Raw genomic sequence first — 72,089 nt, forward strand, 5'->3', positions numbered from 1 at the left:
AGTCATTTAGAAGCCAATCCTATCTTCCCCCCTTCTATACCCACATTAGATGTCTCATCTAAACCCATCCTTGACCCCGATGATTCCTCTCATGCTCTTTCTCCTGAGTCTCATGATGATCCTAGAAATCCACTAAGACATCCAAAGCATAGGAGCCATGAAGACTGCAAGGATGACCAAGAAGAGCCATGATAATGGCCGGAGGATGTTAAGAATTCATATGCCATTGAATGGATGGACAAGGCTAAAATCTTAGGGGTAGACTCTAACCCTAGTTTAGATCCAAACAATGAGCTTAAGTCAATCTCCTTAATAAACATGACTCATCCAAGTTTGGCGGAGGCTTTTGACAAGATCAACCCGAGAGTCACCAATCCAAGGGAAATTTTGGACATTCAAGATGAACCAACCTTGGAGCTTGAAAGGAAAGATGACATCAACGAGCATGGAAGCTACTTTATGAACACCTCATCAAATCTATGCTCACGTAAGAAAACTCCTAAATCAATTCATCCTCCCAACACTGGCACACATGAGATCTTTAACCCCCTCATACTTCCTGTTCATAAAATTTTTGAAAGGGTGGTTGTAGACGCGTTTGTTTATCATAAATATTGTAGATATCGTTGTATGTTGGCATGAATCTTGAGATAGATTGGTGTTGGAAGGGAAACCACTTCACCAACTTGAAGTGCAATTCAAAGGTTTTCCAAGGACGAGTTTTTATTCTAAAACAAGCACTTTTAGGAGATAACATGAGCTTTCACCTTTTGCTGTAATGACCTTGTGAAATGAGCATAGAAATATAATTGTGAAAATATTCTTTCGGGTATTTTTGTCACTAACCATTGTAGGTTTGAAGCAAAAATAACGAAGGATGACAACACAAGGTATGTCCAACCAATCATCATGCAACATTGAATCACATCCATCCAAACTTGATTTTGCTGCAAAATTAAGCTGGGGAATAGACTTCCCTCAAAACATCTATTGCCATGTTGCTAAATTATTTTGGTTGTCTCTACCTTTAAGACATGCTCAATTTGCTAAGTAACAATCATTCTCTTTCATCTCCATTTGAGTAAATCGCTATAACGCTTCCATGCTGCATTTGTTTGCTATAGTATATGCTTAGGTTTTGAAGTATTTTCATACACCTTTTAAATTAGGCATGGTGCTTAGTTTAAACTATTTTCCTGAATTAAATTAGACAAGGTATCTAGTTTGATTCTTGAACCAAAAGGTGTGCTGATTTTACTTTCAAAGGCTTTTAAATTAAGCATGATGCTTAGGTTAAAATGTCTTTCTAAATCAAATTAGATGTGATGTCTAGGTTGATTTTTGAGCCAATAGTATGCTTTAGTAGATGCTGGATATTTTATTAGACTAACCCCTATAGGAAACTCTCAATTCAATTTAGGTAAGTCACGAGATGAATTCAAATTAAAGTTGAAGCAAGACACAGCTCATAAAGAACTAGATGAATGAATATAAGCTACGCATGTCCATGGGTTGTCATAAATCAAACCCAGCCACCACTGTAGCTATGAAACAAAGAGAAAGAAGACGAGTACCATAAAATAAGATCTACAATAAAAGCACTCACTCGTAGGAAGTGAATGAATAAATCAACAGGTCGAACAAAATGTCAAAGACCAATGAGCAAAAAGATGGCATGACAAAAGAATAAGAAAGAAATGGTGCAATTCAGGAGACAAGAAGGTCATGAATAGGTCAAGATGCGAGGCTAGCCGAACAAGGAAAACTTCAAGCAAAAAGGGAAGGACCATCATGAGTCATCTATCCTTCGTCATATGGTGTCATCACACTCCAATGACAAATGTAACATCCTAAGGTAAATAGTCATTATTTAAAGCTTTTTCTTGATTCTAGTATGCACATAAATAAGAAACAAACATGTTTGAGTTATAACTTGCTTAATCCAATCTGATTAACTCAACGTGTTTAGTTCCTTAAGTTTGTTCCTAGCCCCACTTTCGTGATCTGATAGTCTTAACCAAATAAGTTGAAAAGTGCATATCCTATCTCTAGAAGATGATAGTTATAATCATGTTTAGTTCATGTGAAGGCAGGCTGAAGAAGTTTTGAGGCGGCCGAGTTTGTGCATGAGAACCAGCAAGCCAACAACGTTGCACATATATTACCTCGTAGCTTGACTTATAGTCCGGTGGGTAGGCATCTTTGGTTTCTGGATCCACCTGATGGTGTTTTTAATTCTTATTCCTTTAATTCTTGAATAAAATGGGGAGAGTTTCTAAAAAAACAGAACTCTTTTAAAAAAATAGAGTTGTCTATTTAAATAAACAGCTAAAACCCCTAAAAAAGGGCTAAAAATTAAAATATTTTGGAAGAAGTTTTTTCAGACTAAAAACGAAGACTTCAAAAGCCACATTATTCTAGGAGGCCGATAAAGCGCGACCGATGGCTCCACCCCGCGCACGTCTTCCTAATTGTGCCACCTCTGCCTCCTCCCCCGCCCCCTAAGATCTGTCGTGAGCACCTCTGCCGTCCTCGCCCCCGCCCCCGCCCTTGCCCCTGCCCCCACCATCGGCGGCTGACGGCTCCCACCACCTTGCCACGCCACCCACCCCTGTCCCTCGTTGTTGCCCACCCTAATCCTAGGGCGTCGGTGAGCTCTGCCATGACGCCCCTGCCGCTAGGCCCGCCCAACCGCCGTCTCCCACCGTCTCGCCTGCCTCCACTACCATGTCGCGGCCACCTGCCAAACTCCCTTGTAAGGTCTCCGGAGAAATACAACCCTAATCCCACCGGAACCCTAACCCTAACGCCACCGTTGTGTCTTCTTTCTGTCCGGCGGAGCGCGGGCACTGGCGAGCCCCCCTCTTCTTCCTCTCCGGCGCGGTGAGTACGCGCGTTCCGTGTGGAGCGTGGCCCGCCGCGTAAATAACTTTGCGATGATTCTAACCTGCAATGGATGGTTCATCTAAACCTTACCAAGAAATCGTAGGGAGCAACTCGGAAACAGAATGATGCAGCTCCAGCCGTGTTTGAATACGAATTTCTGTTCACTTTTGACTTTCTAAAACCATGGTTAGACTACTACAGTAGCTTTTTGTGCGTTTTTATCCAGCTCGTGTTCCCTTCACGTTTTAACGCTCAAATAGTTTGTGTTTTATGGACTGTATTGATATATGCCCAAAATCTCAATATATATTTGCTACATCAGGTGAATTGTGTGACTTACTCCCTCAGCAGTCAGCTCCCCATCCTTTTTGGAATGCCGCTGCAGTTAGGATTAGAATTATGACCATTTGAATATTTCGAATGAACTTTCAAAATGGTATGTTATAGTTTTTTTTTCAAAAGTAGCCATAAATATTATAAATAATTTTACCACTTACGAATTAATGGTAAAAAGAAGCAGTGTCAGTTATCGACGACTGAAAGAAGTACTAAACAGTTTCACATGCACCTAAATACTTATTTTTCACAGTAAAATTTGGCTTTCAGTATGCACTATGCAGTTTCTATGTAAATGCAAAACTATATGAAAGACTATAAAATCAGTAGCATATACAACAAAAAATCTCTTTAGAGAAAAGAATCTAATACCAGTTGTAAAAATATTTTTGGAACAAAGCACATAGAACTAGTATGTGTTACACCCATCTAAAAATATAAACATATTTAATTTAATTTAAGAAATCCTAACTTTTCTTAAACAAAATACAGAGATGTACTTTGGACATAACCAACTATCTCTGTGAATGAACACTTGCACATGCTTCCCCAAGCTTTGAACTTCAAGAGACTAAGTTGGAAAATCTTAAAATTAATAAAATCACCACAAGTGTCTCATTAACTTAATAGTTACAGTGCCTACCGCCGAAACAAACAATTAGCAAAAAATCCTAACATATGTGCTAGGTTGCAGACTCACATTCAGATGGGTTCCACCAAAAAAAAAAAAAAACCTAACCAACTAAGCTAAACTTGTGAGTTCACAAACCCGAGTATGTAGGTTTCACCCAAACAAACATAACCAGATGAGCATCTGGGTTGATCAGTTTTGCAAGTAAGCCTAATTTCTTATATATGTGTCAAACATTTAGAAATTATGATGTTTAATCTCTGCTACCAATTATTAAAGGGAAGAAGGTTTCTTGGTCCATCATCCGACGAGGATGTGACAGACCCAATCTATTATTTGTGCGTGCGAGTTAAACTAGCGTGTGTTCAAGTATGAGATAGAGTCCGGCTCCAAAACGAATTAGAATACGGAGCATTTTCATGGTCTGTCACTCTATTTACATGCTTCTATGAGTTAGAGTGTTCAACTAAGGTACAGAGTAGGATCCCATAAGGAATTGAATTGGAAAGCAATACATAATCATTGATAAACTCTAGGCCTCGTGTACCCGTAGGAGTTACAGTAGCATGCACCTAGGCACGTCCAAGACGATTTGAAACACACGTGACGTAAACGCTAAATAAATCTTCGAGCTGCAAATCATCTAGGTGTACGCATCAAGTTTGCTAGATAGTCTATAAAACATACAACTAGATTTATTATATATGAAAATACTTCCATTCTATATTCAGTTTTGTTCTACAAATGATAAATCTTGTAAAACCTAGCCAAATAAGTTAATTACTGCCTCCTGTCAACAAGTAACAAGTGGCATTTTGTACATCTCAGTGCGGTCTTATTGTGATCTCTACTAGTGCTTTTTTGTAAAATATTTATAAAAATAGAAAATTTATTTACTCTTGCGAAACTACAATTCGAGGAAAATCTATTCATATTATTTGCAATAATTAAATTCGACTATTTAAGTTTATTATTGTTGACTTTTACCTAATTAAAAACATCGCTTATTCGTGCCTAGATTAATGTAATATTTCTGAATGGAGCAAGTAAATTAGTTACAAAATGATATATGCATGCCAATGATCTTAATCGGATATTAATTGCATGACAGCAACAGAGTCAAATGAAAGAAAAACTGGACTGCACATCTGTCGATCGAGCAGCAGCCGGCGGCTCCGGCGGTTAACTAACCACCCTGATGACGATGAAACTTTGTGTTGTGGGTGTGTGATGCAACTATACTCGAAAACCGACCAAATGGAGCACACCTACGTACCTGCGAGACTCCCAAGCACGAAACCTCTAGTAGAAAATATAAATTCACCGATCGAGCTCATGCATGCAACAAGGTCTAACTAGGACGCACCACCAGCTCAGCATGTACAGCAATTGCTCGCCAGTTGATCGTCTGCAATTTGGCGACCATCACAAGCAATTCCTTCGCAGCATTGACTAGCTAGCGATCGATCCCCAAGTCATCTCACAAGATTGATTTTTCTCGTCCTCATCCAATCATATCAGAGCTGCATGCTATAGAAATTCTTATTGTGAAGTCGAACGCATGAAGCGATATGGGAGATCGGCCGGATGTATAAATACATGTACATGCTAACCATGCAAGATATTCGAGAGTAGCCGTACTGCAACTGCAATTAGTCTAGCTCTGCAAGAAGAGCATTTTGATAATATTTGGCATTGGCAGCAAGCATCTAGCCATGCCGTCGCTTCAAGCGGTGATGGTGCACGGCGGCGAGGAGAAGAAGGTCGGCGACACGAATGGAGCGCCGCCCACGTACACGCCGCATGCTCTGGTGAGCCTCCTCCGGGCGCGGTCGGAGCGGAGCACCAAGGCCGAGGAGAAGGTGGAGTGGGTGCGGTCGCAGCTCGTCGGCCACGACGCCGAGTTCGAGACGCCGTTCGGCCGCCGCGCGCTCCTCTACGCCGACCACACCGCCACCGGCCGCAGCCTCCACTACATCGAGGACTACATCCTCAAGAACGTCCTCCCGTTCTACGGTCAGCGTGCATGCCTCTTCACTCCCCAAGCAACACCGTCGATGCATGAGCATGGGCATGGCCGCATGCGTGTCGATCATCATAAACAGGAAGATGTTGTCGACACTACATGACAGATGCATGGCTGTGTGTGCAGGGAACACGCACACGGAGGACAGCTACGTGGGCAGCAAGACGACGCGGATGGCGAGGAAAGCGGCGAGCTACATCAAGCGGTGCATGGGCGCGGGCCCCGACGACGCGCTGCTCTTCTGCGGGTCGGGCGCCACGGCGGCGGCGAAGCGGCTGCAGGAGGCGATCGGGGTGGCGTGCCCGCCGGCGCTGCTGCGGGCGCGCTCCGGCGCCGGCGCCGCGCAGCAGCTGCTGCGCGCGGAGGAGCGGTGGGTTGTGTTCGTGGTGTTAGTTGATCTCTACCAATAGGCCCAACGGTCTATTGGGCCCTTATCTCTGCTCTCTGATCGGGGGAGCCCAACCCTAATCCGGTTGGTGGGCCCCTATCGCACAGCACACATAAAAGGAAGGTGGGGGTGAGAGCTCGGACTACGAGGTTCAACGGAGCCGCCATCCACCTACAGACAAACCCTAAAACCGATCTAAAGTCGTGCTGGAAGAGACGGGATGTGCCCCACCATCGCCGTCGCCCCTGCAGGTCTACACCGGCCCCTCTAGACCACCACTGTACCTCGCCACCGAGCCGGAGCTGCCTCGACATCGGTGTCCGCGAGGTCACGAAGCTATTGTCCAGGCGGATCTACGGGTTAAACACAGAGGTACCAATCCTACGATCCTAACAATGGTACCAGAGCTAGGTTCACTCTGTGTAACCCTAACCCTAGATCGGGTACGGGAAAAATGGACACGGTTTCAACATAGAACCCTAGCAGTTCGTCAGCCTAGGGTTTCAGATTGAAAAACAAAGAAAATGCCCGTTCCAGATCGGATCGGGACGGAACTCGAACCCTAACCCTACAAGAGAAAGAGGACGGCCATGAGGCTACTTACCTGGAGTCTGGCCGTCCTGTCACTGCCGTCGACCAAATCTATGGCCGACGAGAGAAAGACAGAGCCGTCGGGCTGGGTAGCCTGACGCGCGCGAACAACAGGGCACCGTCGCGAGACTACTCGACGGCGGCGTGCTCCGCAACTGGGCGAGCACGCACGCTGGCGAGGAGCTCCACTGCGGCGCCATCTTGTCTTCCTCCTTCGGTCACCGTAGGTGGCCGCCGCTCGTCCGCCGCAGCGCGTGAGAGTAGGAAGAGGAGAAAGAGAGAGAGAGGCCAGGGGAGCCGCGGGTGCGAACTCCACCCACCCCTCGTCGCCGCCGGTCAACGGCCACCGCCGTCGCTGCGTGCTGAGCTGGGCAAGAAAGGCGGAAGGGAGAAAAGAAAATGAGGGTTAGGGTTCAGGGAGCGACGGCGGCTGCTGATTTTGATCCAGCGAAAATGAAGGCCAACCGTCCGATCGCGTTGGACGGTCAAGATTTACCGCGCCGCGGCTCGGGCTTCTTTTGGCCCAGGCGGGCGATGATGCTCGGCCGGATTCCCGGCCCAGGCCCACGTTGCGGCCTGGGCGCGGTGGAGAGACGGCGGCGCCAGCTAGGCCAGGCTGGTTCGGCCGCTGGGCTGAGTGACGCGCGTTGCACACGTGGGCCAGGGCGCGAGCAACTGGGCCGAAATGGACAGGAGACATAGTTACACAGTCTTTTGTTTTTTAATTTGCCAGAAACAATTTTGATGTATTTGAACAATTCGAATTGAATTTTGATGTTGAAATCTGTACAATTCTGATCCCAACCTCAATTTTGTTCAGAGAATAGTAAAGTGTTGTAACAGTTTATGGAAAATAGAATTAAAAGATTTATTAAAGTTTCCGCTGCGTACTTAAAGATTGTTGCTTTCATTATTAAATTCGAACCAACAGGAGAATTTGATTTTAAGAGCAAAGAAATAAATATGAGTTGATTATGATATTTAATTGGAGAAAAGATAAGTTTTTCCAGTAAATATTTATTTCCTAGAAATTGATTAATAGATTAAAGAAAATAGGAAAAGCAATTTTCCATGTGGGTAAAATTGAAGGAAAACAGAATTTTTCCACGGCCAAAGAAATTGTTTATTCTCCAGTTAATCTGTACCAACGCGATATTTAATTGGAGAAAAAGAGTTTTGATATGATTATGATGTTGTTATTTTCTGACCAACGTTGTTAATAACAATATCATAATTGTAATAATTTATGCATTATTTCTACTTCTGTCCAACGGTGATGTAGAATTAGTGTATAAGAAAAGTTGATAACAGTTAATGATTTATGCATTAATTCTATTTCTGCCCAACGGTGATGTAGAATTAGTGTGTAAAAACAATTGTCAAAGTTAAAGATTTATGCATTAATTCTATTTCTGCCCAACGATGATGTAGAATTAGTGTATAAGAATAGTTGTATGTTCTAATTTTGACCAACGTTGGAATCAAGGCATGCAAATAGTGTTATTTTTATGTTAACAAAAGTTTTGACCTGGTTTTCATCTTGTCTAAGGTGGACTGGGTAGTCACCTCACCGTGTTCCACTGAGTTTGTGGCACCGGTGAGGGAGACAAAAGAGAATGAAGCCACTTGGGCAATTAAAGAGAGGGATTTTGAATCCCAAAAGATAGTCCTATGACTTTGAGCATAGAAAGTATGTCACTGCCAACTAGAAATGTTTGGTTGTGATAAAGAACATGATTGAGCCTGCAATTGTGGGCTCAATCTCAGAGTGTGACACGGTCACCGAGTACCTCGATAGCATAAAGAGTCAGTTCACTGACACTTCAAAGACATATGCTACCCAGCTGATAAAGCAGCTGGTGACAGAGTGTTACTCTGATAATGATGGCATAAGAGAGCTCACGATGTGTTGTCGAAATTATGGCACTATCGTTCAGGCCATATTTCGAGGGGGAGAATAGAAAGACTAGTTAAGAATGATATTCTTCCTCTATTAAAGCTCTCAGATTTAGAACAATGCAGAGAATGCATAAAAGAAAAGTACATAAAGAAGCACAGGAATTTTATAGATTATTCACACTGACATCTGTGATCAGCTTTCCTGTAAAAAATGTGGATGGTTATGATTCGTTCATAACATTCATAGATGATTACTCCCATTATGGCTATATTTATCCAATCAAAGAAAGAAAAGATATATTGGATAAATTTAAGATATTAAAGATTAAGATAGTCAGGTCCGACCGTGGAGAAGTACTACGGTCAGCATACCCTAAAAGAATGGTATAGTAGCCCAGTATTCTACACCGGGCGAACCTCAGCAGAATAGAGTAGCTAAAAGAATCAATCGTACCTTGATGGATATGGTGGGCAGTATGATAAGTTACTCCACCTTACAGTTGAGCCTGTGAATGGAGGCGTTGAAAACAGCCATTCATATTCTCAATAAAGTACCAGGAAAGTCGGTGCCCAAAACGCCATATGAGTTGTGGACAGAAAGAGTACCCTCACTAAACACTTGAGTGTGTGGGGAGCCCTGCTGAGGCTAAAGTATTTAACCCAAACATTGGGAAACTAGATCCCAAAATAGTAAGTTGCCATTTCATTGGCTATAAAGAAAAGTCAAAAGGTTTTCGTTTCTACTGTCTAGATTGACATACAAAGTTTGTGGAAACGAGACACGCTGTCTTCCTAGAGGATAAATTGATGAGGGGGAGCATGGTAGCTCGAGAAATTGACCTTGAAGTGAAGCGGGTGTAAGCGCCCACTCCAATGATTCATAAGCCAATTTTCTCACTACCTGTTGTCGTTGCACCGATAGTGCAAGAGACTATGGTGTCAGCACCTGTTGTTATCCCACCGGTGGCAAAAATGAATGAAAATGAGAAACCTGTTCTTCATGATCCTATAGAACCTATTGCCACACATGAGGAGGAGCAACAACAGCCTCAAACAGTAGATGTGCCAAATGTGGAGGCCCCTAAAAGGTCTCAAAAGAGTTAGAAAATCAGCTATTCCTGCTGATTATGAAGTGTACAACACTAAAGAATTTAAAATGGAGGATGATCCCGCCTCGTTTGAAGAAGCCATGAGTAGTGATCAGTCATCAAAGTGGCTTGAGGCCATGGAAGATGAAATGAAATCATTGAATGATAATAAAGTTTGGGACTTGAAAATAATTCCTAAAAGAGTCAAAACAGTAAGCTACAAATGGGTCTACAAGACTAAACATGACTCTCAAGGGAAGATAGAGACATATAAAGTGTGACTTGTGGCAAAAGGTTTTATGCAAAAAGAAGGGATTGATTACAATGAGACCTTTTCTCCAGTCTCATATAAAGTTTCCTTCAGAATCATAATGGCATTAGTGGCACATTACGATTAAGAATTACATCATATGGATGTAAAGATGGCATTTCTCAACAGAGACTTGGAGGAAAATGTTTACATGGCACAACCGAAAGGTTTTGTCATGGAAGGAAAAGAACGAATGGGATACCGCCTAAAAAAAATCCATTTATGGATTAAAGCAAGCTTCAAGACAGTGGTACTTGAAGTTTGATCGGTCAATAAAGAATTTTGGGTTTTAAAAGAGAATGTAGAGGACAATTGAGTCTATACAAAGTTTAAGAATGGGAAGTTTATCTTCCATGTCCTGTATGTAGATGATATCTTACTTGCTAGTAGTGATGTTAGTCTACTACTGGAGACAAAGAAATTTGATATGAAAGATCTTGGCGAAGCCTCGTTCGTTCTAGGGATCGAGATTTACCAAGATAGAAGAAAAGGGGTATAAGGACTGTCACAAAAGGCATACATGGAAAGATCTTAAAGAAATTCAGTATGCACAAATGTAGTCCCTCACCTGCTCCTATAGTCAAGGGCGACAGATATGGGGATTTTCAATGCCCCAGGAACCAATATGAGCTCAATCGATAAAGTGAAAGTGGTTCCATATGCTTCAGCTGTCGGAAGCTTGCAACATGCTCAAGTATGTACGCGCCCTGACTTGGTATTTGTTACCGGGTTTTACTTGGCAGATTCTAGAGGAATTCTGGAATAGAACACTGAAATTGATAAAGAAAGTCTTGCGTTATTTGCAAGGAACGAAAGGCCTCATGATGACATATAGAAGATCTGATTCACTCCACATGGTGGGATATTCAGATTCTGATTATGCGAGAGTGAATGCATATCCAGACGTGGATTTTTTATCATCTCGCAAAGGGGAGCTATTTCATAGAAAAGCTCAAAGCAAACTGTCACTACATCGTCCACAATGTATGATGGTTTGTAGCGTGTTATGAGGCAACGGGCAGGTGAACTAACTAACGAAGTTCATACCCGGTTTTGAAGGCGGTTGACAACATCTATAGACCACTAAAGTAATACTGCGATTATAATCTGGCAGTACAGGATGCTCACAACATAAGTCAAGTGGTGCTGCCAAACACATTGACATAGAGTATTATGTTGTGAAAGATTAAGTCCGGGATCAAGTCATAAGTCTTGAGCATATAAGAACAGAAAGGATGCTCGCGGATCCGCTTACAATAGACTTACCACCCAACATGTTCAGAGGACATGGTGTTCAGAGAACATGTAGCTAGCTTGGGTTTAAGGGAAAGCCTAAAATATTCCTGGACAAAAAAAGGCCCAAAGATAAGTATCTGTTTCAGAACAGAGTAGTGAGTTATAGCTGTTAAGTCTATCGGCAATGGACCGTGACGATGAGACATGCTCTATGAGCTAATCTGTAATGGAATGAACAAAAGTAAATGATATGAAAGTAAAAGATGGAATGAGATCAAGGGGAGAATGTTAGTTGATCTCTACCGATAGGTCCAACGGCCTATTGGACCCTTATCTCTACTCCCTGATCGGGGGAGCCCAACCCTAATCCGGTTGGTGGGCCCCTATTGCACAGCACACATAAAAGGAAGGTGGGGGTGAGAGCTCGGACTACGAGGTTCAACGGAGCCGCCATCCACCTACAGACAAACCCTAAAACCGATCTAAAGTCGTGCTGGAAGCGACGGGATGTGCCCCACCATCGCCGTCGCCCCTGCAGGTCTACACCGGCCCCTCTGGACCACCACTGTACCTCGCCACCGAGCCAGAGCTGCCTCGACATCGGTGTCCGCGAGGTCACGAAGCTATTGTCCAGGCGGATCTACGGGTTAAACACAGAGGTACCAATCCTACGATCCTAACACGTGGGGCCCTACGAGCACCACTCCAACCTGCTGTCGTGGCGGCAGTCCCTGGCCGACGTCGTGGAGATCGGCGCGGGTGCGGGCACCGACGGCGACGACGGGCTCGTCAACCTCGCCGCGCTGCGGTGCGCGCTGGCGTCGACCGAGTACGCCAACCGCCACATGCTGGGCTGCTTCTCGGCGTGCAGCAACGTCACCGGCGTGCTCACCGACACCCGCGCCATCGCACGCCTCCTGCACCAGCACGGCGCCTTCGCCTGCTTCGACTTCGCCGCCAGGTACGTGTTGTACTCTCTAGGTGCCTGTCCACGATGTATAGAATAGTAGTTTGCATTGAGGTATAAACTTCGATCAAGTTCTTTTTAACATATATATGTATATACTTCTAAAATTCACGGTTGCACCTCAGCTAGAAATTAAGAATTGTTCAGGTTTTCTTTGTTTTGTAGCCGTGAATTTCTAGGCTCGTACGTGACAGTCGTGACAATATATAAAGTATGAACACACAACTTAATAGTCTGACACGCATGCATGATGGCCAAAATTAAAGTCCTTGCAGCTATACAGTTCAATTCCAAATGCAGGCAGCAACTCTCGTTTTGTCAACGTGCTATAGAATATATACGTGAGGTTTGAAACTTGACGCCATAGATTAATTAATGCAAATGTAAGCACCTGTATCAGAACGAAATTCAGTCCACACTGCATTTCTGCAGTTTGATCCATTCAGCGGTCCGGACCTGATGAACAGACAAATCAAGCGTCATTCTTTGAATAGTAATCACAACTGCAGACGCCCTCTTTGCCGAGTGCTGGGGGCACTCGACAAAGCCAGCCAAGCACTCGACAAAGGCTTTGCCGAGTGCCGCACTCGGCAAAGGTCTCTCGGCAAAGATTTTGTCGGCAAAAATTTCTTTGCCGAGTGCCAAAAATCGACACTCGGCAAAGCCTTTGCCGAGTGCCCGACACTCGGCAAAGTTGGAACCGAAAAAAACCCGAAAAAATAGGAATTTTTACCCAAAAAAATAGAAAATTTGTTTTAATTGGTGGAGGCCCCCACCGGTCAGCGCCCATCCATCTCCGGCTTTTTTCGCGTAAATTTCACAGCTACGCGACCAACGGGATTCGAACCCGAGACCTCCCGCTGCGCACAAACCTCCTCTACCACTACACCACACTGTCACTTGTGTCTGGATTCCGTTTTAGTTCCTAATATATTATACTAAACCGAGTGTAAATTGTTTGTTTGAGGCCCTAAACGAATTCAAATAAAAAAGTTGTGAAGTACAAAGTTTCATAACTTTTCGAGATCTACACTTTTAATTTAGGAAGTTTTTACATTCGAGGTCGTTTACAAAATTTGAATTTTAAAATTTGGAAATTCAAACGCAGTTTTGCATGACAAGATGTTTTCAAATCAAAAAGTTGCCAACTACAATGTTTCATAACTTTTCGAGATCTACAATTTTTATTTAGGAAGTTTTTCCATCCGAGGTCTTTTGAAAAATTCAAATTTAAAAAAATTCAAATTCAAACGTCGTTTTTGCATGACAATGATTTCAAATCAAAATGTTGCCAACTACAAAATTTCATAACTTCTCAAGATCTACAAAGTTTATTTTGGTCATTTGTTCATCCGACATAGTGGTAGTAATATTGTTCACAGATCATATATATCTATCTTCTACTTTCATGAAACTAATATGAGACATATATATTTTATGAACAACGTTATTGTCGCTTTGTCAAATGAAGAAATGACCAAAATAAACTTTGTAGATCTTAAGAAGTTATACAACTTTGTAGTTGAAAAGTTTTTCATTTGAATTCATTTAGGGCCTCAAAAATTGATTCGAAAAACTGATTTGCCGAGGACAAAAAAATGCACACGGCAAAATGCCTCTTTGCCGAGTGCCAAAACATAGGCACTCGGCAAAATACGGCTTTGCCGAGTGCCAGAAAAAAGGCACTCGGCAAACTTAGAGTAGATTGCTTGTTTGAGGCCCTAAATGAATTCAAATCAAAAAGTGGTCAACTACAAAGTTTCATAACTTTTTGAGATCTACAATTTTCATTTAGTAAGTTTTTCCATCCTAGGTCGTTTGAAAAATTTGAATTTTAAATTTGAGAGATTCAAACGTAGTTTTGCATGATAAGATGATTTCAAATCAAAAAGTTGTCAACTACATAGTTTCATAACTTTTGGATATCTACAGTTTTCATTTAGGAAGTTTTTTCATCCGAGGTCGTTTGAAAAATTCAAATTTTAAAATTTTCAAATTCAAACGTCGTTTTTGCATGACAAGATATTTCAAATCAAAATGTTGCCAACTACAAAATTTCATAACTTATCAAGATCTACAAAGTTTATTTTGGTCATTTGTTCATCCGACATAGTGGTAGTAACATTGTTCACAAATCTTATATATCTGTCTTCTATTTTCATGAAACTAATATGAGAGATGTAGATTTTATGAACAACGTTATTATCGCTTTGTCAAATGAAGAAATGACCAAAATAAACTTTGTAGATCTTGAGAAGTTATACAACTTTGTAGTTGAAAAGTTTTTCATTTGAATTCATTTAGGGCCTCAAAAATTGCTTCGAAAAACTGATTTGCCGAGGGCCAAAAAAAATGCACACGGCAAAAAGCCTGTTTGCCGAGTGCCAAAACAAAGGCACTCGGCAAAATACATTTTTGCCGAGTGCCAGAAAAAACACTCGGTAAAGACGTATTTTGCCGTGTGCCAAAAAATAGCACTCGGCAAAATACATCTTTGCCGAGTGCCAGAAAAAAAAACACTCGGCAAAAACGTATTTTGCCGTGTGTTTTTGTTTGCCGAGTGTATTTTATTTGGCACTCAGCAAACACGGTCTTTACCGAGTGCCCGATAAAATACACTCGGCAAAGACTCCGGCACTCGGCAAATCGCCGGTTTCCCGTAGTGAATAACAACTAGGCCAATTTGATTTCGCGATTTGATTTCCTCACCTGCAGACAGGGATGAAAACGGATGGAAATGGGCGGAAAAACTCATCTCCCATTTCCGTTTCTATATTATTAAGAATTCACAAAAAAAAAGACTTATTATTATTAAGAACGCATCCATCACACGTTATATAGTAGTTAGATGAAGAGCGTGTTCGGCTGGCCATATATGGTTGGCTGACCCCTTTTTTTTTCTAGCCGGAGCAGTATTTTTTTCTCACAGAAAATCAGTATAAACAGTAAAAATTAGTATGAACAGTGCCAGATTTAGTCCAGCCGAACACTCTCGAAGTTGCTGAAATGTTTTCGCGTCTGGTTTCCGCATCGTTGAAGCAATCTCATACATATTTTCCTTGCCCGGCTTTGTTTTGTTAATTTTATTTCCAAGCCAATTAGAAGGAGCGGAAAGAAACTGAGCCAGAGGTTAGCATCGCAAGTCCAGTTCGTAGCTCATCCGACAGCGAAAGCCAATGACCTCTCCCTGCTACATGCATACGCGTCACAACTCAGAACAGAAAACCGATCAGAACATAGCCTCGCTCTCTCAAGAAACCACAAAGGCCTTCAATGGCCGGTGTTGCATTGCATACGCCCCGTCAGAACTCAGAACGCGACACATCTCAATATTGTTGTTTCTGCACCGACACAACTACGAAAACCAAGATATATACGCAGTACGAAAATAAATAAGATGGCATTTCTACTTGTATATTGTACATGCGTCAGCAGTGTACCTGTGCTCACGTTTCTGAACAGCGGGCCCTACGTTGACATCCCCGTGTATCTGAACAGCGGGACCTACGTTGACATCGACATGCGGTCGGGGGGGGATGGACGGCTACGACGCGGTGTTCCTCAGCCCGCACAAGTTCGTCGGCGGGCCGGGCACGCCGGGGATCCTGCCCATGAACCGGGCGCTCTACCGCCTCGCCGGCATGCCTCCGTCCACCTGCGGCGGCGGCACCGTCGCCTACGTCAACGGATTCAGCGAGGAGGTGAGTGAGACCACCAACGATTCTGTACTTATTTGTTCATGCATGTAAATTCCAAATTAAGTATAGTTCAGGTTTTGATGAACCCGAATGTTTCGTACTCTGGTACTGCAATCTTTAAAGTCGTGATATGCACGCTTGACGCTGACGCACGTGTGTGCCGTACCGTACACCCGCATGCATTGCAGGACACGGTGTACTACGACGACATCGAGGAGCGGGAGGACGCCGGCACGCCGCCCATCGTGCAGAAGGTGCGCCCGTCGCTGGCGTTCTGGGTCAAGGAGCACGTCTGCCGCGACGCCGTCGCGCTGCGGGAGCAGGTCTACGCGGAGGCGGCCATGGCGCGGCTGCTCAGCAACCCCAACGTCGAGGTGCTCGGCAACGTCGCCGCGCGCCGCCTGCCTATCTTCTCCTTCCTCGTCTACCCGGGCGGAGAAGGAGATGACACCTCCTACACGTCAGCGACCGGGAGCCCGCGGCGGCGGCGGCTGCCCCTGCACGGCCGGTTCGTCGCCAAGCTCCTCAACGACCTGTTCGGGATCCAGGCCAGGGGCGGCTGCGCGTGCGCGGGGCCCTACGGCCACGCGCTCCTCGGCGTCGGCGAGGACCTCTCGCTCCGCATCCGCGACGCCATCGTCAGGGGGTACCACGGCGTGAAGCCCGGGTGGACGCGGGTCAGCTTCGCCTACTACCTCTTCCGCGACGAGTTCCGCTTCGTGCTCGCCGCCATCGACTTCGTGGCCGCCCACGGCCACCGCTTCGTCCCGCTCTACAGCTTCGACTGGGCCACGGGAAACTGGGCGTTCCGCCGACGGACGTTCAAGCACCACGTCATGAGGGAGGAGCTGCTGCGCGATCACCGTGGCCGCCGCACCTCCACCACCACCGTCACCGACGCCGATTCGGACGACGACGACGAGCAGTACTACCCGAAGAAGAAGACCACCGCCGCGGATCAGCAGCAGGCTGCTGGCCTGACCACCGACAAGTTTGAGAGCTACCTGGAGACTGCCACCAAGATCGCGCTGTCGCTGCCGGACACGTACCATGAACTCGTTGCGAGCGTGCCCAAGGGATTGGACCCCAACGTTATACTCTTTCGAGTGTGATTATTAACTAATAAATAGTATTAATTGGAGCCAAATAAACCGATATCGATCGACAGGGTGTGCTCTAATCACTATACTGTATAGTGTATATATATAACACTGAGTTTTTTTATTTGGAAACCAAAAGTATAGAGAGTTCCCGACATCGGAAAAGAACAAGTTTTTACGACTATAGTTCCTTATGTATGAAACGATGCCCGTATTATATAATAATAATAAATATATATTAATCCCTCGACCATAAATAAAATGGAGACCATCCAGGGCCTCATGTACTGTTCAGACATTTTTTTTTGATAGTTGCTCCTTTTTTACTGTGCACCACTGTTTAATTAGTATTGTTTCATGCTGTTTAGCGCGTGTTTAGTTGGCTGAACTTTGGAATTTGGGCTACGGTAGCACTTTCGTTTTATTTAGCAATTAGTGTTCAATCATAGACTAATTAGGCTCAAAACGTTCGTCTCGTAATTTTCAACCAAACTGTGCAATTAGTTTTTTTCGTCTACATTTAATGCTCCATGCACGAATCGTAAGGTTCAATGTGATAGGTACTGTCACTATTACAGGATGGACTTGTTGTCCCGGGTGGCAACGGCCTTTAGTCCTGGTTACCGCGCCGGGAAAACGATCCCGGGACTAAAGGTGGAACCTTCAGTCCCGGGTCATCGAGCCGGGACTAAAGAGTGACCTTTAGTCCTGGTTCGTGTTACCAACCGGGACTAAAGGCCCTCCAGCCGAGCAAACGTGGCCACACCATTTAGTCCCGGTTGGTAACCCCAACCGGGACTAAAGGTTCATTTTCTTTTTCTTTTTTTTTGTTTAATTTGTTTTCAGTTCAGTTACACATATTTGTTTAATATATAATATGTTTTTATGTACGTATTCTACGCTGCTAATATAAATACACACACGCATATAATTACATCTAATTCTCATCTCGAGCATTATTATATTCGAATAAAGTATGAAACTATATATATTATAGATATATATGTATATATACAACACTTTCATAATCTTGTTCTCGAAAATAACGATATCAATAAACATTTAATTTACATCATTTATTCCTTAGGATCAAAGTAGAACTTATCGTTAGGATTTAGCACTTTTTCTAAAAGAAATCCTGCTATTGACTCTTGAACTGCTTTCAGATGGTCTTTTTGCATGACCCTTTGTTTCAACAATTCAGTCTTGCATTTGAAATAAAAGGAAAAGTATTAATACATATATATATATATATATATATTCATTTAAAAATAAATAAAAAATTGATATATACGTACTCTGATGATATCTTTAGGAGTTCTTCTTATGTGTGCAGTGATAAATTCATAAACGTAGTATCCACACAAGTTATTACCTGGTTCCTGCCGCAAACACCATTGTACGAGAAGAAGATTATTCTCATCATCTCACAAGTAAATTGAAGTACGATATAGTAATTAAACATGTGGAGAAGTATATATAGTACAACTTACTAGTATTTCAACTACATTAAGTGGTGCCTTGCAATCCTTGCGGTGTTGCCGAATAAACTCTTTCCAAACCCTGTGCGACCAATAATGTACGATTGTTAATAAATTATGGCAAAGTCTATTCAATAATAGTTGTACGCGAGAGATCGAAATTACCCCTGGATAATGTCTATCATATCTTGGTATAGTGCCCGCTCTTTTCTCAATGAGTCCAAGATTACTAACCGACTTGAGTTTAACTCAATGACAATGAGTATCCAGTGAAACCTGCATTGGTTTATACACACACATACATGCATATAAGTTGTATTAATATTACATAAAATGTGTAGACTACATTATTATTAACACTTACTCAAAGTTGTACGGGAAAAGTATTATTGTCTTGTCGTGCTGCTTCACGAAGAACCTCATGATATTCGTCTATGCTTCAGATACCCAGTGCTCCTTGACAATAATATCGGTTTTGAATACGATATAAGGATCAATAAAGCCAACACTGGTGTCTTGTATTCTTTGGAGCTCTGACATCTGGAATCTGTATATGAATATAAGTTACATGTGAGGATAATTATATACACGTACGCATGGAAGTGAGTTTATTAAATAAAAGTAAGAATCACTTACAAACAAAAGGAGCTAATGATTGATTTGTCCAGAGCGTCCAAGTGGTATAGTTGATGCAATTCTTCGAAACTAATATGTAAGATGTCATCGGGACAGAAGTAATGATGGTCTCTAAATCTGACAAAGATCCACTGCTCACCCCTACCACACGCCTGCATGTACCACTTGTTGAGCAAGTACATTTGCGTACCTAATTCATTTAGAGCCGCAGGGTTGTATAGACTTTTGCAAAATTTATAAGTCTTCTAGGTATCAACTTTCAGGTTCTAGATTGGAGCTTTGCCCGTCAATTGATCCAAGGTTAGACCAGTTAGTTCAAAAAAAGCATTAAGGTCTTGAACCGACACTTCTCCAGAGTTGTCTGATCGATAGACTTCTATGTTGAAACCATATTCATTAGCAACAATAAGATTTTGCATTGGTTGCTTCTGTTGTCCGAGCTGTATGACATCCTTCCCTGATGCTCTTTTCCTTTTCTTATGTGCATCATGTGACTTCACGAGGGAGCGGTCATAGTCTGATAGTGGCGGAGGCTTACGAACTTCAAGCATCTTTTTCTTGTGAGCTTTGACCTTCTGCCTCAGCAGATCTCATGGTATGTAAAAGTACGGCTTCTCCTTAAGCTTCGCTTGTCTCTGCTTTTGGATATCTATAAAAAATCTTTCACATTTTTGTCTTCTTCAGCTGCTATTTGCTCATCAGTCTTTTTAGAAAGTATTTCTTGATAAATAACTCTTTTTCGGGGTCTTCTTTGCCGCCGGGACCTTAGACGTCTTTGTAGTGCGTCGCTGTGGAGGGGGTGGGGGCGGTGTTGGAGACTGGCGTGGAGGCAATGAGGCCGGTATTGGAGTCCGGCGTGGAGGCGTTGGAGATCGTTGTGGAGGTGGTGGGGCTGGTGTAGGAGTTGGAGATCGTTGTGGAGGCGATGGGGCCGGTGTAGGAGTTGGAGATCGTCGTGGGGATGAAGTCGTCTCGCCCCCCGCGACGCTGTGATGAGATGGGGAATGAATGATTGGGCTAGGCTAGGGGGAGACCCTGATACAAAAACAAGTTGTGGGTCAATTATTTTTGAAGCTAATATAAAATTAATGAAAAATAATATTTCATTCACTTTCATTCGTACCTAGGGTGAGGTAGGGGAAGCGGTGGCGCCCCAGGAATGATGATGAAGCGTTTGCGCCATTGAATAAATGTCTTCTCTGCTTCTCCTAGTGTCTTCTCCCCATCACCGCCTTCAATGTCAAGAGGAACATTGTTGTAACCTTTGAGCACTCTATCGACCGAGATGCTAGCATATCCAGGTTGAATAACTAACCTATGGATTCTTGGTGTCTTCGTTCGGTCTATTGGAGATACAACCCCGATAGCCACCATGATTGATGCATTATTACCATCTGGAATGTGCAGCTCACATGTTGTTAGAGGCTCGGTAATGTCATCAACAGGGAAGCGCAACCCAGCGTCACCTTGAATAACTGGCAGCTCTGTAGAAGCACAACTGCTTTTCATCTGACTAATGGTGACTCCCGACATTGATTGCGATTGCATTTGACTCATTGCTAGTTGCACTTGCCTCTTGATATCCTCCTGCATTCTTGCCTCAAGAGATTTTTCTCATTCACGTGATTCAATCAATGCTTCTCGTGACTCATTAACAAATTGTTCCAATACACGGATTTGGTTTGCCTCCTCATCCTTTTCTCTGGCAGCTTCTATAGGTATCCTTGTCTGCTGGAAATGCTTGTAGCCATGGAACCGCCCCATAGCCTCTTGTTCGACCACCATGTTCGGGATTCTCTAGGGCATATGTCAATTCATCCTTTTCTCTGTTGGGCTTGAAAACACCACTATCAGCTTCTTCCCTAGCACGAGCTAGTCTCTGTGTTGCTCTCTCAATTTTTTGGCTGAAAATTAGCTTGCCAGTGTCTGGGTCTAGGCTTCCCCCATGAGCGTAGAACCAATTCTTCGCGCATTGGGGCCAGTTCTTCTCTATTGTTTCAGGTATGATTCCCTTGGCAGTAATCTCTGCTTCTACGTTCTGCCACTTGGGAATAGCACTCCTATAACCACCTGATCCCATGCGATGATGGTATTGCTTCTGTTGGGCATTCTGCCAATTCCTCATCACACGTTCCTCACTCTCTTGAGATGTCTTGTATTGTACGAAGTCATTCCAATGGGACTCTAACTTGATAAACGCCTTAGCATTGAAATCCGGCGTTTCATTCTTCAAGATAAACTTTTTATATAATGTCTTCTTCCAACTCTGGAACAATGTTGCCATCTTCTTCATTGTCCAATCCCTCACTAGCTCCTTCAAAGCATCATCTGCTTGTAATGTGAAATGCTGAGTGATATCTCTCCAAGCTAGGTTCTTGTCACGATCAGATACAAAACTAACATTAGGAGCGGATATCTTCTGCTTCCATTCACGAGCACTAACTGGGATCATATCCCTTACAATGAACCCACATTGATTGACATATGTCTGAGCATGTGGTCCCAATGGTTTGTCGGTGTCGGTGTCGAATTATGATATTATGAAACGGCCCTCTAATGGCTTTTTTGGCCCTCGGACTTTCCTACTCTTGTCGGTGGTTGATGTAGATCCAGAGACCGGCTACATGAGTAGAAACACAACGATTAACAACAAATATACGTACGCATGCATCTATAAGAGATGATAGATAATCGAATATACCTCGCCAGTATTTTCTTGCGCGACAATTTATTGATCTTCAACCACTGGGATATTCAGGATATCTTCATAATCAGCAAAGTACTGACTCGTGTCATCTACATCCGTATTGGTGCCGGCGTTGATAATATCTGCCATTATGTCATCATTCAAGTTATCATCCGGAGCAGCCATTTGTATCTTCAAGACATAGATAGAATTACTATGGCACATAACATAAGTACATGTGATAACACATATAGAATTACTAAATCTAATTAAATATAATAACACATAATATTTCATAAGGATAAACAATAATAAGGTATAGACTTTGGAATCGAATCAAAAACACTTTTGATAAAAAAACATGGAAATAAGTACATGTATATATACACATAGAATGGTACAATTTTCTCTCTCTCTCTCTCAACACATAGAAATAAGTGCATATGTATATATCTCTAGATATGCATGTGATAACACATAGAATGTCTCTCTAGATACAATTTTTTTTCTCTCTCAACACATGGAAATAATTAAGTACATGTATATATACACATATAAATAATTAAGTACATATATATGTATACATATAGAATCTCTAGGTAGAATTAATTACTAAATCTAATTAAACCTAACATATATACATAGAAAGAATTACTAAATCAAAATTAAATCTAACACATATATAGAGAGAGATAGAATAATAATTACTAAATATATCAAAAACTATAATAAAAAATTATCTAAAAACTCTCTAAATAAAGTACTAATTAAATTTTAATACATTTAAATCTAATTAACATATATAAAAAACTATCTAAAAAACTAAGAATAAACTACTAATTAAATTTTAATACATTTTAATCTAACATATATATCAAAAACTACCTAAAAACTATCTAAAAAACTATCTAAAAAATATGGCCGAGCTATAGCTAGCAGGCTAGGGGCGCGCGGATAGCGGGCATGCTGGCCGGCCACGGGGCCAAGCTGAGCCGCGCGAGGACGACATACGGCGGAGACGAGCTCGACGGCCGCCGGGCGGGCTCGACGACGAGGCCGGGCGGGGGTAGACGACGACGGTGGCGCGGCAGAGCTCGACGCGGTCGAGCGCGGCAGAGACGAGATCGACATTGTAGATTGAAAAGTAGAAGATAAACAAAGGATCCATTCGATATATATGGGCCTGGACCCTTTAGTCCCGAGCGGTAACACCAACCGGAACTAAAGATCATTTAGTCCCAGCTGGTAAGCCGAACCGGGACTAAAGGTCCTGGCTTGGCTTACCAGCCGGGACTAAAGGATCTTTAGTCCCGGTTGGTGTTACCAGCCGGGACTAAAGATATTTTTAGGCGAGCAATTTCGCCCACCCTTTAGTCCCGGTTCCTGGCCTGGGCCGGGACTAAAGGCCTGAAATTTTTGGCAGCCCGCCAAAGTAATTGGAAAGGTCTGGGATTTTGATTTTGTTCTCCTTGTTTAATACTAATTAATTCTGTAGCAACTTCAATACTTTGCAATATTTATTTAAAAAAATACTATTGATTAACTAATTATTTATTGTAAATAGGAAAATTTTATAACCTAAAGTTTTTAATTTCTTTTATGAATATAGAATATAAATGTTACTAATACTAAGTATTTTGTTGATGCAAAAATATATTCGTAACTTAAAATTAATAAAACTAATATTATTCGATAGGAAATTTATTATCACATTATTGTATTTTTGTTCTACAACTTTTTCAAATTAAAAAATGACCTATATAAGGATTGTAGATCTTTATGAGTTGAACAAACTTAATATTCAAAACTTTTCAATTTGGGAGAATCTAGGGTTCCGAAAACTAGTTTGTAGGCGTCGAAATTTAAAAATCACAAATTTAAACCATCTAAACTTTCTCAAATAGAAAGTTGACCAAAACAACAATTGTATATCTTGATGAGCTGAACAAACTTGGTATTCAAAACTTTTCAATTGGAGACAATCTAGGGTTCCGAAAAATAGTTTGTAGGTGTAGAAATTTAAAAATCACAAATTTGAACCGTCCAAACTATCTCAAAAGGAAAGTTGACCAAAACAACAATTGTAGATCTTGATGATTTTAACAAACTTGGTATTCAAAACTTTTCAATTTGAAGTCATTTAGAGTCCATAATACTAGAGTCAAAGTGTTGTTTTTTCATTTGACCAAATTTGACTTGGTCCAACTTGCTCAAATGAAACACTAAATGACCTCAGATGAAAAATCTCTGAATACCAAGTTTGATCATCTTAGCAAGATCTACAATTGTTACATAGCTCATTTTCCCATTTGAGAAAGTTTTATCAAACATTAGTCACAAATTCTTGAATCTCATATAGACTTTCTAAAACTATGTCACACACTTGTGAAATTTGAACTATATTTTATTCAAACTTTCTCAAATGAAAAAATGACCTATATAAGGATTGTAGATCTTGATGAGCTGAACAAACTTGGTATTCAAAACTTTTCAATTTGAGACAATCTAGGGTTCCGAAAAACTAGTTTGTAGGCATCAAAATTTAAAAATCACAAATTTAAACCATCCAAACTATCTCAAATGGAAAGTTGACCAAAACAACAATTGTAGATCTTGATGATTTTAACAAACTTGGTATTCAAAACTTTTCAATTTAAAGTCATTTAGAGTTCATAATACTAGAGTCAAAGTGTTGTTTTTTTTATTTGACCAAATTTGACTTGGTCAAACTTGCTCAAATGAGACACTAAATAACCTCAGATGAAAAAACTCTGAATACCAAGTTTGATCATCTCAATAAGATCTACAATTTTTACATAGCTCATTTTTCCATTTGAGAAAGTTTTATCAAACACTAGTCATAAATTCTTGAATCTCATATAGACTTTTTAAAACTATGTCACAACAGTGCATCGTTGTATCATGCGGGCACAACAGTGAATTTCTTCTTAACGTATGACCCTTGGTTATGATCTTATCGTAACCATGGAGTGTCTTCATCATTTAACATGATGCTTGGATCTTTCTTCACTATGAAGGGTGGAATTCGAACATTTCTTTCATAATCTTCTGACATGTCTGACTTGTCTTTAATTCCCACTATATTTATTTTCCTAGAAAGAACTATATGGCACTTTGGCTCATTGATCATTGAGTTGATGTCTTCGTTTTTTCCTCTCTTTGATTTTGTAGACATGTCTTTCACATAGAACATCTGACTCACATCGGCAGCAAGGACGAATGGTTTGTCTTTGTACCCAATATTGTTGAGGTCCACTGTTGTCATTCCATACTCTTTGTCGATTGTTATCCCTCCTCTGGTTAGCTTCACCCATTGGCACTGGAACAAAGCGGCTTTAAAATTAGGTGCGTAGTCTAGTTCCCATATATCTTCTATGCGGCCATAATATGTTTGTATATTCCCATTTGGATCTGTGCTATCTATGTGAACACCACTATTTTGATTGGTGCTCCTTTTATCTTGGGCAACTATGTAAAATGTATTCCCATTTATCTCGTACCCTTGGTATGTGAGGATATACCATGATGGTTGCCTAGCCAACAAATACAGTTGCTTATCAATATTGTCATCGCCTTGACATTCTTTTCGCAACCAACCACTGAAACTTTCCATGTGCTGACGCCTAATCCAAGCTTCAGTCTTCCCTCAAAACTTAGATCGTAAGAACTCCTTATGTATCTCGATGTACGGATACACCAATAACGAGTTCTGAAGAACTGTGTAGTGTGCTTTATTGAAATAATCGTCTTCCATGCCAATATATGTTTTCTTCCCTAAAGTTCCTTTACCACTGAGTCTCCCCTCATGTCGCGATTCGAGAACGCCAATCGGGGCAAGGTCAGGAATAAAGTCAACACAAAACTCAATGACCTCCTATGTTCCATAGCCCTGGGCGATGCTTCCTTCAGGCTTAGAACAGACTTTCACATATTTCTTCAAGACTCCCATAAACCTCTCGAAGGGGAACATGTTATGTAAGAATACAGGTCCAAGAATACTAATCTCCTTCACCAAATGAATTAAGAGGTGTGTCATGATATTAAAGAAGGATGGAGGGAACACCAACTCAAAGCTGATAAGACATTGAACCACATCATTCTGTAGAGTAGCTAGTTCCACTGGATTGATTGCCTTCTGAGAAATTGCATTGAGGAATGCACATAGCTTCACGGTGGCTAGACGTACATGTGGATGTAGAATTCCTCTTAAAGCAACTGGAAGCAATTGCATCATAAGCACGTGGCAGTCGTGGGACTTTAAGTTTAGGAATTTCTTCTCTAGCACATTTATTATACCCTTTATATTGGAGGAGAATCCCGATGGGACCTTGATGCTGCTTAGACATTCGAACATGCTGTCCCTCTCTTCTTTGCTAAGCGTGTAGCTAGTAGGACTTAAGTAACGATATCCATCATCTGTCTTCTCTGGATGAAGGTTGTCTCGTTCTTTCATACCCTGCAAGTCCTAGCATGCTTCAAGTGAATCCTTTGGCTTCCTGTACACACCCATAAATCCTAACAGGTTCATACAAAGATTCTTTGTCAGGTGCATCATGTCGATTGCATTGCGGACCTCTAGGACTTGCCAATAGGGTAGCTCCCAAAAGATGGACTTCTTCTTTCACATGGGTGCATGTCCCTTAGCATCTTTGGGAATAGATTCGCTGCCTTGTCCCTTTCCAAATACTACTTTCACATCATTGACCATTACGAGTACATCTTCCCCGGTTCGGTTATGAGGCTTCTTCTGATGGTCTGGCTTACCTTTAAAATGCTTACCTTTCTTTCTTACTTGGTGATTCAAAGGAAGGAATCAACGATGGCCAAGGTACACGACCTTTCGACATCTTTTCAAATATATACTGTCAAGGTCATCAAAACAATGTGTGCATGCATTATATCCTTTGTTTGTTTGACCTGAAAGATTACTTAAAGTAGGCCAATCATTGATTGTTACGAACAACATTGCTCGTAGGTCAAAGTGTTCTTGTTTGTACTCATCCCAGACACGTACACTTGGTTTGTTCCATAAAACTAGAAGTTCTTCAACTAATGGCTTCAGATAGACATCAATGTCGTTGCTAGGTTGCCTCAGACCTTGGATGAGGATCGACATCATAATGAACTTCCGCTTTATGCATAACCATGGAGGAAGGTTGTAGATACATAGAGTAACTGGCCAAGTGCTATGACTAGTGCTTTGCTCCCTAAAAGGATTCATACCATCTGTACTTAAGGCGAACCTTAAGTTTCTAGCCTCATTTGCAAACTCTGGAAATTCCCTGTCTATCGCTCTCCACTGGGACCCATCAGCTGGGTATCTCAGCATATTGTCTACCTTACGGTCTTCTTTATGCCACCGCAACAACTTTGCATGGTCTTTATTTCTGAACAAACATTTTAAGGGTGGTATTATAGGAGCATACCACATAACCTTGGTAGGGATTTTCTTTCTAGGACGTTGTTCACCCTTGACGTCACCAGGATCATCACGCCTGATCTTATACCGCCCTGCTTTACATACCAGGCATTCATCCAAATTCTCGTATTCATTGCCATGGTAGAGGATGCAGTCATTAGGACATGCATGTATCTTCTGGATTTTTAATCCCAAAGGGAAGACAACCTTTTTTGCTTCGTACATAGTGGTGGGCAATTCATTTGGCTTCGGAAGCATCTTCTTTATGAGGTTCAATAAATTCTCAAATGTCTTGTCGGATACACCATTCTTTGCCTTCCACTGTAGCAATTCCAGTGTTGTACCCAACTTTTTTTGCCCCTCTTCGGCCGTCGGGTATAGCAACTTCCTATGATCCTCAAGCATGCGCTCAAACTTAACTTTCTCTTTTTCACTTTCGCATTCTTGTTGTGCATCACGAATGGCATTGCCAAGAGCATCACCGAGATCATCTTCTGCCGCTACCTCTTCTTCATCTCCCCCCATTGTAGTATCATAAAAGGCACCATACTGAGCAATAATGTTATCAATGTCTAAATCTTCTCCTTCACCTTTTTCCATCATGACCCCGCTTTCTCCATGCTTAGTCCAACATATATAGTTTGACATGAAACCTGACTTAAGCAAATGTGAATGAAGACTCATTGAGCTTGAATATTCCTTTAAATTCTTACATATGGCACATGGACAGCACATGAAACCATCCCGCTTTTTTGCCTCGGCCACACCTAAGAAATAGTGCACACCCTCAATAAAGTCTTAGGAGCGGCGATCGGCATTGTACATCCAATGGCGTGACATAATCTGCATTACACGACAAATTATAAAAACCTTGAACATAATTAAGTATTTTATTACACAACATAGATGACACACACACGGTTGATTAATTAACTAAGCCTGGCTATAACGTAAGCAATCCCAACTATTACTAAACAAACTAAAACTACAATACACTTCAGTAACATAATTATTTTGTGACCGTACACAACTAAAACAGACAAATCATTCGTCTGTTGAATATCAATAAGCTTCTCCTGCTAGCTCACTGCCTCATCATCAGCAGCCGCTACCTCAAGCACACCTGAATTCTGCACGTATGTAGCATAATCTTCCTCTCAGTACCAACCATCACATCCATTGTCCTCCCACTGAAATTAAAGCCAAAAAATATTTAGTCAAAAATATTCAAGAAAAGCAGGTCAATTAGCCATAATAATCAAATGCGTAAGAAACTCACATCGCGATTCGGGCACTTGTAGAAAACACGACCCTTGTTGGGTCCCTGTCTCTTGACTCGGTACTCCATCACAATCTTCTGATTACACTTGCCGCAGATAATGAGAGGGAGTTCTGGCCTCAGTCGTTTCGCAACCGAACGAGAGGCCGAGGATCCGGTACCAGTTGTCATCTACTTTCTATACTTATTTTTGCAAACTAGTGTAAATTTTACATTTTCTAAAATAATATATTTAAACAAAACTAAAATTATTTATTTATCTAACTAAACCATGAAATATGTACTATGTATAATAGTAAAATACCAAACTATCAAGTGATTTTACTATTGTAAATCATCATGTGATTTTGAGCTAAAAATGACATAGAAATCACATAGCTCAAAAACATGTTTCAATAAATAACCATCCGTACTAGTTGACATTGCTTACGTGATCATCTCGGCGAGCATTTCTCTATCGGATGGCACCGTACTTGGCCAAGGAAGAGCTCCGATTTTACGAGGAAGGGAACACGGTCTTCCACGACCGTTGCCGCTCTCCCTCATAAAATCAAAGCTCCTCCTTGACGTCCGTTACCGCTCGGCAGAGAATATGCTCGCCGAGCTGAACACGGTCCGCAAGTTCAACTAGTACGGATTTTCTACAATTTCTAACTATTTTCTAAGTTTTTCATTTCATGGAAAAATTAATTCTAAGATCACGTAAGCCGTCGGGGACGAGGATGGCGTGTGCTCCAGCGAGGACGAGCGAGGCGTGATTTTGATGAACTAATTTAACTTTTGTTTATCCAAACATATATGCAAATCATCATGTGATTTTGAGCTAAAAATGACATATAAAATCATAATAAAGTCCAGCATATAAAGTTACACATGCATCTACATCGCAAAATGAGATAAGCTACTGATAAAACATAAGAGGATTAAGTTTGTTACCTCCAAAATCGAAGAGCAACACCAATAGAGGGGGAGAGAGCAAGAACAACAGCAAGCTAAAGAACAGAGGCAATGAGTTTGAATGAAATGGCTCGGGCTCAGGGAGGAAGAAATGAGCTGGTCTATAGGCCGGGATAATTAGTCCCGATTAGGGGGCCAAACCGGGACTAAAGATTAATCTTTATTCTCGGGGCATCACCTAAACCGGGACTAAAAGCTTTAGTCCCGGCTTGTATTACCAACCGGGACTAAAGGTAACCTTTAGTCCCGGTTGGTAATACCAGCCGGGACTAAAGATCCCTGCCCCGCGAACGACCGTTGAGCAGGAACCATTACCAACCGGGACTAAAGGATCCTTTAGTCCTGGGGGCAAAAAAATGCCGAGGCTAATGCTAAATTGGGACATTATTCTAAAGTCTGTTCTCTAATAGTGTGTAGCACTTTTTGGGAAAAAAATTTGGAACTAAACAAGGGCTTATTTCTCTGTTTGTTACTGTTTAGCGGTTTATTACTATTCACTTTGCTGCTACTCCTCATATGTACTTTGTTCGTGTTTTTTTTGCGCTGTTCATTAGCCTGCGCAGCAGAGCGCGTGTTTTGTATCATGACTATGAGTGCCGTAGACCAGGAGGGAGTAGTAGAGTCCAGAGTAGGGATGAAAACGGATCGAATACGGATGGATATCACCGATATTACATTTGTTTTCATATTTCTGTTCGGATTCGGATTCGAATACGGATAGTGTCAACTATGTCGGATATGATACGATTGGATATCGACATCATAAATATGCGATTTGAGTATTTGGATACGGATACGGTATCGGATGTTGGATATCCGGACTCGGATACGGACAGATCTAAACCCCTCTAAACGGATTCGGTTTCGAATACGGTCGGAAAATATCCGTACCGTTTTCATCCATAGTCCAGAGATATGATGCACTGAACTGCTTGTAAGGTACACCAATTGAATTGCAGTTGTATACTCCCTCCGTTCTTTAAAATAATCAATTCCACAGAGTTTTCTTAAGTCAAATATTTTTAAGTTTGATCAAATTTATAAAAAAAAAACACCTAGATTTGTAGCACCAAATTAATATTGTTAGATACACAATTAAATATATTTTCATCATTGTTTATTTGATGTCATAAATATTGTTGTATATTTTTTTATAAATTTGATCAAACTTAAAAAAATTTGATTTAACATAACTCTAGGAATTGATTCATTCAAGGACTAAAGGAGTATTTAATAGCCATATATATATAACTGCCAGTATACTGCTGTATCCTTCTTCCAAATATTTTGGTATATTTCATTTCAGTTCCTTAATCCACTTCCTAGACTGATCTGGAACAAAGCTAATGCATAGCTGTTTATATTATTTTACTGCTGCATCGTATCAATATAATATTCAGTTGATAGGTATATAACAACTACTCCGCGCCACGCGGACCGGCAGGCTCTTGCATGACCTCAGAGCTCTGAATCTTTCTCAGAGTAAACGCAGCATGGCCACGGCAAGCAAGCAAGCAACCATTAACACTCGTTCATGCCGGTCTGCCACATGCCATGCATATGCTTGAATTTTTGCAGCACACTGCTGACTCGATCTCTCGCTTGCAGATCACACTATCAAGGTCACGCTACACACCTGTTATAGCATAGTCATCAAAGCTGCTTTCTCCAGATAAGAGAGATACGTGCGTGTACGAAACAAGTCGGCCGTCCGCTAGAAAAACAAAGCAGTTTTCTGGAAACTTGGGAAAATTTTTACTGAAACGATGCCATCGGAGTTGGTACTTGGAAGAGTGAGGAGAACGGACCGGTGATTTCATCCAGTGCCGTCATCACGGCATGTGACCTCAACGGGTGCCTTCTTCCAGGAGGTTTGAAACTTTGAATGGTTCGGGTTTTTCTTTCAAACAAATGCTTTGAACCGTTCGCTGCTCAGATTACTCAATTATATTGTGCCCGAAAAAGAGTGAACCGACGGTCACTGCCGGCCGTCGTCGCTGCTGGTTTGTATGAAACGGTTGTGATAAATCTTCAGTGCGGATATTTAGCTTTAAAATCATAAAATAATTGGGGTCCCAAAAAACCGGCACTGAAGATCATCATCAGTGCCGCCTGGTGGCTCGAATCGGCAATGATATGTCACTGCTGGTCCGTGGCTTAAGCCGGCAGTGATAGCTGCACACTACAAAAGACGACGTCCTCTTCCCTCATCCCTCCCATTCCAAGCACACTCAGCCAAGGAGGCGCCTTTTTCCACGTCTCCCTCCATTGCTGTGGTCATTTTCACCAAAATACTAATGGAAGGTCTTGGACTTAGAAGCATGGGCACGATCTTCTTGCTTTAAGTATCCGTTCCTTTGAATTTGTAGCTTTTCAATTTTTTTATGGATAGATTGATTGATTCTCATGCTACTTACTTCTCCGGTTTAGATAGCACTTTTCAATTGGATTTTGAGGAAGGAATTCAAATCGTGGTGAATCCATCTTTTAAAAGGTTGGTGTCTATGAACCCAGTTTAGTTTCTAGCAAATTACATGGTGGTTTTAATGATTGTTAGTATGTGATGCTTTAGTTATTGTATGGCGTAGAGTAGAGTTTTTTCAATAGGGCTACCAATTTTAATTTTGACGAGAACATCCATGTGACACCTAGTAACCCATTATTTTTTAGCTACAATTATTGTTCATGAAGACTCCAATTTTTATTCTCCTATAATTAGTCTCTCTATTTTTATGTGACATGAAGTAGAATAATTGTTCTTCAAGAGGGGGCTACCAATTTCAATTTGATGAGCACATCCATGTGACACCTAGCAACCCATTATTTTGAGCTACAATTGTTGTTCAATTTTCCTATAATTTTTCTGTGTAGAGATGGATCAATGGTAGATGTACGATCTGCCATCTGCAAACCTACAGTACTTGACGGGCATCAACACTTTCATCACAGCTGCCCAAGCTTATGCTAGAGATGGATAGCTTGTATTCTACCCATGCAGAGATTGCAAAAATCTCAGGAAATTTGTTAACGTGGAGCAAATACGATTGCACTTGATTACTAGGGGGGTCGTGAAAGACTACACGATATGGAGTAAGCATGTGAAGGTGAGAATGTTCCGCAACAAACCTTTGATGGTGTGATTATACATGATGTAGCCACCCTAATGCTATTACTAACGAGGAAATGGGTGTCAACACGAAACCTGTGGCTATCAATGATGATACCCACTTCTAGAATACATTAGCTGATGATATGACGATGGCGATCACTACCACAAAACAGAACAACCTTGAGGGTCAAAAACCATCAAAGAAAGCAGGAAAACCGCCAAGAAAATAATTCCTAGCGACCAACACTCAAGGAAGGACCGCCAAGGGCAGAGAGTCAGAGAAATAGCTATTATCTTTAGGGTTGGCCGCCACAAATCAATTCCTTAGGGTTGAGCCATCAAGGAAATAAATCAGTGGTCAAATGTTTAACACCGTCGAGGAAATGCAACAACACCCAAGGATATCTGTTTCCTTGAGTGCCGACGACACCCAAGGAAATGTAACAACACCCAAGGATATATGTTTCCTTCAGTGCCGATAACACCCAAGGAAATGTAACACCCAAGGATATATGTTTCCTTGAGTGGGTTTGTTGTAGCTCGGAATCAAACTTGCGACCTGAGATTTCACGTGAAACTCATCTACCACTACACCAAGAAGTCTTTTGCGACTAAGTGAATGTTTCTTTCTTTTTGTTTTCACTTTAGTGGATCTTGTAATGAATACTAGAGAGCCTAAACAATTTCAATTGAAAAAAGTTTGAACTGAAAAGTGTTATATCTCGTGAGTACTAGAACTTTGGTTTAGGTTGTATCTCCATTTGAGGTCATTTGAAAGATTGAAAAAATTGAAGTTCAAAATTCTAAGGACTTAAAACATAGTTTGTGGACTTTGAATGATTTCAAATACAAAAATACATCAACTGCGAAGTTGTACATCTCTTCGAGCTCGACAACTTTGATATAAACTTTTCCTCCATACAATATTAGTATGCTACATGTTAGCTTTAAAGCTAACTAGGCATCTCAAGCTAAGTGCCAGTATATGCATTCTCTAATGCATAACAACACAAAATTATACTTTTTGTTTGATTAATGTACTAAGAAAAAAATGTATTTCATTTCCCAAACATGTCAATTGAGCATTTGTATCTATAAAATGCAACGTCTAATTAACAAAAATGCAATGAGTTCAATATATCAGTGGTTAAGAGGAATATGACTATAAACTGAATTTTTTCCTTGGCGGTTACAATAATTTACTTGAGGGTTTACACCCAAGGAAACCAGCACTTCCTTGGCGGTTTCTAGTTACACCCAAGGAAATGTGAATTACCTTGGCGGTTTGTAACAACACTCAAGAAAACATAGAATTACCATGGCGGTTCAGACTAGCACTCAAGGAAATATGGATTTAACTTGGCGGTTTAGGTGAGCACTCAAGAATATACATTTCCTTGGAGGTTTCGTATGACCCCAAGGTAATGATATATCCTTGGGGGTTCAATTTCGCCCCTCAAGGAAATTGCTAGCCCCTAAGGATATTCGGGTTTCTGGTAGTGGATGGCCTTTCGCTATGTGACGTACATAGAGGGTTGATTCCTTAGTGCTAGACAGTTGAAAAAGCTAGAGATACCGAGAAAGGATGGATAAACACCATTGAATCCAGGTTGTCTAGTGAGCAAATTGCAAGCAAACCTCATGCTATCAGAGTTGAAATTTATGCATAGATTGAGCGATAAAGGCTTCGATGACTTGTTATGTGTACTGAGAAAACTACTACCAAACCATAACAAGTTGCTAGAAAAGATATACCTAGCCAAGCAAATGATCTGCCCAATGGGCCTTGAGGCTAAGAAAATCTATGCGTGTACCAATAATTGCATATTGTGTGGTAGAGAAAAATACAAGGACTTTGATGCATGAGTGTAAAGCTCCACGGTACAAGCAAGGCCCGTCAAATGAGGGTAGCAAGACTAGAGGAGGGTCCGTAAAGGTCATTTGGTATTTTTCTATATACTTTTACATATATACACATTATATATGTATTCAGAATTTGGAATATCAATTTTCAATTTTGATAAAAAAATATTTCTAGAATCAGCTAGGAAGAAATCGTTTTTTATAGGTGACTGGGATTCTCAATCGCTTCTGAAAATATATTTCTAGAGGCCTCTGGGAACAACGGTTCTCTAAAATCTATTTATAGAGGCGGCTCATGTTCTCAGCCATCTCTAAAAATCGATTTCTGGGGACTGCTAGACAGTCTTCTAGAGACGCAAAGGTAGAGGCTGCTGGCTCAACCACCTCTATAGAGGCTTTCCAGTTGTCTCTAAAAATCTTTCATATAGTAATGCCTCCTCCTATTATAGTTATAAAACTCATTTAAAATTGAAAAGAAGACTTCATATTTATTGTAACTTTGTCAATCTCAAGATGTATTGGTACAATCTTTTTAGAGAAATTTATAGGGTTTATGATGTGTGTACGTGAGTGTGTGCACATATATACGTGAGTTATATTTCATTTAAAAAAAGGGCATACGAGAACATATATTCCTTACCAATTTTTTTGAGCAACATATATCCCTTGCCAAATATTTTAGCCATGGATGAATTTATGAAGTTTAAGCCCAATTGTCCACTGCACATCCAATCGGCAAGGTCAACCTTGGCAAGTAGCTAGCAGATGGGATAGCCTGGGGCTGTGCGTTCTTCTCTCCAAGTTGACTTTCGCAGTTTCGCTCTGCGTTCGTTGGCAACACGTCGTTGCCGTGTTTTTACTTCACGCGGAGACTTCACCGGGATTGGAAGAAACAACATTATCGCATACTCCCTCTGTCCTGATTTATTTGTCGTTTTCGGTTTTCGTGCCACAAGTTTGACTCGATTTGTAGAAAATACTAGCAACATTTGTATCTCTAAATAAATTTATTAAAAAACTAGATTCAAAGATCTTTCCGATGATACTAATTATGTACCATAAATATTAATATTTTTTAATATATATTTTGTTAAAATTATTTCTCGAAAAACGAAAACGACAGGTATTTTGGGACGGAGAGAGTATTGTTTTATGCAGGCCGTGCACTGCCTGCCGGCTGCCGCCTGTTGCATTGGTACGGTGCTCCACACGTACGAACAGAGAACACGTAGGTGGTATTGTCATAACCCTAATACATTTTAGAACATTGCGCCTCACAGATTTATGTAATGGTTACGTCATGTGTTCCAATACACATTGGAACTATACTTTGTATGATCGTTGCGTAGTTCTAACTCGTATAAGTACGAGTCATCAGTCCGAAACAAAAAAAAGGGACCGTAGAGCCACGAGGGCTTTCTGTGGCGTAAAAGAGGAGACTATGGATGTATCTCATCACTTTTTAATATTATAGCAAACATGCACAGACGGTTCCAACAGAACCTACATAGAACTTGCTTCTTACCCACTTGCCCCATTCCAATTCATTTTTAGAATAGGACTCAATATCATGTGTGGTCGCGTGCTGATGTAACTTATATGAGCATGTTTTGTCTTATGATCAGGATCTACACAGTAATTGCATCATCAATTCATCCATTTTTATCTATATTTTAATATTATATACATCATATAATATAATATCTATATGATTATCCTAATATATGCAATGCCACGTTTTCACGGTTTTATTTTTAGTCGTGTGAACCATAAGGTGTTAACCAATATGATTTGCGAATACGAAAAGGTTTGAGGTGTGTTAGCAAGTGATAAATAAAAAATAGTTTGTTCATGTAGCGTGGTGGTAAGCAATTAATATTTGAACAATAGTGCCTTCATTCAATTCCGTGCACGGCTTATGATTTTGGCATTTTTTTCCTAGCTGCAGATGTCTTTTGCCTACGAGTGTGGACTGGTGGCACTTCCCCTCAAGCGCGCTGGCGGAGGAAGCATCGGCGTTGCGATGATACCGATTTGGGCTGTGGACTAAAAGTGAGCGGGTGGATGGAGTGGACCGAATGATGACCAGACCAAAAACTAAGGCATAAATTTAAGCTCTTTAATATTAGGTATAGATATAAATAATGTTCTAACTCAACATATTTTATACTCTTGCCATCCTAAATTATAAGTCATTTTAACTTTTTTGGTTCATCTATTTTGCTAGATACATAATTTAGAACAAAGGGACTATATCATAGTTGATGTGTTATATACATTTTAAATAGCAAACTTCTATGTCCAAGAAATGAACAACATATTACAAAATTGTAAACATATATATATATATATATATATATATATATATATATATATATATATATATATATATATATATATATATATATATTGAAAAAATAGAATTGTATACTTAAATGCTGAAGCAGCACAACAAAATTGTCAACTAGAACCTTTGACCACCCTACTGTGAACTCCTTGTTGAAACTTTGGAATTGTTCATCCATTCTCCCGTGAAGATCCCTGGTGGTTTACACAAGGACAACGACTCCAAATTCACCATCCAATCTCCACTAGTTCTCTCAAGTTAACTCGGAGTCAACAAGGGTCAAACAAACATCAACGATGAGAAAATGTTCTCTGAAAGGTGTTAATCAGGATCTCTAATCTCTCTAAGAGTGGATACCTATCTAATGGACAGTAAGAGTTGACCTCAATGCCAAAGATCCAAGTCTCTGAATCAAATTCACCAAGACAGAGGGCTGACAGAGCGTCTACTAGGTCTCGCAGACCATCCGCCAACTCCCAGAACAGAATGAGATGTCCTCCACCTCCAACACCCTTGGACCCATAAGTCAGCACGAAAGTGGACTCTATCTCAGCAGAGTCAGCTCTCCCCTCTCTCACTCTCCCATTCCTCACCCCCTCATCTCTCTACCAAGCAAGAATAAGGAAGAACCCTAGAACTAGAGAGAGGATGAGATGGAGCAAGGCAAGAAGAAGAAGAAGAGGAAAAGGAAAAGGAAAGGAAGCATCAGCAACATCTCAAGAGCTATTTGGTCACCTCCATTTCAATCCATGGTTAGCTCAAGAATCTCCCTCGCATTCCTTGGATTCATTCCCCAAAACCTAAGTCTTGGTTCTTGATGCAAGTTTGAAATAGAAGGCTGGTGGTGGTTCCATCATATGTAGGGTAAGTTCAAGATCCACTCTTGCCCAATCATCTCATATCTTTCTTGGATTTCCCTTTGATGCATTGTTATGGAAATTTTTGCAAGAAGAGCTCATGAGTGGCCAATCCACTCTCTTGTGCTTGGAAGCAAGGATGGACAAGGTACAAGGCACAAGCACATGGTCCAAATCTTCCGAAATGTCAAAGCTAAGTTGCCATGCCCAACCTCAAGATTAAATGACCAATTTATCATGATTTTGGTTTGATTCCAAATCACTAGTTGCTAACTATAGCTCAAACATAGCTAACATGAGCCCAACTAGTCACCTAAACTACCCTAGAAACCTCTTACACACGCATAAAGCCTAGCTTACTACATCTAGGATTGGATCACCAAGAACCCACATGAAAAGCCTTGCACACAGATTCAGTCGACTGTTTGAGTGAGCTCCGTCGAACACGGAGAGTCCACCAACCCCCAAAACATAGCAGACTTCACAACCAGAGCACTTACAACCTCTTTGAGTGAAAGAGTGGTGTCCGTGAAAGACCACGGAGTGTCCGCTGAATTATAAATGTAATTTCTAGAGAACCGGAGAGCAGCCAATTCTCGGCGGAGCATCCACCTGATATGGCAAAGTGTCTATGAAAACTCCTAGCACATGAAATGCCTAAGCCCAAACTCTACAGAGCATTCTAGGAGCAATTCGTAACATCACGGAGTGTCCATCACCCGTGACGGAGCGTCTGTCAACTTACACAGATGCCAAAACATAATCTGTTAGTCTCTAGGAGAGACTCCACAGAGAGTCCGCCGCCTATGACTAAGTGTCCGTCAAGTAGCCTAGAATGTTGAAATGTTTAGAGCCTTTCCCAAGAGGTCAACATACCTTCACTATACCTAGATGGTAAATGGTGCAATAGTAGAGCCTAACTAGATGTCTCTTTCCAAGTTCCAAATTGTAATATCTTTGCCTTCTTATCTGGTTGCATTGTTGTCTCCAATCCCTTCTACCCTCTTTTTAGGTTCGCTTAGCATGTGAGGAACATGTATAGATCATCATCGTCATTCTCAGTCATCGGGATGATATGATAGGCAGGCACCCCACTATTGTCAACCCAATTTTGGATACATATTTATTTGTTTCATTATGAGTTGTGCACTTCATTTAAAATGATTAACAACTCAATATTGCTTCATTAATCTCGAACTACTCACCTAAGTAATCATAGCCTTTACCTAACAACTGGGTTTGGATCGCTTAATTGCTTCGTTGGCTAGTTTCGTTAGAAGTTGAGTTTGAAAAGGGAACTCACTCTCGCGTGTGTAGGATGCTACATCGGGACAATTAATTACTAAAACTTGCAAGGGTATTGTTGACGGTCACTAACATCAACCATAAATTGTCAACATATCCTACATATATACTTAATTCCATCACCAAACATAGGAATAGGGGTTTAAACTAATAAATTTCATGAGCTTTGGTGAATATATAATTGCAGGAGAATTTAATCAGAAAACCATTAAGGGGGCCTATTCGTCAAAGTAAATCACGTTTATCCTCAATGGTACCAACTTGGGAAGACTCTAGAACATTCCAGAAGGCAACCCAATGAAGCAGACCTCGAGGGGATGACATTATAGGCCGGCCGGCCAACTGACCCCACATGTTAGACTCTCCTTTGGATGTTGGTTCTCCACCACCTTAAAGATCAAATCTACACCATTGTTTTAGGTCAGTTTGCTCCGAGGGCTTAGAATTGATGGCTCCCTGTATATATAGCAGCCCCTAGTCCCCTCCCTGAACTTATCCTAAAACCTGAATTCATATCCTCCTCTTCAGGATGATAGCCAGCTATCAAGAGAAGATTAGTCCTCTTTAGGATCTAGTCATGTAAATCAAAATAGTGAGATAGAGAGTGAGGGTAGAGTTTGAAAGATGTGCTGGCCTATCGGTGCTCTCTCTATGGCTTGTATCTTGGCAGATCCAAGTTCTACTTGAGCTTGTTTCTTAGATTTCTCTGGTAATCAACTTTTGATTCAAGTAAGCATTTTGTTTATATTATTCATCAGGTTCATGACTCTTTTGAGTGCTTTATTCTCTTCCTAGGGGGAGTAAAGTATTAATCATAAGTGTAAGCATGGTGCTTAGTCTTGGGTTAATTATGGATGCACCCTATATTTTGGACCGGTGGTAGATCACAAGTGTGACACTCTCGTTGAGTCCTTTGTAGTCCACCTTCTGTCTGTAGGCCAAGTAGGACCCGGTTATGAAGAAAAGCATCCTCTATAGGCGTCTTCTCTTAGTAATGTTCCTAGTTAAATAGTAGAAGATATAGTTTACATAGGTCATAATTAGAGAACCTTAGTTATCTTCTCTACGCTCCTGTTTATCCTAACCTTGTTGCTACCCCTTGTTAAGTTAGATTGTAGTTAATCTCACACGTTTCCCTATGGATATGATACTTGGAATACTTCTAGGTGAAAACTACAGCGGTATCTGTGCTTTGTAGATCTTTATCTGTGTGCGTTAAAAAATACCAACAAGCTTTCTAGCACCATAGCTGGGGAAACAGTTGCTGAGCTAACTACGAACCTAGCTTAACTTTGTATCTTTTGTTTTATTTTTTTCTTTTAGCATGGATAACACACCTATATATCAATATTCTAAACCTACGAGTGTATGCCTAGAGCCACCAAAATCTGTAGAGCCTATCCTAACACCTGGTTATGAGTTGCGTCCGTGTTTAATAAAATTGATTCGGGAACAATCCTTCTCGGGAGAAGGCGATGAAAACACATACTCATACCTATGGGAGTTTGAACAGACTTAAACATGCTTGCATATCGCTGGCATGTCTGACAAGACCTTAAGATGAAAGTTATTTCCGTTCTCCTTGACAGAAAGAGTTAAACGATGGTATAACAAAACTGTAGAAAGTATGCAAGGAGATTGAAAAATATTATGCTCTAAATTTTGTTTATCTTTCTTTCTCATCTCTGGAGTAGTCAAACTTCGATTTGAGGTTCTATCTTTTAACCAAAAAGAACAAGAATCTCTTGGCACGTCATGTGACTCGTTTTAATAACCTCATCACCACTAGCCCTGACTTGCCATTCAAGACCCTGTACTTCTTCACCATTTTTACATGGGTCTAAACATGCATTTTATGAATTTCCTTGATATGGCCTTTAGATGAGCTTTCCTTCATTTGTCTGCAAGTAAGGCAAGGACTATACTTGACAAAATTATTGGACGCATTGCCTATACTAGCATTCATAACGAACTCCTCAAGGAAGAGAAGGAATCATCTCCCGATCAAGAAGAGAAAGTTTTGGTAGACAAATCACAACCATTCCAGTCTCAAGATTTAGCTATCAACCCCGAACCATCAATACCCCAAAATCCTCCAAGAGAAGGAGAAATTCCACCATTGGAAATCCCTGCTAAAATTAAGGATGATCTTTTTTATTTTGGGAAAAGCTGAAACTTTCTACTACATAAGAGACCTTTGAGTGAATATAATTCAAATCCTCTCAAGAAGGTATCTCTTAGAAAGTGTCTTAAATCAAATTCTTTTGGAGGACATCTAGAAAAACTCAAGGGTGGCATGTCAAGTGATGTCATAGAAGGAGAACCGAGTCATTTAGAAGCCAATCATGTCTTCTCTCCTTCTATACCCACATTAGATGTCTCATCTAAACCCATCCTTGACCCCGATGATTCCTCTCATGCTCTTTCTCCTGAGTCTCATGATGATCCTAGAAATCCACTAAGACATCCAAAGCATAGGAGCCATGAAGACTACAAGGATGACCAAGAAGAGCCATGATTATGGTTGCAGGACGTTAAGAATTCGTATGCCATTGAATGGATGGACAAGGCTAAAACCTTAAGGGTAGACTCTAACCCTAGTTGAGATCCAAACAATGAGCTTAAGTCAATCTTCTTAATAAACATGACCCATCCAAGTTTGGCGGAGGCCTTAGACAAGATCTAAGCCGAGAGTCACCAATCCAAGGGAAATTTTGGACATTCAAGATGAACCAACCTTGGAGCTTGAAAGGAAAGATGACATCAATGAGCATGGAAGCTACTTTATGAACACCTCATCAAATCTATGCTCACGTGAGAAAACTCCTAAATCAATTCATCTTCTCAACACTGCCACACATGAGATCTTTAACCCCCTCATACTTCCTGTTCATAAAATTTTTGAAAGGGTGGTTGTAGATGTGTTTGTTTATCATAAATATTACAGATCTCGTTGTATGTTATCATGAATCTTGAGATAGGTTGGTGTTGGAAGGGAAACCACTTCACCAACTTGAAGTGCAATTCGAAGGTTTTCCAAGGATGAGCTTTTGTTCTAAAACAAACACTTTTGGGAGATAAAATGAGCTTTCACCTTTTGCTGTAATGACCTTGTGAAATGAGCATAGAAATATAATTATGAAAATATTCCTTCGAGTATTTTTGTCACTAACCATTATAGGTTTGAAGCAAAAATAACAAAGGATGACAACACAAGGTATGTCCAACCAATCATCATGCAACATTGAATCACATCCATCCAAACTTGATATTACTGCAAAATTCAAGCTGGGGAATAGACTTCCCTCAAAACATCTGTTGTCATGTTGCTAAATTATTTTGGTTGTCTCTACCATTAAGACATGCTCAATTTGCTAAGTAACAATCATTCTCTTTCATCTCCATTTGAGTAAATCGCTATAACGCTTTCATGCTGCCTTTGTTTGCTATAGTATATGCTTAGGTTTTGAAGTATTTTCATACACCTTTTAAATTAGGCATGATGCTTAGTTTAAACTATTTTCCTGAATTAAATTAGACAAGGTATCTAGTTTGATTCTTGAACCAAAAGGTGTGTTAATTTTACTTTCAAAGGCTTTTAAATTAAGCATGATGCTTAGGTTAAAATGTCTTCCTAAATCAAATTAGATATGGTGTCTAGGTTGATTTTTGAGCCAATAGTATGCTTTAGTAGATGCTGGATATTTTGTTAGACTAACCCCTATAGGAAACTCTCAATTCAATTTGGGTAAGTCACGAGATGAATTCAAATTAGAGTTGAAGCAAGACACAACTCATGAAGAACTGGATGAATGAATATAAGCTACACATGTCCATGGGTTGTCATAAATCAAACCCAGCCACCACTGTAGCTATGAAACAAAGAGAAAGAGGACGAGTACCATAAAATAAGATCTACAATAAAAGCACTCACTCTTAGGAAGTGAACGAATAAATCAACAGGTCGAACAAAATGTTGAAGACCTATGAGCAAAAAGATGGCATGACAAAAGAATAAGAAAGAAATGGTGCAATTCAGGAGACAAGAAAGTCATGAATAGCTCAAGATGCGAGGCTAGCCGAGCAAGAAAAACTTCAAGAAAAAAGGGAAGGACCATCATGAGTCATCTATCCTTCGTCATATGGTGTCATCACACTCCAATGACAAAAGTAACATCCTAAGGTAAATAGTCATTATTTAAAGTTTTTTCTTGATTCTGGTATGCACATAAATAAGAAACAAACATGTTTGAGTTACAACTTGCTTAATCCAATCTGATTAACTCAACGTATTTAGTTCCTTAAGTTTGTTCCTAGCCCCACTTTCTTGATCTGATAGTCTTAACCAAATAAGTTGAAAAGTGCACATCCTATCTCTAGAAGATGATAGTTATAATCATGTTTAGTTCATGTGAAGGCAGGCTGAAGAAGTTTTGAGGCGGCGGAGTTTGTGCATGAGAACCAACAAGCCAACAACGTTGCACATATATTACCTTGTAGCTTGACTTATAGTCCGGTGGGTAGGCATCTTTGGTTTCTGGATCCACCTGATGGTGTTTTTAATTCTTATTCCTTTAATTCTTGAATAAAATGGGGAGAGTTTCTAAAAAAACAGAACTCTCTTAAAAAACAGAGTTGTCTATTTAAATAAATAGCTAAAACCCCTAAAAAAGGCTAAAAATTAAAATATTTCGGTAGAAGTTTTTTCATACTAAAAATGAAGACTTCAAAAGCCACATTATTCTAGGAGGCTGATAAAGCGCGACCGGTGGCTCCACCCCGCGCACGTCTTCCTAATTGTGCCACCCCAGCCTCCTCCCCTGCCCCCTAACATCTATCGTGAGCACCTCTGCCGTCCTCGCCCCCGCCCCCACCCCAGTCCCCACCATCGGCGGCTGACGGCTCCCACCACCTTGCCACACCACCCACCCCTGTCCCTCGTTGTCGCCCACCCTAATCCTAGGGCGTCGGTGAGCTCTGCCGTGATGCCCCTGCCGCTAGGCCCGCCCAACCACCATCTCCCGCCGTCTAGCCCGCCTCCACTACCATGTCGCGGCCACCCGCCAAACTCCCTTTTAAGGTCACCGGAGAAATACAACCCTAATCCCACCGAAACCCTAACCCTAACGCCACCGCTGTCAACGTCTTCTTTCTGTCCGGCGGAGCGCGGGCGCTGGCGAGCCTCCCTCTTCTTCCTCTCCGGCGCGGTGAGTGCGCGCGTTCCGTGCGGAGCGTGGCCCGTCGCGTAAATAACTTTGCGATGATTCTAACCTGCAATGGATGGTTCATCTAAACCTTACCAAGAAATCGTAGGGCGCAACTCAGAAACAGAATGATGCAGCTCCAGCTGCGTTTGAATACGAATTTCTGTTCACTTTTGACTTTCTAAAACCATGGTTAGACTACTACAGTAGTTTTTTGTGCGTTTTTATCCAGCTCATGTTCCCTTCACGTATTAACGCTCAAATAGATTTGTGTTTTATGGACTGTATTGATATATGCCCAAAATCTCAACATGTATTTGCTACATCAGGTGAATTGTGTGACTTACTCCCTCAGCAGTCAGCTCCCCTCAGAAATAACTATCCTTTTTGGAATGCCGCTGCAGTTAGGATTAGAATTTTGACCATTTGAATATTTCGAATGAACTTTCAAAATGGTATGTTACAGTTTTTTTTTTCAAAAGTAGCTATAAATATTATAAATAATTTTACCACTTATGAATTAATGGTAAAAAGAAGCAGTGTCAGTTATCGACGACTGAAAGAAGTACTAAACAGTTTCACATGCACCTAAATACTTATTTTTTACTGTAAAATTTGGCTTTTAGTATGCACTATGCAGTTTCTATGTAAATGCAAAACTATATGAAAGACTATAAAATCAGTAGCATATACAACAAAAAATCTCTTTAGAGAAAAAATCTAATACCAGTTGTAAAAATATTTTTTGAACAAAGCACATAGAACTAGTATGTGTTACACCCATCTAAAAATATAAACATATTTAATTTAATTTAAGAAATCCTAACTTTTCTTAAACAAAATACAGAGATGTACTTTGGACATAACCAACTATCTCTGTGAATGAACACTTGCACATGCTTCCCCAAGCTTTGAACTTCAAGAGACTAAGTTGGAAAATCTTAGGATTAATAAAATCACCACAAGTGTCTCATTCACTTAATAGTTACAGTGCCTACCGCCAAAACAAACAATTAGCGAAAAATCCTAACATATGTGCTAGGTTGCAGACTCACATTCAGATGGGTTCCACCAAAAAAAAAACTAACCAACTAAGCTAAACTTGTGAGTTCACAAACCCGAGTATGTAGGTTTCACCCAAACAAACATAACCAGATGAGCATCTGGGTTGATCAGTTTTGCAAGTAAGCCTAATTTCATATATATGTGTCAAACATTTAGTAATTATGATGTTTAATCTCTGCTACCAATTATTAAAGGGAAGAAGGTTTCTTGGTCCATCATCCGACGAGGATGTGACAGACCCAATCTATTATTTGCGCGTGCGAGTTAAACTAGCGTGTGTTCAAGTATGAGGTAGAGTCCGACTCCAAAACGAATTAGAATACGGAGTATTTTCATGGTCTGTCACTCTATTTACATGCTTCTATGAGTTAGAGTGTTCAACTAAGGTACAGAGTAGGATCCCATAAGGAATTGAATTGGAAAGCAATACATAATCATTGATAAACTCTAGGCCTCGTGTACCCATACGAGTTACAGTAGCATGTGTTAGTTGATCTCCACCAATAGGCCCAACGGCCTATTGGGCCCTTGTCTCTGTGCCCTGATGGGGGGCGCCCAACCTTAATACGGTTGATGGACCCCTGTCACACAACACATATAAAAGAGAGGTGGGGATCACGGCTCTAACTACGAGGTTGGTCTGAGCCGCCGTGATCCACCACAGTAAACCTAATCCGATCAAAGGAGTGCTGCCAGCGACGGGAAGCCCACCGACTCCGCCGTCGCCCCTGCAGGGTCACCACCGTTGCCACTGGACCTCGACTTCTCACCACCACCGCGCCGAGCTTCCTCGACACCGGCGTCCGCGAGGCTGCAGCACAACTAGGGCGAACTAGAGGAACCCTAAAGAGGTCTACCCCGAATCTACTCCATTACAGAGGTAATCAATGATTCTAACAATGGTATCAGAGCTAGGTTGCTAGTGTGTAACCCTAACCCTAACCGAGTAAAAGTAAATTGAAAAGAGGCCGGGGGGTGGTGGACGTCACTGGAACCTCGGTCACCACCGCCACAGTGCGGGGAAAAGTGCCGCACCGCCATCCTCGTAGGCGCACGACAAGAAAAGAATAGACCCAGTTTGGATCTGAGGAAAGGAGTAAAAAGAAAGAAGAACAGTGGGTCCCCAACCGTAACCCTAACTGGGTGAAGAGGAAGGGCCCTCGGCTCATGAAGCCAAACCCTAACCCACAAAGCACCGTGAGGAAGAAGAACAGACCATGGGGAAGAACAACAGTGAACCTGAACCCAAGATCCTGATTCGGATGAACTCCGAAAAGAAAGAAATCAAAAGAAAAGTGAAACCCTAACCCTAGAATGAATCCCATCCCCAAATCGGGTTAATCCCAAAAGAAGAAGGGGAAAGGGGAAGAAGGGGAAGAGGTGGCCTACCTCGCCGCTATGTAGTGCTATTGGCCTCATCGGCGTGTGGGGAGAAGAAGGCTGAGCCGGGGCGCTCTCACCGGGCTCCGTCCAAAGGGGCGCCGTGGCCAGGCCACTCGATTTTGACCCGCTCACCCGCTGGGGAGCGCGCATGCCGGTGAGGGGGCTGGCGATGGCGCCATGGCTACCCGCTCGCTCGCTGCGTCCGCTCGGTCGCCGCTCGCCACACTGCTGTGTGAGGAGAGAAGAGAGAGAGCAAAGAGAGAGAAAGGACGGGAAGCGAATGAGGCTAGGGTTTCCAGCCGTCGTGGCCGAGCGAGTTTTTGACCCCGCGAAGCCTGCGCTTGACCGTCGGATGAGATCTGACGGCGAGATTTCACCAGGCCGATTTTTAGCCTAGGCGGGCGCGAGCACCAGGCCAGTTTCTCGGCCCAGGCCTAGGTTGCGGCCTAGGCGCGGGGGAGAGCGCGGAATAGTGCGCATCAAGGGAGATGGGCCGGTCCATTTTGCCGGCTGGGCTGAATGCACAGTGGTGAAATGAATCAATTTTTCGTTTTTCTTTTTCCAGTAAATGTTTATTTCCTGGAAATTGATTAATGGCTCAAAGAAAATAGAAAAAGTAATTTTTCCCTGTGGGTAAAATTCAAGAAATGAGTATACATTTTCCGCTACTAAAGAAATAGTTTATTCTCCAGTTATTTTGAACCAACGTGATATTTAATTAGAGAAAAAAAGAGTTTTTCCGCTGCTGAAGAAATTGTTTATTCTCCAGTTATTTTGAACCAACGTAATATTTAATTGGAGAAAAAGAGAGTTTTTCCGTTGCTAAAGAAATTGTTTATTTTCCAGTTATTTTGAACCAACGTGATATTTAATTGGAGAAAAAGAGAGTTTTTCTGCTGCTAAAGAAATTGTTTATTCTCCAGTTATTTTGAACCAATGTGATATTTAATTGGAGAAAAAGAGATTTTGACATGATTATGATGTTGTTATTTTCTGACCTACGTTGTTAATAATAATATCGTAATTTTAATGATTTATGTATTAATTTTATTTCTGCCCAACAGTGATGTAGAATTAGTGTATAAGAACAGATGTAAATTTTAATGATTTATGCATTAATTCTATTTCTGCTCAACGGTGATGTAGAATTAGTGTATAAGAACAGTTGTATGTCTTAATTATGACCAACGTTGGAATCAAGGCATGCAATTGTTGTTATTTTATGTGAAGAAAAAGATTGACCTAGTCTTCATCTTGGCTGAAGTGGACTGGCTAGTCACCTCACCGTGTCCCACTGATTCTGTGGCACTGGTGAGGGAGACAAACGAGACTGATGCCACTTGGGTAACTAAAGAGATAGATTTTGAATCCCGAAAGATGTTCTATGCCCTTGAGCATAGGAAGTGGATCACTACCAACAAGAAATATTTGGCTGTGATAAAGAACACGATTGAGCCTGCAATTGTAGGTTCAATCTCAGAGTGTGACACGGTCACCGAATACCTCGATAGAATAAAGAGTCGGTTCACTGGCTCTTCAAAGACATATGCTACCTAGCTGATAAAGCAGCTGGTGACAGAGAGTTGCTCTGGAAATTATGGTATAAGAGAGCTCACGATGCGTCGTTGAAATTATGGCACTATCGTTTAGGCTATATTTCGAGGGGGAGAATAAAAGACTAGTTAAGAATAATATTCTTCCTCCATTAGAGCTCTCAGATTTAGAATAATGCAGAGAATGCATAAAGGAAAGTGTGTAAAGAAAATTAAGAAAAATGTTAAATGAAGCATAGGAAATTTACAGATTATTCACACAGACATCTATGGTCAGTTTCCTGTAAAGAGTGTGGATGGTTATGATTTGTTCATAACATTCATAGTTGATTACTCCCATTATGGCTACATTTATCTAATCAAAGAAAGAATAGAAGCATTGGATAAATTTAAGATATTAAAGATTAAGATAGTCAGGTCTGACCGTGGGGGAGTACTACGGTCGGCATACCCCATATGGCCAAATTCCTAGACCTTTTACAAGGTTCTTGCAGGAGAATGGCAAAGTAGCCTAGTATTCTACACCGGGCGAACCTCGGTAGAATAGAGTAGCTGAAAGACACAATCGTACCCTGATGGATATGGTGCGTAGTATGATAAGTTACTCCACCTTATAGTTGAGCCTGTGGATGGAGGCATTAAAAACCGTCATTCATATTCTCAATAGAGTACCAAATAAGTCGGTGCCCAAAACACCGTATGAGTTGTGGACAGAAAGAGTATCCTCACTAAACCACTTGCGTGTGTGGGGGAGCCCTGCTGAGGCTATCGTATTTAACCCAAACATTGGGAAGCTAGATCCCAAAGCAGTAAGTTGTCATTTCATTGGCTACCCAGAAAAGTCAAAAGGTTTTCGTTTCTACTGTCAAGAGAGACATACAAAGTTTGTGAAAACGAGACACGTTGTCTTCCTAGAGGATGAATTGATGAGGGGAAGCATGGTAGCTTGAGAAATTGACCTTGAAGAGAAATGGGTGTATGTGTCCACTCCAATGATTCATGAGCCAATTTTCTCACTACCTGCTGTCGCTGCACCGACAGTACAAGATACTGTGGTGCTAGCACCTGTTGTTATTCCGCCTGTGTCAAGAATGAATGACGATGAGGAATCTGTTCTTCAGGATCCAATAGAACCTATTGCCACACATGGGGGGGAGCAACAACAGCCTTAAACAAAAGATGTGCCAAATGTGGAGGCCCCTAGAATGTCTCAAAGAGTTAGAAAATCAGTTATTCCTGTTGACTATGATGTATACAATACTGAGGAATTTCAAATGGAGGATGATCCCACCACATTTGAAGAAGACATGAGAAGTGATCATTCAACAAAGTGGCTGGAGGCCATGGAAGATGAAATGAAATCTATGAATGCCAATAAAGTTTGGGACTTGAAGATAATTCCTAAAGGAGCCAAAACAGTAGGCTGTAAATGGGTCTACAAAACAAAACTTGACTCCCAAGGGAAAATAGAGAGGTATAAAGCGCAACTTGTGGCAAAAGGCTTTACGCAAAGAGAAGGGATTGATTACAATGAGACTTTTTCTCCAGTCTCATGTAAGGATTCCTTCAGAATCATAATGGCATTAGTGGCACATTACGATTTAGAATTACATCAGATGGATGTAAAGACAACATTTGTCAACGGGGACTTGGAGGAAAATGTTCACATGGGACAACTGAAGGGTTTTGTCATGGAAGGAAAAGAACGAATAGGATGCCGCCTAAAGAAATCCATTTATTGATTAAAACAAGCTTCAAGACAGTGGTACTTGAAGTTTGATCAGACAATAAGGAATTTTGGGTTTTAAAGAGAATGTAGAGGACAATTGTGTCTATACAAAGTTTAAGAATAGGAAGTTTATCTTCCTTGTCCTGTATGTGGATGATATCTTACTTGCTAGTAGTGATGTCAGTCTACTATTGGAGACAAAGAAGTTTTGTCCTCAAAATTTGATATGAAAGATCTTGGTGAAGCTTCGTTCGTTCTAGGGATTGAGATTCACCGAGACAGAAGTAAATGGGTATTAGGACTGTCACAAAAGGCATACATAGAAATGATCTTAAATAAATTCTGTATGCACAAATGTAGTACCTCACCTGCTCCTATAGTCAAGGGCGACATATATGGGGATTTTAAATGCCCCAGGTACCAATATGAGATCGATCAAATGAAAGTGATTCCATATGCTTCAGTTGTCGGAAGCTTACAATATGCTCAAGTATGGGCGCGCCCTGACTTGGCATTTGTTACCGGGTTACTTGGTAGATTCTAGAGCAATTCTAGAACAGAACACTAAAAATTAGTAAAGAAAGTCTTGCGTTATTTGCAAAAAATAAAAGGCCTCATGATGACGTATAGAAGATCTGATTCACTCCATATAGTAGTATATTCAGATTCTGATTATGCGGGAGATGATAGAAAATCTATGTCTGGATATGTATTCACTCTCGCAAGGAGGAGCTATTTCATGGAAAAGCTCAAAGCAAACCGTCACTATATCGTCCACAATGTATGACAGTTTGTAGCGTGTTATGAGGCAACGGGGCAGGTGAATTGGCTAAAGAAGTTCATACCCGGTTTTGAAGGTGGTTGACGACATCTATAGACCACTAAAGTTATACTGCGATAATAATCAGGCAGTATAGTATGCTAACAACAATAAATCAAGTGATAATGTTAAACACATTGACATAAAGTATATTGTTGTGAAAGATAAAGTCTGGGATCATATCATAAAGTCTTGAGCATATAAGTACAGAAAAGATGCTCGCGGATCCGCTTACAAAAGGCTTACCACCCAACATGTAGCTAGCATGGGTTTAAGGGAAATCTTAAAATTCCTGGATAAAAGAAGGTTCAAAGATAAGTATCTATTTCAGAACAGAGTAGTGTGTTGTAGCTGTTAAATCTATTGGTAATGGATCGTGACGATGAGACATGCTCTATGCGCTAATCTGTAATGGAATGAACAAAAGTAAATGATATGAAATTGAAAGATAGTAATGAGATCAAGGGGGAGAATGTTAGTTGATCTCCACCAATGGCCTATTGGGCCCTTGTCTCTGCGCCCTGATCGGGGGCGCCCAACCCTAATACGGTTGATGGGTCCCTGTCGCACAGCACATATAAAAGAGAGGTGGGGATCACGGATCTAACTACGAGGTTGGTCTGAGCCGCCGTGATCCACCACAGTAAACCTAATTCGATCAAAGGAGTGCTGCCAGCGATGGGAAGCCCACCGACTCCGCCGTCGCCCCTGCAGGGTCACCACCATCGCCACTGGACCTTGACTTCTCGCCACCACCACGCCAAGCTTCCTTGACACCGGCGTCCGTGAGGCTGCAACGCAACCATGGCGAACTAGAGGAACCCTAAAGAGGTCTACCCCGAATCTACTCCATTACAGAGGTAATCAGTGATTCTAACACCATGCACCTAGGCACGTCCAAGACGATTTGAAACACACACGACGTAAAGCTAAATAAATCTTCGAGCTGCAAATCATCTAGGTGTACGCATCAAGTTTGCTAGATAGTCTATAAAACAGACAACTAGATTTATTATATATGAAAACACTTCCATTCTATATTCAGTTTTGTTCTACAAATGATAAATCTTGTAAAACCTAGCCAAATAAGTTATTGCCTCCTGTCAACAAATAACAAGTGGCATTTTGTACATCTCAGTGCGGTCTTATTGAGATCTCTGCTAGTGCTTTTTTTGTAAAATATTTATAAAAATAGAAAATTTATTTACTCTTGCGAAACTACAATTCGAGGAAAATCTATTCATATTATTTGCAATAATTAAATTCGACTATTTAAGTTTATTATTGTTGACTTTTACCTAATTAAAAACATCGCTTAATCGTGCCTAGATTAATGTAATATTTCTGAATGGAGGAAGTAAATTAGTTACAAAATGATATATGCATGCCAATGATCTTAATAGGATATTAATTGCATGACAGCAACAGAGTCAAATGAAACAAAAACTGGACTGCACATCTGTCGATCGAGCAGCAGCCGGCGGCTCCGGCGGTTAACTAACCACCCTGATGACGATGAAACTTTGTGTTGTGGGTGTGTGATGCAACTATACTCGAAAACCGACCAAATGGAGCACACCTACGTACCTGCGAGACTCCCAAGCACGAAACCTCTAGTAGAAAATATAAATTCACCGATCGAGCTGATGCATGCAACAAGGTCTAACTAGGACGCACCACCAGCTCAGCATGTACAGCAATTGCTCGCCAGTTGATCGTCTGCAATTTGGCGACCATCACAAGCAATTCCTTCGCAGCATTGACTAGCTAGCGATCGATCCCAAAGTCATCTCACAAGATTGATTATTCTCGTCCTCATCCAATCATATCAGAGCTGCTATAGACATTCTTATTGTGAAGTCGAACGCATGAAGCGATATGGGAGATCGGCCGGATGTATAAATACATGTACATGCTAACCATGCAAGATATTCGAGAGTAGCCGTACTGCAACTGCAATTAGTCTAGCTAGCTGCAAGAAGAGCATTTTGATAATATTTGGCATTGGCAACAAGCATCCAGCCATATGCCGTCGCTTCAAGCGGTGATGGTGCACGGCGGCGAGGAGAAGAAGGTCGGCGACACGAATGGAGCGCCGCCCACGTACACGCCGCATACTCTGGTGAGCCTCCTCCGGGCGCGGTCGGAGCGGAGCACCAAGGCCGAGGAGAAGGTGGAGTGGGTGCGGTCGCAGCTCGTCGGCCACGACGCCGAGTTCGAGACGCCGTTCGGCCGCCGCGCGCTCCTCTACGCCGACCACACCGCCACCGGCCGCAGCCTCCACTACATCGAGGACTACATCCTCAAGAACGTCCTCCCCTTCTACGGTCAGCGTGCATGCCTCTTCACTCCCCAAGCAACACCGTCGATGCATGAGCATGGGCATGGCCGCATGCGTCTCGATCATCATAAACTGGAAGATGTTGTCGACACTACATGACAGATGCATGGCTGTGTGTGCAGGGAACACGCACACGGAGGACAGCTACGTGGGTAGCAAGACGACGCGGATGGCGAGGAAAGCGGCGAGCTACATCAAGCGGTGCATGGGCGCGGGCCCCGACGACGCGCTGCTCTTCTGCGGGTCGGGCGCCACGGCGGCGGCGAAGCGGCTGCAGGAGGCGATCGGGGTGGCGTGCCCGCCGGCGCTGCTGCGGGCGCGCGCCGGCGCCGGCGCCGCGCAGCAGCTGCTGCGCGCGGAGGAGCGGTGGGTTGTGTTCGTGGGGCCCTACGAGCACCACTCCAACCTGCTGTCGTGGCGGCAGTCCCTGGCCGACGTCGTGGAGATCGGCGCGGGTGCGGGCACCGACGGCGACGACGGGCTCGTCGACCTCGCCGCGCTGCGGCGCGCGCTGGCGTCGACCGAGTACGCCAACCGCCCCATGCTGGGCTGCTTCTCGGCGTGCAGCAACGTCACCGGCGTGCTCACCGACACCCGCGCCATCGCACGCCTCCTGCACCAGCACGGCGCCTTCGCCTGCTTCGACTTCGCCGCCAGGTACGTGTTGTACTCTCTAGGTGCCTGTCCACGATGTATAGAATAGTAGTTTGCATTGAGGTACAAACTTCGATCAAGTTCTTTTTAACATATATATGTATATACTTGTAAAATTCACGGTTGTGCACCTCAGCTAGAAATTAAGAATTGTTCAGGTTTTTTTGTTTTGTAGCCGTGAATTTCTAGGCTCGTACGTGACAGTCGTGACAATATATGAAGTATGAACACACAACTTAATAGTCTGACACGCATGCATGATGGCCAAAATTAAAGTCCTTGCAGCTATACAGTTCAATTCCAAATGCAGGCAGCAACTCTCGTTTTGTCAACGTGCTATAGAATATATACGTGAGGTTTGAAACTTGACGCCATAGAACAATTAATGCAAATGTAAGCACCTGTATCAGAACGAAATTCAGTCCACACTGCATTTCTGCAGTTTGATCCATTCAGCGGTCCGGACCTGATGAACAGACAAATCAAGCGTCATTCTTTGAATAGTAATAACAACTAGGCCAATTTGATTTCGCGATTTGATTTCCTCACCTGCAGTTAGGGATGAAAACGGACGGAAACGGACGGAAAAACTCATCTCCCATTTCTGTTTCTATATTTTAGCGGAAACGGGATCGGGTTCGGAAAAAAACGAAATTAAAAAAATATAGGGATATACAGAAATATGGAAACAGACAAATAAGGACGGAGAGACAGAAAAATATGTTAGAATAACATGATCAAATATTCTTGAGTATACATGAACAAAGTCACAAAATAATATACACGTACGAAATTATCGGTCCAATATTCACTAATATACCATGTGTTAATTAACATGCATAATTTATGATTAGTATGTTTATGAACATATCAATTTCTAGACATATCTCATATAGATTGAAAATGATGAAAAACGGAATAAATACAGGTCTATTCTGGATAAAAATGGGATCTCGCGGAAACGGACAGAAAACCCTTTTCCGTTTTCATAAATACGGAAACGGGATCACACAAATACGAAAACGGACAGAAGAAAGTAGAAAACGGAACAGGTTGGAACGGGATTTTTTCCGTCTGTTTTCAACCTTACCTGCAGCTGCAGGCGCGCCCGTTTCCTCCATCCTTGACATCAAAATTTGACAAATTTTGCCACCTGCTGCATGCTGCATGATGATATCACTTTGACCTGCAGATGCCACCATCACGTATTGCATCTGTGTACCAACGCCATACGCTATCAAATTCATGGCTTGCCAGACTTATTATTATTAAGAACGCATCCATCACACGTTATATAGTAGTTAGATGACCCCTTTTTTTTTCCTAGCCGGAGCAGTATTTTTCTCTCACAGAAAATCAGCATAAACAGTAAAAATCAGCATGAACAGTGCCAGATTTAGTCCAGCTGAACACTCTCGAAGTTGCTGAAATGTTTTCGCGTCTGGTTTCGGCATCGTTGAAGCAATCTCATACATATTTTCCTTGCCCGGCTTTGTTTTGTTAATTTTATTTCCAAGCCAATTAGAAGGAGCGGAAAGAAACTGAGCCAGAGGTCAGCATCGCAAGTCCAGTTCGTAGCTCATCCGACAGCGAAAGCCATTGACCTCTACCTGCTACATGTATACGCGTCACAACTCAGAACAGAAAACCGATCAGAACATAGCCTCGCTCTCTCAAGAAACCACAAAGGCCTTCAATGGCCGGTGTTGCATTGCATACGCCGCGTCAGAACTCAGAACGCGACACATCTCAATATTGTTGTTTCTGCACCGACACAACTACGAAAACCAAGATATATACGCAGTACGAAAATAAATAAATAAATAAGATGGCATTTCTACTTGTATATTGTACATGCGTCAGCAGTGTACCTGTGCTCACGTTTCTTGCTCAGATAACATTGTGTCCTGCACTGCATGAGACATGCGTGAGTCGATCGTTGACATCCCCGTGTGTCTGAACAGCGGGCCCTACGTTGACATCGACATGCGGTCGGGGGAGATGGACGGCTACGACGCGGTGTTCCTCAGCCCGCACAAGTTCGTCGGCGGGCCGGGCACGCCGGGGATCCTGCTCATGAACCGGGCGCTCTACCGCCTCGCCGGCATGCCGCCGTCCACCTGCGGCGGCGGCACCGTCGCCTACGTCAACGGATTCAGCGAGGAGGTGAGTGAGACCACCAACGACAATCGAGCCGCCGTGTGCTTCTGTACTTATTTGTTCATGCATGTAAATTCCAAATTAAGTATAGTACAGGTTTTGATGAACCCGAATGTTTCGTACTCTGCTACTGCAATCTTTAAAGTCGTGATATGCACGCTTGACGCTGACGCACGTGTGCCGTACCGTACACCCGCATGCATTGCAGGACACGGTGTACTACGACGACATCGAGGAGCGGGAGGACGCCGGCACGCCGCCCATCGTGCAGAAGGTGCGCGCGTCGCTGGCGTTCTGGGTCAAGGAGCACGTCGGCAGCGACGCCGTCGCGCTGCGGGAGCAGGTCTACGCGGAGGCGGCCATGGCGCGGCTGCTCAGCAACCCCAACGTCGAGGTGCTCGGCAACGTCGCCGCGCGCCGCCTGCCTATCTTCTCCTTCCTCGTCTACCCGGGCGGAGAAGGAGATGACACCTCCTACGCGTCAGCGACCGGGAGCCCGCGGCGGCGGCGGCTGCCCCTGCACGGCCGGTTCGTCGCCAAGCTCCTCAACGACCTGTTCGGGATCCAGGCCAGGGGCGGCTGCGCGTGCGCGGGGCCCTACGGCCACGCGCTCCTCGGCGTCGGCGAGGACCTCTCGCTCCGCATCCGCGACGCCATCGTCAGGGGGTACCACGGCGTGAAGCCCGGGTGGACGCGGGTCAGCTTCGCCTACTACCTCTCCCGCGACGAGTTCCGCTTCGTGCTCGCCGCCATCGACTTCGTGGCCGCCCACGGCCACCGCTTCGTCCCGCTCTACAGCTTCGACTGGGCCACGGGAAACTGGGCGTTCCGCCGACGGACGTTCAAGCACCACGTCATGAGGGAGGAGCTGCTGCGCGATCACCGTGGCCGCCGCACCTCCACCACCACCGTCGTCGACGCCGATTCGGACGACGACGACGAGCAGTACTACCCGAAGAAGAAGACCACCGCCGCGGATCAGCAGCAGGCTGCTGGCCTGACCACCGACAAGTTTGAGAGCTACCTGGAGACTGCCACCAAGATCGCGCTGTCGCTGCCGGACACGTACCATGAACTCGTTGCGAGCGTGCCCAAGGGATTGGACCCCAACGTTATACTCTTTCGAGTGTGATTATTAACTAATAAATAGTATTAATTGGAGCCAAATAAACCGATATCGATTGACAGGGGTGCTCTAATCACTATACTGTATAGTGTATATATATAACACTGAGTTTTTTTATTTGGAAACCAAAAGTATAGAGAGTTCCCGACAACGGAAAAGAACAAGTTTTTACGACTATAGTTTCTTATGTATGAAACGATGCCCGTATTATATAATCCCTCCACCATGAATAAAATGGAGACCATCCAGGGCCTCATGTACTGTTCAGACATTTTTTTTTATAGTTGCTCCTTTTTTACTGTGCACCACTGTTTAATTAGTACTGTTTGATTCTATTTATTTCTCTGTTTGTTACTGTTTAGCGGTTTATTACTGTTCACTTTTCTGCAACTGCTCATATGTACTTTGTTCGTGTTTTTTTCCGCTGTTCATTAACCTGCACAGCGGAGCGCGTGTTTTGTGCTAGTTCTGTATCATGACTATGAGTGCCATAGACCAGGAGGGAGGAGTAGAGTCACGGGCCATGGTCGTTTCTCTTATAATTCGTATTTTTCAGCTTATTTTTTTTAGTTAAAATAGTGTTTTTCTCTCACAACAAATCAGTCGGGACAGTGTTTCTACTTGTTTTTTTTCAGCGAAGCGAACGGGGCCATGGACTGAACTGCTTGCAAGGTACACCAATTGAAATGCAGTTGTATACTCCCTCCGTTCTTTAAAATAATCAATTCCACATAGTTTTCCTAAGTCAAATATTTTTAAGTTTGATCAAATTTATGAAAAATAGCACCTAGATTTATAGCACCAAATTAATATTGTTAGATACACAATGAAATATATTTTCATCATTGTTTATTTGATGTCATAAATATTGTTGTATATTTTTTATAAATTTGAGCAAACTTAAAAAAATTGATTTAACATAACTCTAGGAATTGATTCATTCAAGGACTCAATGAGTATTTAATAGCCATATATATATAACTGCCAGTATACTGCTGTATCCTTCTTCCAAATATTTTGGTATATTTCATTTCAGTTCCTTAATCCACTTCCTAGACTGATCAGGAGCAAAGCTAATGCATAGCTCACTGGTAGAGAACAGAGCTTTACTCCCGGTGGGGAACCCCCTCTAATCCCGGTTTCCCACCCGGGAGCAAGCATCCGGGACTAAAGGGGTCATTTAGTCCCGGGTCCGGTGGGTAACACCAACCGGGACTAAAGGTGCATCCTGATATGCCACGATGGCCGGCACCTTTTAGTCCCGGTTGGTAATACGAACCGGGACTAAAGGTTTTTTTTCTTTTTTCTTTTCTTTTCATTTTTTTGTTTTCTTTTCAAAATAGGTTTTCGAAGTCGTATTGTACGCTGCTAATTATACATTTATACGCGCATATAGTATGTTTCGATTCAAGCACAATGAACGTATTAAATCACACAATTCAAGCATAGAAATATATATATATATATATACATGCATGCATGCATATGTGTATTTTACATTATATTATTTCATGTGCATATATTACAAAAGATTGCATTACAATTGTTGTGATATAACAAGTTTTCTCTCATCCTATAGCTTGGCTTCCATGACAGTGTTGGGTCAAAGTAGAACTCGCCCTTGGAATCGATGACCTGCTCATTAAAAAATCTGGCTATAGACTCTTGAATTGCTTTGATTTGGTCTTGCCGTATGACATTTTCCTCCAACCATCGAGCCTACAGGTTTGAATTAAAGGAAAATAAATTAAAATATGTACATACATATATATATATAAAGACATAGTAACACAATCAATAATAATAATTAAATGAATATATAGTGTATTTTTAACGTACTTTGAGTCTCTCTGTAGGAGTTCTTTAGGAGACCACCTTGATAAACTTGCAAACATAGTAACCACAGTAGTTGTTCCCCTGTTCCTGCCTCAGACAGCACTTTACGAGAAAAAGATTTGTCATCCAATCTGGTGATCCGGTGAAAGCTATATGTTTAATTAATAAAGATGATGCGATTTAGGGGACTTACTTTCAAAGGGATTACATTTAGTGGCGCTTTGCATTTTCCCATGTGTTGCTTCTCAATAAAGGTTTTCCAAACACTACCCAATAAAAAAATTGCCACATCATCAGATATAGTTAATCATCATGTTTGTGTGTATATATAGTTGCTAGAGATACCGAAATTACCTCTGGATAATATCTATCATATCTTGATAGTCTTATTGTGGTTTTCTCATCGAGTCATAGATTATCAAGTGACTTTTCACCAGATCGATGTCCATCAATATCCAGTGATTGCTGCATGTGTTTATAGGATATAACGCATAACACTCATTAATTAACAAGAATCAACATATTAGCCATTAAGGATGATCGACATTATTAACACTCACTTGAAGTTGTTGGGAAAGAGTATATCCTTCTTGTGGCGTTGGTTTACTAAGAAGTTTATGAGGTTACTCTCTGACTCAGACTTCCAATTAGTCTTTGGAGTAACTGGGTCTTTGAATACTATATGGGGATCAACAAAACCAATTTCATTGCAACCTTCCTTTCTGAGCTCTGTCATTATAAATCTGCATATATATAGTACTTGTTAGGATAATTTATATGCATATACACACATATGATGAGTTTAATAATAGATCGAAAGAATTATTACTTACAGGCAATAGCAGCTAATGATAACTTTGTCCAGAGAGGTCAGGTGGCATAGTTGATGAAATTCTGTAAAGTCAACATACATAACATCATCGCCACAGAACTAATGTTCGTCTCTAATTCTGACACCAACGCAGAAGTCTCCACCGATAGACGCCTGCATGTACCACTTGTTTAGCAGATACATTTGCGTCCCCAGATCAGATAAGGCTTGAGGGTTGTATAGACTCTGGCCTAGTACAAATTTTTTCTTTCAAATATCAACCTCCGCCGCACTCTCAATGTTTCCATCACCAAACATCTGGTAAAGGTCGAGACCAGTCTCATCAATAAATTCACCAAGATGATCCAAATCAACATCCGGAGGTATGTTTGTCTGATGCATTAATCCTAAATTCGAACTATATTCATTACTAACAACTAGTGGGGGGACTGATTGGTGCGATTGTTGTCCGAGTTGTGCAACTCCTTTCCCTGCCCGCTTCTTTTTCTGTGCCGCCTCAATTGACTTGGTGAGAGTGCGGTCATAGTCCGTTAACGTTGATTTGGACGGCTTACGAGATTCCCGCTGTTGTTGCTGGTAAGAAGCCACCTTTTTTCTTAGAATATCTGGAGCTACGAAGAAGTACGGTTTCTCTGGGTTTCTCCTTGCTTCTTGATTCTTTTTAAGTTTGTCATAGAATCTAGACATATCTTTTTTATATGCATCAGTTCCTTCTTCCTTCTCTTCAAATATTATTTTGAGAATAGCCCTTGGTTTCACGGTGGCTTTCTTTGTCGGCGGGGACTGGTTCTTCGTTTGCGGGGCTGGCCTCTTGCTAGTACTTGGCTTCTTGGTAGGCGGGGGCGGGGGAGGCGTTGGAGACCTCCTTGGAGGTGGTGGCAGCGGCGTTGGAGACCTCCTTGGAGGTGGCGGCTGCGGCGTTGGAGACCTCCTTGGAGATGGTGTTGATGTAGCCTCGCCTTCCAACATATTGTCATCGTATAAAGCACTATGATGATCTGGCGATTGAACAATTGGATTTAGGTTGGGGGAGGATCTGCTACAAAAAAAGGAATGACATATTATTATGAGTAGATTGTTAATTATTTAAGCCATTATAAATTAATGATGTAGTGTTTTCATCCGCACCTATGGTGAGGTAGTTCAGGAGGAGGTGGAGGCGACATTCTGGGAATGATGATGTAGTGCTTGCGCCATAGAATGAATGTCTTCTCTGCTTCTCCGAGAGTCTTCTCACCATCTCCTCCAGGAATGTCAAGAGGCAAATCACTAAAACCTTTTTCAGCTTTATCTACCGAGATGGTAGCATATCCTTCTTGGATTATATTCCTATAAATCCTTGGTGTCTTGGTTCAGTCGATAGGATTAACAAGACCGATAGCCACCTTGATTGTGGAATTCCCCTTCGGAATGTGTAGCTCACACGATGTACAAGGTTCAGTGACGCAATCCACAGGGAAGCGCAGTCGTGTGTCCCCTTGATTTGGTATCTCTGTGGAAGCGTAATTGCTTTTCAACTGAACAGATTGGCTAATGTTGATTCCTGGCTCTGATGTCTGCTTGCTTGCACTCACTACTATTTGCACTTGCCTTCTGATTTCCTCCTGCATTCTCGCTTCAAGGTTTTTTTCCCGCTCCTGTGCTTCACGCACCGCTTCCTCCAACCTCTGGAGCCGCTGTGCCTCTTCTTCCTTCTTTCTCTGACGGCTTCTGTAGGAAGGTCTATCCTAAGGGAATCCATGCTCTCACGAGACACTTCCTTTGCCTCTAGTTCGGCCACCATGTTCAATAGTCCCGATGGCGTATGTCAATTCATCCTTCTCTCTGTTGGGCCTGAACGCACCACTACTAGTAGCTCTCTAAGCATAAAACAATCTTTCTGCTGCTTCTTGCAGTCTTGCGCCATAAACGCACTTCCCTGTCTCCTGGTCCAGTGTTCCCCCATGAGCGAAAAACCAATTCTTTGCACGCTCTCCCCACTCGAGTGATTCTGGTGTGATACCCTTGGCAAGAAGGTCTGCTTCCATTTTGTTCCACTTCTTAATGGCAGTCGGGTAGCCACCTGATCCCAAGTTATGGTGGTATGTCTTCTGTTGGGCATTACGTTGGTTCTTTATCACCCGACTCACACCCTCTTCCAATGTCTTGTACTGTACAAACTCATCCCAATAGGGCCTCTACTTTGAGATCGGGCTTGGGACAGTAAAATCTGGTGCTATGTTCTTCTTGACATACGTCGTGTATAGGTGTTTCTTCCAAGTCTGAAACTGGGTGGCCATCTTCTTCATTGCCCAATCCCTAACTCGCTCCTTCAATTCATCACCATCTATTATATCATCATAACCATCTGTTTAGAGCGTGAAATGTTCCAAAACATCATTCCAAATTAACGTCTTGTCATGATCGGAGACAAAACTAATATGAGGAGCATTGGTCTTCTTCTTCTTCCATTTGCGGGTACTGATCGGGAGCCGGTCCCGTACAAGGTAACCACAGTGGTGCACGAATTTCATTTTATTTGCCCCCCCCCCGGTTCGCCTGTATCCACATTGAACTCCGAGATAATGAAGCGGCCCTCCAATGGTTTTTTGGGACCTCAAACATTTTTTCTCTTCGTTGTAGTTGTTGATGTCGATCCAGAGGGCTACAAAATATAAACTTATTTTAATGTCAAGAGCACACATAAGACATATGATAATATATATAGCTATAATAAAAAATATATACTTGGCCATTTTGTTCAAGAGCTAAGTATTGACTCCCGTCATCTGCATCCTCTTGCACGTTATTTTTAGCACCATCATCGCCGGAAACTTGAGTGCCAGTGTTGATCAAATTCATCATCAACTCCTCCTCATCCATGTTTCTCGGGTTGGCCATCTAGCTTCAAAAAACAAAACCAATATATAGTACGTCAAGTCTTTGCTTACATGCGTAAAATCTATGAACAATATGCATTATTAAATCTTGCCCCTCGGTCACGGACGCAATTCGCCACACTAGGGCGAACTGCGTCGGTACTAGGGCGAATTAGGGATATACATAAATGGCCGAGGGCGAATTGCGTCGGTGACTAGGGCGAACCACGTCGGTGACATCAACAACGTGGTTTGCCCTGGTGTGATTGTTTAGCGTTAACGATAACGATAATACGAATGTTGATCGACTAGGCCGCGAGAGAGGGCGGTGTGACAAGAGTGGCGGTGCTCCACTCCGCCGTATATATGTTTGTACACATGGGTGAACGAGGACGGCGGTGCTCCACCGTATACATAGAAACGCATGGGCGAGAGAGGGCGGCGGTGCTCCGTGACGTATATATACATGCATATGAATACAAATGACGTATATATACATGTCGGCGCGGTGGCTGGTGTGCTGACGACGACGACGTGAGGTGGGCCGGGGTGGTGTCGGTGCGTGATGTTGTGATCCTATGTACCATGTGAACCATGTAGTCATTCATCATATATCTTAAACTAAACATAGTCACTTTATTAACTACAATATATCTTATGCCAACACGTAATACGAATGTTGATTGACTAGGCCATGAGAGAGGGCGGTGTGACGAGAGTGGCGGTGCTCCACTCTGCCATATATATGTTTGTACACATGGGTGAACGAGGGCGGCGGTGCTCCGTCGTATACATAGAAACGCATAGGCGAACGAGGGCGGCGGTGCTCCGTGATGTATATATACATGCATATGAATACAAATGACGTATATATACGTGTTGGCGCGGTGGCTGGTGTGCTGACGACGACGACATGAGGCGGGCCGGTGTGCTGATGATGACAAGACTCTCTTGTGCATCCTCTCCACACGCGTTGCGCGATCACCGATGACACTCTTGTGCATCCTCTCTATGGGTACGGCAAGATGGAGTTCTGCTTGCTCCTCGAACCCCCATACCCTGTCCAGGGCAGGGTCTACGATGGTTGTGGCGAGCCCACCACGCTCCCTAGCTACCAACAGAAGGCTTGAACCTTGAAAGGCTTGAAAGGTACGGTAAGATTGCTCTCGTCGTTGCTAGCGTTGTCTTCTCACTAGTTTTTGGAATCCGGCCAGTGGCCATGATAGCCGCGCGCCATTGCCACAAAAGCCGAGAGACGAACTCACCTCGGGCGGGTGCGGTGGAGGGCCAAGGGTGCGCGTGGTGGAGGGCCGCACGAGGTCATCGGCACGAGGTCGTCGGCAGTGGAGGGCCGCACGAGGCGAGGTGCAGGCTCCGGTGTCACGAAAGACGAATCGGCGGCGGCACGAGGAAGAAGAAGAGAGAAAGGGTGGCGGTGTTCGACAAGGAAGAAGAGGAGGGGATCGATCTGCGCCAGGCACTGGCGATTATATACCAAGGAGATTTACTCCCGGTGCCAGCCACCAGCCGGGAGTAAAGGTCCTTTACTCCCGGTGCGTATTACCAACCGGGAGTAAAGGGTTTTTTTTTGCGGGCCACGAAACTGCAGCCCACCTTTACTCTCGGGTGGGCTTCCCACCCGGGAGTAAAGGTGGCCTGCAGTTTCGTTTCCCGTCAGTTTTGAGCAAATTTTTTTAATAGAAATATGGATTTTCTTGTTAAATACATAGTAAATTAAATAAAAGGCATAAAATTATTTTGTTAAAAATATGGATTTTCTTTTTCTTTATTGCACATAGGAAAAATGTATAACCTAACTTTTTTATTTTTTGTTATAATTATAAAACATAATGAAACTAATATTTATTATTTCGTTAATGCAAAAATGTAGTGTTTAATTAAAATTATTAAAACTATTGGTTTTGGACAAGAAATTTGTTTTCACATCATTTTAACGTTAATATTTTAATTTTTCATCACTCAATATCCTAATTTCACTTTTTGAGAGAGAAATCCCACCAAATCAAACATTGATTTAATTTGAAACATGACATAATAAACATCTGAATTCACAATTATTACATAATATCTCAAACACACACTACATTAAATAACTATATCATCAAGTGGGCACAGCAGTGAACTTCTTCTTTATGTATGTCCCTTGGTTATGATCGCGTCGTAACCATGGAGTGTCCTCATCATTTACCAAGATGCTAGGGTCTTTGTTCACTTTGAAGGGCGGAATTCGGTCATACTTTTCATAATCTTCTGACATGTCCAACTTGTCCTCAATTCCCACGATGACTCTTTTCCCTGAAAGAACTATGTGGCGCTTTGGCTCTTTGGTTGAGTCATTATCGTTTTCCCTCTTTTTGGTTTGGTAGACATATAATTGACATAGAACACCTGATTCACATCCTTGGCAAGGACGAATGGTTCGTCTTTATACCCAATATTACTAAGGTCTACTGTTGTCATTCCATACTCGTTGTCTACTGTTACCCCGCCTTCGGTCACCTTGACCCATTGGCACTTGAACAATGGGATCTTCAAAGTAGGTGCATATTCTAGTTCCCATATTTCATCTATGCGGCCATAATATGTCTACTTATTCCCATTCGGGTCTGTGGCATCTATGCGGACACCACTGTTTTGGTTGGTACTCCTTTTATCTTGGGCTACTGTGTAGAATATGTTCCCATTTATCTCATACCCTTTGTATGTTACGATATGCCATGATGGTTGCATAGCCAATAAATACAGTTGCTCATGGATGCTCTCATCATGTAACACCCTGGTGTTACATTGTAATGTTTTGCTGAAACTGTTTCATAAGCATCTGGATTTTTGTGCATATGTGTTTGACATGAGGTGTAACTCGATGTTCGAGCACTTGAAACGTTCGTACGAAACATGAGTCCGTGGGTACGTTTCATGTATTACTGTGTAATCGCAGTGTTCCGGGATCTAAAAGGGCTAAAAGAACGTGTAGCTAACGGCGATAAAACTAGGTGGTCGGACAAGGTTAGCTGGCTAGTACCTCGAGTAGGCTGGGTTTGGATTCCGACGCGGGATCGGTTGTTTCAACGTCGTTTTCATATGTTTCGGAAACGGCCGACGATGCCATGTTTGGCAAACTCTGTGGAACGATTGGCTTAAGAAGTAGCGCGATGTAATGACTGCGATCGGTAGTTTGATGAACCGTCTTGTGCATCGAGCAATTAGTTTAGCGTTTGGGACATGGCGTACGCAAATTCTAGCTGCTTTAAAAGTCGTGCACATCACCGGGTTGGGCGCTGGGCGCGGTCACCACCCGGTCGGCTTGCCAGCGCGCTGTGCCGGCGGGCCTGAGCCACTGCCGCGCTCGGCTGCGCTCGCGACGCCGTCCACGCGCACGTATCGCGCGTCCTGACCACCTGTTCGCTGCTGACGCCTGCGCGCTCTGCCTCGCTGCTCGCATCGCCAACCGACGCGTCGCGCTCGGACCGCCGGCCGTGCTCTGCCTGCCTTGCCCTGCCCCGTGTGGCCGTGGTCGGGCGGGTCCCGCGTCCGCGTCGCTAGCGGCTGCGCTCGGCACCGCTCAGTTGACCCTTGGCCGTTTGCGCGTTTAGAAAACTGCCGCTGCGCTGTCGCCTCGGCGTCGCGTCCGCCGTGTCCTTGCCTGGCGCCGGCCGCAGGCGAGCCATGCCGCGTTTCGTCGTTTGTTGCTGCGGCCGTGCGAACGGCTGTCGGGAGCACGCCCTGGGTTCCCCATAGCCAGGCAAGGCAGTGCCGAGCGTTGACGTCGCAGGCGAGCCATACCGCGACGGGACCTCCTCTGCCTCCGTTGTCCCCCTTGCCGTCGCGACCTTTTCTTCCAATTCGTCGTAGTGGGTGCAACGTTTTCCAATTGGCTTTGCTTGCAGCTCCGTTAGCAGCCGGTCGTCTAGCCTACCCCACCGCGCTGCCATTCTCGACTCACTGTGTTTCAATTTTGGACTCCCGCGCCACCGGGTCCATAAGGCCGTGCCGACGCCCTCCAGCGGCGAGCCAGCCCCGCAGTACACCTCGTGGCGATTCAGTGCACCCACAGACTCGCCATGTCCTCCCGAGCACCCCGCGCACCTCAGTCCTAGCGTCGCAGCAGGCCAGCCCCACCGCCACGGTAGCGCCCCCGTCGGTCATCACCGCACCGCCGCGAGCTCACGTGGCCAGCCTTGCTCAGACTGCCTCCAACCTAACCGTCAACGCAAGGGTGTCGGTGAGTGCTCCCTGGTGCTCGCTAGCTCGTGCGCTGGCCTCGCCTTCGATGCTGCTCACGGGAACGCAGCTCGCTCTTGCAGGTCAGGAGCCGCCGCCGGGGAGGGAGGTCGTGCCTGCATCTCTGCTCGTCGTGTCGCCTCCTGTAGCTTCTACGTGCTGTCCAGGTACCTATCGGCCCCTTAGGTAGGCTGTAGGGGTTCAGGTGAGGCCGGCGTGGTCGCCCGGTGCCGTGCCGTCGCGCCGGTGCGCGCCCTGGGGGGGGCCAGGGACCTCCTCGCGGTGAAGAAGAGGAAGTGGGAGGGTGCTGGTGTAAAACGGTAGAGTAGAGGAACAGTGCCGTAGAGCTCGTAGTAAATGCTGAGTTCGTCGGGGGTGTTCGTGCAATTTTTACCGCGCGCGCAGGCTTTTCCCTTCGCGGGCCGTTGGCCATCTGGGCCGCGCCTCCGCGTGGGCCGCGCGCCTGGCGGCTGTCGCGCGCGGGCGGGTGGGCGAGTTGGGCCGGGCCGCGCGTCGTGGGCCGGCCAAGGAAGTTTCAGTTTCTCTATTTCATGGTATTAGAAATTGTTTATCTATTTAGGTTATGAGCTGAACTTAAATAATTAGTAGTAAATTGCATGGTTGTCCAAAAATAGCGAAACAAAGTTTGTTAGGTTCGCAAAAATGTCGCCTACCTGGTAGTGCAGTTGGTTTCCCATTAGTGGTTAGGATGGTAGGCTCATAAGCTTGATGTAAAAGGCTTAGCGGTATATCGATCTTTAATTGCAAGATTTGTTGTGGTAAACCGACGATAGCTTTAGCTTTGAAATCGTTACCGTAGGTTCCTTAGGCATTTATATCCTTGCTGTAAAAATGGTAATCGTCGAACGAGTCGTTTAATGACGTAGTTAGTATCCTTGCTTTATCGTAAACTGGCATTAGGGATATGAATATCCGTGGTCATCGTAAGAATGTAGGACACGTTCATACTTGTTAGTAGTACTGGTATGTAACTTAGACTTTAGTGGGTAGACCTCGCTTAGTAATGTAATAGAGGTACTTTTGCATGGAGAATTTCTGTTGCCATGGTGTAACCTTTGCATCGTCATTTCATGTAGATCACGAACAGGTAGACTTCGTACCCGTCGGTGATCCGGAGTATGACGAGGTGATCGAGGAGTACGAGGAGGAGCTTTTCACACAGGAAGGAGACCAGGAGCCTGTTGGTACTGACTTTGCTGACTCGGCACCTGCCCAAGGCAAGCCCCGGTGCATAACCCCTATTTTTAAATGATCACTGAATATATTTATATGATATGCATTTACGTTACAGGCATTTTATGGAAGCTACATGCATAAATATATCCACCATGAGTCCTACTAGTACAGGTCGAGTAGCTGCTCTGCTCAGGATGACGGTAGCGTGAGTAACCTGTCGTTACTCGCAAATAGGTGATTAAACTATGATATCACGATGAAATAATGGAAAGGAAAAATGGTGACCGGACAGGGATGTGGATTTGGTACTGGTGGGTGTGAGGGGTTGTGTCCTGCGGCCAACAGGGCATAGCCCGGTTACACTTTTTCCCTGTCTGTGTCGATTAAGGACCGGTCGTTGCATATGACTCTAGGCAAGTCACAGATTATTGTCCCGAGCACATACTTGGGTATGGGCGCAGGGAAGGCTTGCTGCTCTCTTGTCGCGGATCCGGCTCTTTCCGGACCGACTGATGGGAAGAGGAGGTGGTGGAGGTCCTTGCGCCGCACTGAGTCCGGGATTCAGAGGCGGGGGCTTGGAGTCCAAGTTTGGACGGGGACCTGGACACCCGGGACAGGAGAGTGGTGGGTTAGTCCTGCTTGTGCCTTGGGTACAAGCGGGGCGTGTGTCTTCGGGGCACCCAGCTGGGCACATTGATTCGCGAATCGCCGGGTTACCCGGTACGGCTTGTCTGCGGTTTAGCACCGTAGTAAGAACTGGAAGTGGAAAAGGAGAAGAAACAGTATCGATTGCTCAACTCTTGCTTGAAAGTAGCACAGGTGCTTATATAGATTGACTAGATAAAAACTTAATACGGCTGATAATAATAATATATCAATAAGGACTCACTATTAGTACTTGCTTTTGGCTAAAAGAAAACCAGCAACCATAAAGCCTAGCATATTCCTTGGAGTCGGGAAAGTATTCCCACTATCGGATAAGTCTTGCGAGTACATTGTGTACTCAGGGTTTATTTACCCCTGTTGCAGGTGATGCTTGAGGAGTATCCTTGTGTGGAGGATTCTTCTGGTGGGCTCAGACGAAATCCTCGTTATCTTATCGCTAGATGTTACCTTTTAATATTCCGCTGTTTATTCATTCCGAACTCTGTATTTGGTATTGTAATAATGAACTTTTCAGAAACTCTAATGTATGAGATGGACTTGTGTTGTAACTCGTTTTCATTATTGGATCCTTGGGGAAAAATGTGGATCTTTCGGGCTCTCCCTCGGGGTGTGTCCGATGGATACCGCTCGTGGTAGCGGCTTTCGGGGTGCTTAGTGTCTGGTGGAAGACGAGCGCCTCCGTAAGTACGCTATTTCGGGTGGTTCTGCCACAGTTGGTATCAGAGCCAATAATGGTCACGAGTTCCTCACTCTTTTACAAAACTAAAAGTTTGACCAACAAAAGTTTTGCGAAAAGTAGGATGCGATTAAGTTAAGTTATATAAGTATAAGCCCTAGCTATATGGTGTACCTAGGATAGCGGCACTGGTTTTACCTAATCAGTTTTCTGCAGGTACACTGACTTACGTTGCGTAAGAAATCGCTTAGTAGACGGAAAGTGAGTGTGCGATGTGCCGAACATGTTACGAACGCCGCTATATTCCGGCTTGAGTGAACGTATAGGTCGAAGCATGCATCATATAATAGCATCTTACTTGCACTAGGAATTCCCCTTCACGTATAATGGAAGTAGTAAATGGGTAGGACTAACTTAATGAATACTTTAATAAATGTGCTGCCATCTCTCTAATCCCTAGATTCTAATCGGAAGGGTAGTCCTAATGGATGGTTCGTCTCTCTTACAGATGAATCTGAGGTCCGGACGTGGGAGCACCAGTTCGGGAGCGGCCAACGAGGGCCATGGTGACAGTGCTCGGGCCGTTGAGCGTGACGACGAGGGAGCTCGGGAGGTTCCACCTTTGGTTCCTCATCCTGTCCCAGCCGCCACCACCGCCTCCGCCGCTGTCCGCCGCGGAGGTTATGGTGGAGTTGTTGGCTGCTCGTCAGTGAGTCAGCCGCTGCTCGATCAGGAGACCTGCTCGTGCCTTGGAGATTATGGCACAGGCCGTCGCGGGTCTCGCCCGTGGAGGCCCCGGAGGCAACGGTGGGAATGGGGGTGGTGCTCGCCGTCCTGAGGGGCAGTCCTCTTATCAGGACTTCCTCAAGACTCACCCGCCCACGTTCACGCCGTCGGACTGATCCGTTGGAGGCGGAGCACTGGCTTCGCACGCTGGAGCAGAAGTTTCGGCTGCTCGGAGTGGCCAACGAGCTGAAGGTGCACTTTGCGTCCCAGCAGCTTTTGGGGTCCGCAGGTGCCTGGTGGGAGACTTTCCTGGCCGCGGAGCTGCCGGGATCATCCGGCAACGTGGCAGGAGTTCTCCACCGCCTTCCGCGAGTTCTTCATACCTGCTGGCGTTATCCACCAGAAGGTGACCGAGTTCATGGAGTTGCGTCAGGGGAGCAGGACGGTAATGGAGTATGTGAATCAGTTCAACCACTTGGCTCAGTATGCTGGTAGTCAGGTGGACACGGATGACAAGAAGAAGGATCGCTTCTTTCGTGGTCTCACTCCCGTTCTTCAGGAGAAACTGTACCTGGGAAACTATCAGACCTTTGGGGCTCTGATGAACGCCGCCATTGCTCTTGAGGGTTTTCAGCGGGCATCTCAGGCGGATTGGAAGCGGAGGAGGGTGGCAGCTGGATCCTCCAGCCACCCTTATACTCAGAAGGTGCAAATTGTGAGGCGGGGGTCCTATCAACCATCCGGCGGGCCTCCGTTCCGGTCACCCCAGCAGACCTCACAGACTTCCGCTACTCAGTACAAGGCACCTCAGCAGCAGGTGCAGCCCCAGCAGACTCAGGGACAGCAGGTCCCACCTCGTCAGGGATTCGGGAACAAGCCTGGTGCTTGTTTCAAGTGTGGCAAGGAGGGCCACTATGCCAGGGAGTGTCCTCAGCAGCAGACAGCTCAGCCGTCTCAGCCGTCTGCAAATTCCAGGCTGGTTAAGAGGACTTTCATCAAGAGGAAGGTGCCCAGCAGGTCCGGTCAGGTGCACTTCACGGATGCTCAGCAGGTTGTGCATCAGGAGACAGTTATGGCTGGTATGTTTACCATCGAATCCCATCCAGCTTTGGTGTTGTTTGATTCTGGTGCATCGCATTCCTTTATGAGCATGGGGTTTGTAGAGCGGCACAATTTATCACTTGTGGCTATACCGTATGCCTATAAGATCCGTACTGCGGGTTCTCAGATGTTCATCAACACCCGTACGGAAACAGTAAGTTTGGTATTAGCCACCCACACTTACCGTCTACAGTTCATGATAATGCCTGGGCAAGGCATTGATGTTATTCTTGGGATGAACTGGTTGCGGGTGTATGGGGTAGTATTGGATATGAAAAGAAGAAGTGTAGAGTTACGGCTTCCGTCTTCTGAGGATAGGATGACTCTCATCATACCCTCAGAACCGGTCTTACCTGTTGCTGCCCATGCTGAAGCCGTTCCTGATCTTACCTCCATTCCCAGTAGTATGTGAGTTCCCTGATGTTTTCCCTGAAGATCTTCCTGGTTTGCCACCGGACCGTGAGGTAGAATTCTCCATTGAGCTTGAGCCTGGTACTGCTCCTATCTCCAGACGTCCGTACCGCATGGCCCCAAGAGAACTAGCAGAAATGAAGAAGCAACTGGAGGAGTTGATGGACAAGGGTTTCATCCGCCCAAGTTCTTCACCATGGGGTTGCCCAGCGATTTTCGTGAAGAAGAAGGATGGTACACTGCGGATGTGTGTGGATTACCGCCCCCTCAATGCGGTAACAGTTAAGAACAAGTATCCCTTGCCCCGCATAGATACTTTGTTTGATCAGTTAGCTGGTGCCAAGGTGTTCTCAAAGATAGATTCTCCGGATCAGGCTACCATCAGATCAAGAT

General features: G+C 43.2%; 1 protein-coding gene and 1 pseudogene across 1 annotated transcript; both read left to right on the plus strand.

The window, feature by feature from the left end:
• Positions 1–5,568: 5,568 nt before the first annotated feature.
• LOC136481991 (uncharacterized) lies at positions 5,569–17,168 on the plus strand (annotated as a pseudogene).
• Positions 17,169–52,896: 35,728 nt separating this feature from the next.
• On the plus strand, positions 52,897–57,307 carry LOC136481992 (uncharacterized). Its single transcript, XM_066479249.1, has 4 exons — positions 52,897–53,197; positions 53,334–53,868; positions 55,830–56,031; positions 56,234–57,307. Exons 1-4 carry the CDS (start codon positions 52,897–52,899, stop codon positions 57,155–57,157), a joined length of 1,962 nt encoding a protein of 653 aa, XP_066335346.1. The 3' UTR covers positions 57,158–57,307.
• The last annotated feature ends 14,782 nt before the right edge of the window (positions 57,308–72,089 follow it).

This window comes from Miscanthus floridulus, chromosome 9 (assembly GCF_019320115.1).
Source record: "Miscanthus floridulus cultivar M001 chromosome 9, ASM1932011v1, whole genome shotgun sequence".
Classification (NCBI taxonomy): Eukaryota; Viridiplantae; Streptophyta; class Magnoliopsida; order Poales; family Poaceae; genus Miscanthus; species Miscanthus floridulus.

Bases quoted from the DNA above. Each gene is read 5' to 3' on its own strand.
- LOC136481992 (XM_066479249.1), top strand. From the start codon at position 52,897: ATGCCGTCGCTTCAAGCGGTGATGGTGCACGGCGGCGAGGAGAAGAAG. The intron at 53,198-53,333 runs GTCAGCGTGCAT...CTGTGTGTGCAG, and splicing joins GAACGTCCTCCCCTTCTACG to GGAACACGCACACGGAGGAC. The intron at 53,869-55,829 runs GTACGTGTTGTA...GTGTCTGAACAG, and splicing joins TGCTTCGACTTCGCCGCCAG to CGGGCCCTACGTTGACATCG.